This window comes from Chenopodium album, chromosome 16 (genome assembly GCF_948465745.1).
Source record: "Chenopodium album chromosome 16, dcCheAlbu1.1, whole genome shotgun sequence".
NCBI lineage: Eukaryota > Viridiplantae > Streptophyta > Magnoliopsida > Caryophyllales > Amaranthaceae > Chenopodium > Chenopodium album.
The window spans coordinates 16,458,394-16,530,482 of record NC_137849.1 but is presented as its reverse complement, the minus strand read 5'-3'; the positions used below and the strand labels follow the sequence as shown (position 1 = coordinate 16,530,482).

Sequence of the window (72,089 nt, the reverse complement as noted above, 5' to 3'; positions counted from 1 at the left end):
AACCCCAATTTCTAGGGTATATAATTTGGGGTTTTTAATTAAATAAAAATCTAAAATTTATATTAATAAATTAGCAACATCAAAATCCCAAAATCATACCAAAACATAATAAAAATCATGCCTTTAAAACAATAAACCAATAGAATTAATTTTAGGATTAAAAGAAGTTTTTTTTATATACACACAAACTGAAAAGAGAGAGAAGTAGGAGGATAGAGGCTCCGGCCGGCTAGGCTGCCAGTGCTGCTGCTGCCGCAGGGGGATTGGCCGCGCAAGAGGAGGGAGAAGGAGAGAGGAGAGGCGTGGAATTTTAGGGGAAAAAGATGAAGAAAAGGAAAAGAAATATAACGAGAAAAGGAGAGAGATAAAATAAAGAGGAAACCTTTGAATTTTTGTGAAATCTGACAATTATGAACTTGTGTGGAAAAATCTTGAGGTTTTAAATTATTTATACTCTCCTTTTTAAAATAAAACTCATATTTACAAACTTGTCATTACTAATTCCTACTCCCCTTCAAATGCTCACTTGTGCCAACTTATTGGGCCTCTAAATTCCCAATAAGTTGGTCCATTCATTTAAATAGGATTGACCCAATTAAAAATAATTTCGTTGCCTCAATTTATGATCTATTTTATTTATACACACTTATAATTTATTTTAATAAATAATTTCTTTTTAAAAAGAAATAAATCATTTTAATAAATAAAATAAATAAAATAACTAATTTGTATACATAAAAATATAATAAAAATACGGAGTATTACAGTCTACCCCCTTAAAAGAAGTTTCGTCCTCGAAACTTGAGCACGAAAATCATAAAACTTTAATCAAAACTTATTTAAAATCATACTTTTTACCCACTTATAAAACTTTTCTCAATACTTATAGTTGTTATACTTTTTGTAACCTTTCTTGATCTTTTTCTTTCTAAACTTTGTGCAAAATATACTGAAAATGCACAAAAATGCTTGAAAATAAGGTAAAAAGCGTAAAATTCTACCGCATTCCACCCCCCTTAAAGAAAACGAGTTACGTCCCCGTAACTCAACTAACCTCAAACAATTCAGGGTACTTCTTTCTCATCTCATCCCCGGCTTCCCAAGTCGCTTCCTCAGTCTCTTGGTTTGACCACAAAACCTTTACTATATTGACATCTTTCTTGCGTGTACTAAGCACTTTACTGTCAAGGATCTTAACAGGTCTTTTTTCGTAGGTAAAGCTTTGGTCTAGTTATATATTTTCAGGATGAAGGGCATGAGACTTATTCGGGATATACCATCTTAGTTGGGAAACATAAAACACATCATGCACTTTGCTAAGGTCCATAGGTAATGCTAACCTATAGGCAACCTTTCCTATTCGTTGCAAAATCTCATATGGTCCAATGTACTTTGGACTCAACTTCCTTTTCTTTCTAAATCTCATAACTCCCTTCATTGGTGAAACCATAAGTAAAACTTTATCACCAATTTGGAACTCCTCTTCTCTACGCTTTAAATCTGTGTAACTCTTTTGTCGATCCTGGGAAGCTTAGATCTTAGCTTGTATTTCTCTCACTTGCTTTATTGTTTCTTCTGTCAACTAAGGACCTAGAATTATTGTCTCACTAATGTCACTCCAACATAGTGGACTTCTACACTTTATTCCATACAAGGCCTCAAATGGTGCCATGCCAATGCTTGCATGGTAACTATTATTGTAAGAGAATTCTACCAAGTCTAAGCTATCTTCCCATCCACCTTAGTAGTCTAACACACAAGATCGTAGCATATCCTTTAAGGTTTGTATAGTTCTCTCATATTTCCCATCCGTTGTAGGGTGAAATGATGTACTCATCTTCAATGTCGTACCAAAGTTTTCCTGGACGCTTTTCCAGAATTTCGACAGAAACCTAGAATCCCTATCAGAAACAATATCCTTAGGAACTCCATGTAGTCTCACAACTTTCTTAATGTAAGCCTTTACAAGTTGTTCCATTTTCTAGGTCTCCTTCATTGGTATAAACACTGCTGATTTGGTAAGTCTATCCACCACAACCCAGATGGTATCATTCCCATTCCTAGACTTAGGTAAACTAGTGACAAAATCCATCGAGATACAATCCCACTTCCAAGCCGAGATCTCGAGTGGTTGCATTGTTCCTAGAGGTCTCTTATGCTCTATCTTAACTTTCTGACAAGTTAGGCACTTAGCTACAAATTCTGCTACTTCCTTATTCATCTTAGGCCACCAATACACCTTTTTCAAGTCTTTATAAAGTTTATCCCCTCCTGGATGTATTGAATATGGTGTATTATGTCCCTCTTCCATCAACTTTTTCTTTAACTCCTCACATTTCTGTGGTACACACCACCTTCCTTAATACTTTCATCATCATGGATTTTGAAATCAGTTGCTTTCCCTTACTTAATATTTTCCCTTATGCGATCTAATTTCACATCCCTTACTTGATTATCCTTAATCTCATCAAATATGGTTTGTTTGATACTTCAATTATTAAGCATCCCTTCCAATGTTTCACGTGGCACTACTTCGAGGTTTAACTTACTCATTTTTCTACACAGTTCATCTACTACAACCAAAGCATTTAGTCCATGAGTTACTTTGTGACTTAAAGCATCTGCAACTACACCTGCCTTACCCTCATGGTATTGGATATCTAGTTCATAATCATTGAAGATTATATCCATCTACGTTGCCTCATGTTCAAGGTAGATTGTGTGAAAAGGTATTTCAAACGTTTTTGGTATGTGAATATCCAACATTTTACTCCATATAAATAGAATCTCCATATCTTCAATGCAAACACTACAGCAGCAAGTTCTAAATCATGAGTAGGGTAATTAACCTCATGTTTCTTCAATTGTCTTGATGAATGCGCAATCACCTTTCCATGTTGCATCAAAACACATCCAAGCCCATTCTTAGATGCATCACTATACACATTATAAAAACCACTTCCATCAGGTAAGGTCAACACAAGTGCCGTTGTTAAACTCTTTTTCAAAGCTTGAAACGCTTCCTCGCACTTATCGCACCAAATGAACTTAGATTCTTTCTTCATCAACGAATTCATAGGTCTAGCTATATTTGAGAAATCTTTCATGAATCGCCTATAATATCCTGCTAAACCAAGAAACTTCGAATATCCGACACATTCTTGGGTGTAGGCCCCTCCTTTACTGCTTCAATCTTTGCAGGATCTACCTCCACTCCATCCTTGGATATAAAATGTCCTAAAAATGCTACCTTATCCAATCAAAACTCGCACTTCAAGAATTTGGCATACAACTGGTTTGTCCTTAAAGTAGCTAACACCAACCTCAGATGCTCTGCATGATCCTCTTTGTTTTTAGAATAAACCAAAATATCATCAATAAATACTACCAAAAATTGGTCTAAGAATGGTTGAAACACTCTATTCATCAAGTCCATAAAAATTGCAGGTGCATTTGTTAACCCAAAAGGTATTACTGTAAACTCATAGTGTCCATATCTTGCCTTAAATGCCGTTTTCAAAATGTCCTCTTCCGCAATTCGCAGTTGATGATACCCTGATCTCATATCAATCTTAGAAAACACTGTCACACCTTTGAATTGGTCAAACAAGTCATTTATCTTAGGAAAAGGATATTTGTTCTTCATGGTTACCTTGCTCAACTCCATATAATCGATGCATAGCCTCATGCTACCATCTTTCTTCTTCACAAACAATACAGGTGCTCCCAGTAGTGATGCACTTGGACGAATATATCCCTTCTCCAACAAATCTTGCAATTGGTTCTTCAATTCATTCATCTCTGCAGGTGCCATCCTGTATGGTGCCTTAGACATAGGTGTTGTTCCAGGTTCTAAGTCTATGGTGAAGTCTATAGTTTTCTTGGGTAGCATCCCTAGAATATCTTCTGGAAACACATCTAAAAACTCTTTTACCACCTCAATATCCTTAAGTTTAGAAGGTTCATCATACTTCAAGTTTCTCACACTACAGAAATAGATTAAGTTACCTTTCTTCATTAACTTTGCCATTTTAACACAGAAATGATCTTAGCAGGCCTAGGTTTTCCATGTCTCCAATGGGTTACGAGCTCTCCCTTAGTCGTTTTTAGATGGATTTTCTGTGACTGACACGTATTGAAAGGAATAGTGTCCTTCGAACAAGTGTATTCTTCCTATAGGGGGTTCGAAATTATTAGAAAGCTAATTTTTCTGTGAGGTCAAGTGATCGGAATGCCTGGGTGGAGGCCGCTTCCGATTAATAATATTAATGCATAATTAATATTACAGCTTAATCTTGACTGAACCCTTCGGGTCACACCCAAGCAACTAACGAGTCGAAGCGACGAATTAATTAGGAATTAATTAATAAGTCCACCAAGTAATTAATATTTAGACGTCGAAAATTCGAGCTTGGAGCGTCGAAACCGAGCGTCGGAAGTCGAGTCGAAAATAGTAAAAGACGAGACTTGAAAATAATAATAAATCAACAAAGACTAAAATACCCCTAGCATCGGAATGCCCCAAGCAAACCGAGTGCTAGGGGCATATGGCCTAGCATGGTGGCTAGCATGCGCACCAAGCCGAGCCTAGGCTGGCTGGTGCGTGCTAGCGCACCAATGCTAGCATCGCATTGCTGGGCGCTGCCTTGTGCGTGCATTGGCTAGGAACCATGCAGCAGCAATCCGCAGCAGCTAGTACGCTAGGCACACCAGCCCGCAGAAGCATGGCTGGGCCATTGCGTGCTGCCTAGCAAGTTGGGCTTCGGCCTAGCAGCCCGCAAGCAATGCGTGGCTTGCTAGGCCGTGGCAGCTTGTAGCCCACACCAATGTGTGAGGCATGCTGGCAGGCAGCAGCTAGAAGCCCGCACAGTGTGCGCGGCATGCTGGCAACTAGCCTCGGCCAGGCAGCCCGCACTTAGTGCGTTGCTGCTGAGCCGTAGCACATGGCAGCCCACCTTGGGTGCCTTGGTGCCCAAGTGTGGGTGCCACATGGCGCAAAATAAATGGGAGTTGGGGCATTAAGGTGGCCGGTTTTGGGAGAAGGAGTGGGGAGCAAGTTTGGTCCCCCCTCTTCCAAAGGCTATAATCAGTTCAAGATGAACTATAATATGCACAACATGGAGAAAACCCTCACTGAGCTTCATGGTATGTTGAAGCAATCCGAGCAAACGCTCAAGGGTGAGGGAAAACATGATATGCTCATGGTCAAAAAGGGCAAGCCGTTCAAACGCACAGGCAAAAAGAAGAAAGGGCTCAAGGGGAAAGGTAAGAAGAACTTTCCGCCTAAGCCGAAAGCTACCAAGGACAACAAGGGGAAAAAGGTAGCATCTTCCAAATCTGATTCCGAATTCTTCTGTTGTAAGTAGTAGGGACATTGGAAGAGAGATTGCCTCAAATTCATGGAAGATAAGAAGAACGGAACCGTTGCTTCTGAATCAGGTATATTTATTATAGACTTAAACTTCACTAGCTCAACATCATGGGTATTAGATACCGGATGTGGCTCACACCTTTGTTCAAATTCTCAGGGTCTAAGGAACGTTAGGAAGCTAGCGAAGGGAGAGGTTGAACTTCGGGTCGGCAATGGAGCCAGAATTACAGCCGTATCCGTAGAAACTCTCAGTTTGTCTTTGCCCTCTAGGCTTGTTTTGGAACTTGAAAGTTGTTACTATGTTCCCAACATTACCAAAAACATTATTTCAATTTCGGCGTTGGACGCCAAAGGTTTTGAATTCCGAGTTAAAAACAATGAATGTTCGTTTTATCACGATTATAGTAGATATGGCTATGTCTACCTCATGTCGCATAAATCTGAATCATTTAACAAGTTCAAAGAATTTCAGAGTGAAGTGGAAAATCAGCTTGGTAAGAAAATCAAAGCCCTTCGATCAAATCGACGTGGTGAATACTTGAGCCAAGAATTCGATGACCATCTGAAAGATCATGGCATAGTTTTAGAACTGACACCTCCAGGAACTCCACAATGGAACGGGGTATCCGAACGGAGAAATCGAACCCTATTAGACATGGTACGATCAACCATGGGTCTTAGTGATCTTCCTATCTCTTTCTAGGGACACGCACTTTTAACTGCGGCACTAACACTAAACCGTGCTCCATCGAAAGCTGTTAAAAAGACTCCATACGAGTTATGGACAAAGAAACCTCCTAGGTTGTCTTTTCTAAAGATATGGGGATGCGAAGCATATGTCAAGAAATTGATTTCTGACAAACTTCATCTCAAATCTGATAAGGTTTACTTTGTGGGCTACCCAAAAGAAACCAAAGGGTATTACTTCTACAACAAATCGGAGAACAAAGTGTTTGTTGCTCGCAATGGTGTCTTTTTGGAGAAGGAACACCTTTCCAAAATGACAAGTGGGAGGAAAATCGAACTTGACGAAGTTCGTGAGGATAAACAACAAAATCAGAATGACAGTCAAAGTGCTCAAACAACATCTGTTGACAAAAGTCAAAGTGATCAAAATATGCAAAGTCGAACCGACAATACAAATGCTTAGTCCATTACCCTACGTAGGTCTCAAAGGCCGAGATCTGAACCTGATAGATATCTTGGTTTAGTATTGACTGAGAATTAGGACATCCTGATCATAGATGGAGATGAACCGGCAACTTACAAGCAAGCGATGGCAAGCACCGACTCTGCTAAATGGCAAGAGGCCATGAGATCTGAAATGGATTCCATGTTTGAAAATCAAGTCTTGGACTTGGTTGACTTACCCGAAGGTTACACACCTATCGGATGTAAGTGGATTTTCAAGTTGAAAACCGACAAAGATGGAAATGTATTCATTTAAAAAGCTAGATTAGTAGCAAAAGGTTATAGACAAGTTCATGGTATTGATTACGATGAAACCTTTTCTCCAGTTGCAATGCTTAAATCCGTTCGGATCCTCCTAGCGATTGCTGCATATTACAACTATGAAATATGGTAGATGGACGTCAAAACCGCCTTTCTAAATGGTATTTTGGAAGAAACTGTGTATATGAAACAGCCTGAAGGTTTTGTCAACCAAAACAACGCTGGAAAGGTATGCAAGCTTAAGAAGTCCATTTATGGATTAAAGCAAGCAAGCAGAAGTTGGAATCTGCGATTCGATGAAGCCATCAGTAAGTTTGGTTTTATCAAGAATCTAGATGAATCTTGTGTTTACAAGAAGGTCAGTTGGAGTGACATCGTCATCCTAGTCTTATATGTCGATGACATATTACTCATTGGAAACAATATTCCGTTATTAGAGTCTGTAAAGGCTTGGCTCGGAAAATGTTTTTCAATGAAAGACTTGGGAGAGGCTCAGTACATGCTAGGCATCAAGATCTATAGGGATAGATCGAAAAGGATGATAGGATTGAGTCAAAGTACTTATATTGATAAGGTACTAACTCGATTCGGCATGAAAGGAGCCAAGAGAGGCCACCTACCCATGTCGCATGGCATAACCCTAAGCAAGAATCAGTGTCCAAAGACACCTGATGAGCGAGAAAGGATGAATCAAATTCCATATGCTTTGCTTATTGGATTGATCATGTATGCCATGATATGTACTAGGCCAGATGTATCGTATGCCTTGAGCGCTACGAGCCGATACCAATCAGACCCAGGAGAGGCGCATTGGACTGCGGCCAAGAATATCCTAAAGTACCTGAAAAGGAACAAAAATAAATTCCTGGTCTATGGTGGCAGAGATGAATTAGTTGTTGAGGGTTATACCGACGCAAGCTTCCAGACAAACAGCGACGACTTCAAGTCACAGTCTAGGTACATATTCTATCTCAATGGAGGAGCGTTTAGTTGGAAGAGTGCTAAGCAAAGCACAACTGCAGATTCTACAACTGAAGCCGAATACTTGGCAGCATCTGAGGCAGCTAAGGAGGCAGTTTGGATTCGCAAGTTCATTGGTGAACTTGGTGTTGTACCCTCCATCGAGGGACCAATAGACCTCTATTGTGACAACAATGGAGCTATTGCTCAGGCCAGAGAGCCAAGAGAACATCAGAAGGTCATACATGTTAAGCGACGGTTTCACATGATTCGGGAATTGAAATCAGAAGGTGAAATCAGAATTTGTAAAGTTGGAATGGATGACAATGTAGGCGATCCACTGACTAAACCTTTGCCTCAAGTGAAGCACAACAAGCACGTTGAGGCAATGGGAATCAGGCACATCGGAGATTGGCTTTGATTTCCTTATTTTAGTGTTTTAATTAATTTTGGACAATTTTAATGTAAAGCACTATGATGAACCATTCAATTTTGGAGTAAATAAATTTTTCATGTGATTTAAATCACTCCATTGGCTATTTAATTGTGGTTTAGAATTAAATAATGAGTCCATTCGATTCAAAATAGGGTATCAAGACCAGTCTTGGTAAGGAAACACCTATCAAGTGAACATTGAATATTATAATCGAAAATTATCCCTAATCAAGGTCATTCAAACGATGGACGATTAATGACCATTTGAGATTAGTGTGTAGTTTGATTTATAGCACCGTTTCTTGTGCTACAAGGACATGATCGTTATAAATCATTTGCACAGGTATTGGTTTAGAATCATACTGAATCGACCTATGAGAATACTTTAAGAGATTAAAAATATCGTCATAAGTATACTTCTCATTATTGCTATCGGAACCTTTTTCCTCGACCATGAGTATTATGAGCTTTCTTGTTTGAGTACTAGTCCGCTTTGATGATTGTCAAACGTCTACCGTAACAGGGGATTATAACGGCATCACTTGGGCGGCTAGGTCCTCTTAGTAAGAGAAGCTACATTACAAGACTGGAAATGTCCTCCTATTAAATATAGGGAAGATGCCTTTGTTGTTTACAAGGCCTCTCGTAGAGCAAGACTGTTAAAATGCATGGTCGTGCTCGGATGGATTTTAGAAATCATCTGTTTATTGACAGTCGGACTCGGAATCGAGAAACACTTCTGGACATAATAAGGATGACAAATTAATCTTACCTTATAGTTCTTGAAGAGGCATTAAGCGACATAGGAAAAGGGCTATACACTAAAAGCACACTTTTCCGAAAGGACAACTGGGAGATTGAAAGGAATAGTGTCCTTCGAACAAGTGTATTATTCCAATAGGGGGTTCGGAATTATTAGAAAGCTAATTTTTCAGTGAGGTCAAGTGATCGGAATGCTTGGGTGGAGGCCGCTTCCGATCAGTAATATTAATGCATAATTAATATTACAGCTTAATCTTGACTGAACCCTTCGGATCACACCCAAGCAACTAACGAGCCGAAGCGACGAATTAATTAGGATTTAATTAATAAGTCGACCGAGTAATTAATATTTAGACGTCGGAAATTCAAGCTTGAAGCGTTGGAAGTCGAGTCGAAAATAGTAAAAGACGAGACGTGAAAATAATAATAAATCAAAAAAGACTAAAATACCTCTAGCATCGGAATGCCCCAAGCAAACTGAGTGCTAGGGGCATATGGCTTAGCATGGTGGCTAGCATGCGCACCAAGCCGAGCCTAGGCTAGCTGGTGCGTGCTAGCGCACTAATGCTAGCATCGCATTGCTAGGCGCTGCCTTGTGCGTGCATTGGCTAGCAGCCATGCCGCAGCAGCTAGCACGCTAGGCACACCAGCCCGCAGCAGCTAGCAGCAGCATGGCTGGGCCATTGCGTGCTGCCTAGCAAGCTGGGCTTCGGCCTAGCAGCCCGCAAGCAATGCGTGTCTTGCTAGGCCGTGGCAGCTCGTAGCCCGCACCAATGTGCGAGGCATGCTGGCAAGAAGTAGCTAGCAGCCCGCACATTGTGCGCGGCGTGCTGGTAGCTAGCCTCGGCCAAGCAGCCCGCACTTGGTGCGTGGGCCTGCTGAGCCGTAGCACATGGCAGCCCACCTTGGGTGCCTTGGTGCCCAAGTGTGGGTGCCACATGGCGCAAAATAAATGGGAGTTGGGGCATTGAGGTGGCCGGTTTTGGGAGAGGGAGTGGGGAGCAAGTTTGCCCCCCCTCTTCCAAATGGTCTTCACCTAATCTCTCACATGAGCTTGCCACTTGTTAATTTATTACTAGTTTGATAATTAATTTTATTTTAGCTTTAAAATAAAATGGGAAAATCAAATTCTCCCACATTGATGGGAGAGCTTTTCACACTCATGATTTTCCCTATAAATACCCAAGTTGGGGTATTGGAAAAATCACTTGAGTAATAGTTGAAAAAGGCATCACTAGTAGTGAAAACCTTTGAACTCAAGAGTTGAAAAAGGCATCACCTTTGTGAAAACCTTTAAACTCAATTACTCGGGTTTCGGTCGGGCCTTGCTAACTCCAAGGCATTGGACCTAGTCGGTGTTCGAGTTGTGGGTGGACTTCCGTTGGAGGTCGTCGTATTTTCGAGGCTAGCTTTCGAAGTAAGAACCCCTCGAGGTCGGGCGAAGCACGCGTCAAAGGTATAATTATTATCTTAATCTTGTTATTAACTTAATTATGTTTATGGTTTTATTTATTGCGAGTGCGGTCATGGTTTTGGGTTTGTTTCCACGGTGAGTCGGACTCACCAAACCTTACACGTATTTCAGCATTATAGCGACATAACCAATCCGTTCCCAAAATTATGTCAAGGTCTCCTAATTCAAATTCAATCAGGTTAGATTGGAATTCCCTACCCGTAATCTTTATAGACACATCATTATAGACCATAGTACAATGAACTACACCCAGTTGGAAGTTCTATAAGAATATCTATGTCATCTACAGTTTTTAGAAAGTTTTATAGTTTTGGAAGTATAGCTTTAGAAATGAAAGAGTATGTTGCACCAGAATCAAACAAAACTTTAACATGAACTGAGTTTATAGAAAATGTGCTAGTGATAACATCTCTTGCCGCCTCGGCCTCTCACGAACCCATCACATTAAGCTTTCCTGGTGTTCCACTTTTGGCTTGAGTGTTACCTCCATTGGTGTTCTTATTCCCATTCTGAAACTGTGCTCCCTTATTTGCCTGATTTCCGTTAATGCCCTGAACACCATTCTGCTGATTCTAGTTTTGTCCATTACCCCTAGGTTGATTGTTTCCCTAGTTTCCCTTGTTCTTAGAAAAACACTCATATGCCCTGTGCCCTTGCTTGTTGCACATGTTGCAAGTGACTAGGTTACCCTCACAGTCTTTCCCCGGGTGGTTGTTAAAACACCACTTACAGTAGTATACTCTTTGATTATGATCTCCAAGTTGGTTCCTATTTCCCTTAGGAAAATTTCTCCCACCTTGGTTGTTTATATTGTTTTAGAAGTTATTACCTTGGTGGTTATTAAACTTCTACTTCTTAAAGTTATTCTGGTTCCCTGATAGTCCAGAACTAGTCATAGGCTCCTTTCTTTTGTCCCTAGCTTCCAACTCGACCTTTTCAGCTTTCTCCTTCAACTCCAATGCATGTAAATGCGCTGCCCTACCATATAACTCACCCAAATTGTTAAACACTTGTCCTTACAACTTCCCTTGGAGAGAAAGAGGCAATCCTCTCTCAAACCTTCTAACTTTCTGCCTAGTAGTAGCTAGAGTATCCTCAACAAATCTAGACAGTTCGATAAACTTAGTGTAATACTCAGTCACCGACATATACCCCATCTTAAAATAATTAATTCATACATATATAAATATAATAAAAATACGGAGTATTTCATGGCCAATCTTGTACTTCTCTTAGTCCTCTAATCCATGTCAACTTGCATAACATAGTATTGTAGATTTTATTTTATTTTTAATCTTTTCCCATGAGTTATAACTTTTCTAGAACTCTATAGTCAATCTTCATTCCTATTCTTTTGTGATTATTGTGCTAATCTATCTTGACATGTTTTTTTTGTCTTTGATTGTGTTTAATCTTATTTATGACTAACGATTGCCAATGGACTATTTTCACCTAGTAAATATTATAAACATTAAAATTGGACAAAATTAATCAATGTAGTTTGTCTTTTAATCTTCTGTTCCATTTGGTCCTTGCGACCTTCGTTTTTTCGCAGCGTCCTCATGTCTAGCCATACGATCATATCATGAGTCTTAATAAACTCACTTGATCACACTTGTTGAGTCGTTACACACACTTTGTCTCCGAGTCATGCACCATATTGTTTATGATCGTATATTAGGACCATGCATGCATCGTTTTCCATCATAATAAAAATGAGTGGAGTTTTTCACACCTGTTTTCAAATGTCTATCTTTCCCCCTTTCTTTCCTATTTTGAGAAGTGAGTCAAACCATTAAGTGAATTTGTTTTATTTCACAGTACTTGGTCAAGGATAAGGGTAGATTGGTCCAGTTCGAGTGACTACCACAACAACCTCTTAAGCCTAAGAGGCGTTCAAAGAAGACTTAGCTTCACCATCTCCACATCAATTATCACCTTCAAATTACTTCCACTTCATTCCAATGGCCACTAAAGAAGATATTGAGAACATTCACAAGTCTATCGAGGCACTTTCTACCATGATGCAAACCCTTACCACCAAGGTCAATACCATGGAACAAACCAAAGTTACTATTGCTACAATTAACAAAATTAAAGAACAAGTGAGCAAAATTTCTGAAGATTTCACCTATGTGGAGCAACCTTCCATTTCTTTGGCAGTCAAAGACAAACTCCTTGAGAAGTTTTCCACCGCTAACTTCAAAGTTTAAGCCTACGGACAACCCAATGTTCCACTTGAAGGCTTTTTCTGCAACTATGACTCTTAAGGGACTAGATGTAGCACTCTTCCCTACGGTGTTCCCTCTCTCCTTAGAGCATGCTTGCCAACAATAGTTTTATTCTCTAGATGCCAAGCACATTGCAACTTGGAAAGATGTCACCGAAAGTTTCATGAATCGTTAAAAGTGTAACATTCAAGCCAGAACTTCTGAACGTGAACTCTCCATTCTCAAATAGAAAGAGAATGAAGGCTTCACTGCTTATCTGAATAGGTGGAGGGAAACAGTTGCACTCTTGGTAGATCCCCCTAAAGAAAAAGAGATGATTCGCCTTTTCATCCAAAATCTAACTCACAAATACAGGCAACATCTTAAATTCTTGCCATTGAACACTTTTGAAGCTGTAAATGATATCGGCATTAATATTGAGGATGAGCTAATAAAGAGTGCTGGTAGTTAAGGGTGTTCAAATTTGGGTACCCGGGTTTTTGGGTACCCGAAAATGCAGATACCCGGAGTTTCGGGTAGTTATTAATTCATCCCATGTCCCAACCCGAATATCTCGGGTACCCGAATTATTCGGCTCGGGACATAGGGTACCCGGATTTGTTTTTTTTTTTTACAACATTATACTTGCTTGTACTAATTTTGTGTATTTATACATGTTGTAATTTAATTTTTTTTTTTTTAAAAAAAAAAACTGCTGCATTTTTTTTGTTAATAAGAAATCAACCATAATATTATCAAGAGGACCAGAAACCTACTAGTAGTTAATAAGAAATCCACCATAAATTCACGAAAGCATGATAATAGAGAGTCATAGACAAACGTAATACCATGAATTCAACGAAATACACCATGGATTTAGTCCAATTACCACGATAATACTGTCAATTGGATTACATAACTTCAAATCTACCACAAATTACCACGAAAAATTACAAAGAAATTAAAATACCCCTAAATAAACTGAGATTGAAGGCTTAAGTCGCTTGAACTCGCGTGAACTGAGGATTGAGTTGCTTGGACTCGCGTGATTTCGTTTCAACTGAGTGAGTTGCGTGAACTCGTTTTAACTGAGGATTGAGTCGCGTGAACTCGTGAAGGGCTTGAATGAAGGTAGAATCTATAACACCCCAATAATTCTATCTTTAAACATGTAAATACCTTTAATATAATCCAAGAGAATTACTAACGTGCTACCACCACGTATTCAAACGTTAAGGCTAATTCAAAATTCAGCAGCGGAAAAACTAACTCAGTTTTAAATAAGTTTCAAAACCAACAAATGAAACCAAATTAAGTCTTACAAGTTGGAACCATTAAGGCCGTTATTCAAAACCCAACAAAAGTAGTAAATAAATCAAATCATAGTTTAAATAAATTAAATCTTATGTAATGGAATAAACTGTGAACAATAACCAACTCTCTACTCAAATCCCTCCCCCTTGATGCAAGTCCAAACTATGTAAACGCCTGTGATAAATCTGCTCCCCAATATTACAAGTGTAAAGATTGAATCATTACAGGGTCATTGAAAGGCGAAGGTCATGACCAAAGAAATACCCACAAAAGCACGCAATCAACAACGTTGAGTACATACAAGCTAAGAAATATAATAAAGAACTCCTAACATGCTACTAATAATCAATCATCATATGCAATTTATTTATAGACTCAAACACATGACTCAGTTGTTTACATTACTAAGACTTCACTAATTAATAATAGATAAATCATTTCATTTTATTCATTGGATTAAGCAATAGACAAGGTTATCCTCCCATGCTCCAATTTGGAACATCAATAAAAGAAAAACCCTATGCCTCCTTTCGAAAACATCAATAAACATCCAATGGCAACAGGCGCAACTCCGTGGCCATAACTAGTATGAGATCTCATCTAACTCCTTATAGTTTTTAAAAAGTATTTGAAATAAGAGACTCGTATATCAGACGGCCTCTAGAAAGTACACGGCTAATACCCTGTGAACCCCAAACCCTGATTGTCAATACTCTAGATGTGCACAAATCCAGAGTTTTATTGCTCATCCATCTTGCACTTTATGTGATTTACAAGTTTAAACTTGGTGATGACTCAAATGCAAAATAATATAACTAATCAAACATTTATCATTCAAGTAACTCAAATTTCCAATTCAATGTTTGATTTATTAGTGACAAACAATATTAATTATTGAATCCTTTAACTACCTCGTTGTATAAACACCTTAAGTGCATAAGACACCTCAAATCCTCAACCTCGTATTATAAGATTTTAATTCTTTCTTTACTGATCCACTTCAATAAACATGAGCGAGTAATAAGATAGTTCATTTCACATATTTACGTACCTTTGCCTCTTAGCTCATCTTGCAAGTTGTTGCATAAATAATATTTACAAGCTACAATACGCATTTTTCATACGTGAATCAAAACCAAACATCACAATAATCAACCATTAAACTTACTACCATACAATTTCAACCAATCCACAAGTTCCCTAACATGATTCTAAATTTTCCAAGTCCTTAAACATGCTCCTAAAGTCAAGGTTTTTCATATCCTTGTACGTACCTTGAGTAAACGAGTTGGTTGGCCACTTTAGGGACTAAAAATCGCCTTCTACGAAGTCCTCTTCTAAACCAAACAACAATAACTAAATCAACACCCAAGCAAATAAATTTACAGCAATACCAAACTACTTTAAAACCTTTTAAACCATCAAAATAATGCCTTTCAATTGTTCCCAATAGTCAAGGTTAATAATTTAATAGTTCAACTTTAAGTTCATATGTTAAAATCATGAAAATATAGCTTATAACATGAAATTACAGCAACTTTGAAGTAAGAATTATAAAAATTTAGTTTAAAATTATAAAACACCCTCATAAACATCTCTATTTGAAATAGTCATTATATAGTAGGTTAGTGTATTAAGAACCTAAAAATCCATCATAAAACCATGATTTAAAACCTTTTAAACTAAGATTAAAAATCTGAAAATTTGATTTAATGATAGTCTATATGAATACAACAATTAAACTTGAAATATATAATTGGAATTCAATTAGTTTCATAAGAGCTCAATCAAACCTTCAAATTTCACACTTAAACCCTAAAATAAACATGATTCAAAATCTGAAAATTAATTATAATCACAAAAATATAATTTTAGCATAATTTAATCATTATATATATAAGTAACTTGGTTAACAAGTTTTCAGCCCTAAAATCATGAAAAAGAAAGGTTTAAGCCCTAATTTTCATACTTATAAAAATCTGAAATTTTTGTCATCCTTAACCTATAAAAGCATCAAGACACTAAAAAAAATGACTCCTTATGAACAGTGCACTATCTATATTACCCCTAGATTTTACTTTGTTTTTCCATATCTACAGTGTGTTCCCTAATTTGCCCTCCAAATATTTTACATGTGCACCTGGGCTTTCGATTTTCGGTTTTCCTTTCTGCACACTCTTTCTCTCTCCTTCGCACTTCTCAGTATCTCTCCTCTTCTCTCTCCTCATCTCCTCATCTTAATTTGAAGAAAAATCCATCGATTCTCATCGCAATAGAGCAAGTCAACGTCCTGTGCCTCTTCCTCCGACTCAGGTTCAGAGCTTTCTCTTTCAGCGTCTTAAGGCTCTCAAGCCTCATAATCTTCTTAGGGGTATTGCCTTTGAAATTAACTATTTCTAGGCTTTTAAAATTCTTTTGATTTTTCGGCTTCTTGGGTTTTACTTAGTTGGGATTTGGGACATTGACGATTTTAGGTGAGTATTTATTTGCAAGTTTACCCCATTTCAATCCCTAATTTCGTCCCCATGATTTTGGGTTTCAATTACGTCGATTTATGTAATAATTTTTTGTTGTAATAATGTTTTGTATTAGAGGAGAGAGAAAAGGAGGTAGGAATGCTAATTTAGGGAAGGTAATTGCTTTTTTGATTTGTTTAAATCCTTAATTTTTAGATAATTGATGTTGATTTTAAAGTTGTTTTCTTGTTCATTCTTCATCTAGTATTTCTTATTTTTGTTGTTTTTTCTTCAGATTAATTGACGGTGCTCATCTAATATTAGAGACAGTTAATGATAGGGATTGGGTCGTCCTTCAGTTTTTGGTGGGTCGCTATTCCGCAATGTTGCATTGTTCAGTTTTTAAAGAACGATCTCTTTGCTGTTAAGGTGTGATCACTGTCATAGTATGAGCTAAAACATGATAACAAATAGTTGTAGTTTTTATCATCTATTTTGATATTCACCCTAAGCATTTCTTTCTAAACAATTGTGTGAAATGATTGATATGTCTATTTTATATAGCAATTTACCCCCGTCCCTTGGTCATAATTAGTAGTGTTTTTTGCTCTTTAGAGCCACTTTTATTACTAATTTGTGTTTTCAAGTGTTTTCATAGTTTTGGTTGAGTTTTGTAGGAAACTGCACACTAGGAGCACTTTCCCGAGATTAATTGGAGCAACTACGAGCATTAGAAGAGCACGACCATCATTCGTAGCCCGAGGCCGGTTAAAGCCATCAAACTGGTGCTTAAGGCTTGACTTTGAAGATTCTGAGGCATTGGACTGAGTGATTAAAGCCCCAAGGAGGAAATTAGCGTTTGGGCCAAGTCGTTAGCCCAAAACGAGAGTCCAAGATGCCCAAGCTAGCCTGCCCGATCGGGTGAGCCCTCGCCCTGAGGCGCGCCCGACCGGGTAGGGCGAAAGAATAAGAACGCTAATTGGTGCCCTGTCTCGCGCCCGACCGAGCGCGAGAGATGCTTTGAAAATCAAAAAGGCGGGCCTGGCCGGGCGAAGCTCCGCCCGACCGAGCGCGTGTTTTGAAGATTAATTCCGGTGATTTTTACTTAGATTTTAATTAGGATTTTGATGTTTTATATAAATACGTTTTAGTTGTTTTTGATGCAATTACCTCTCTTACATTAGTTTAATCTTCTCTTAAGCTTAAACTTCTCTCTTGTTTTTCTCTCTCTACAACTTTGTTCCTTAATTCAATTCATTATTTGCCCTAACTTTGGTAACGATTTCTTCTCTATTATTTTCAGTAATTGAATTTCTTTAATTCATCATGTCTTGTTTATTTGCTTTGATTAATTTAGATTTAATTATGTGTGAGTAGTTTTCTTTCTAGGGTTTGTGGGGATCCATAAATAATATGAAGGGGTAATTTATTATTGTTGATTGTCAATGCTTGATTAATTTCCTAATGATTGATTTAATGCTATGCAATTAGATTAGGCATGGTTTAATTGTATGAGTTTTGCAATATTGATTCGAGATTCGACAGATGAGCATTGATGTTTAGGCTTAGTTTCAATAGGCTGGTTAATTTATAAATGGTTATGTCAAGATTCGAAAGATGCGATTTAATACCGGTAGATTAATTCTTGTGATTGTAATACGTAGGGAAAGCCCTTTATGATCTGATTAATTAATGCATTGATGATTGTGTTTTACCCTAGAATATTATTTATTGGTGAACCTATACCCTAGGCTTTTATTTATTGATTTCTCCCTACTTTTTATTCCCCTTAGTTTAATTCATCATAAAAATAAATTGGTTACTCAATAGTTTAGATTATATTAATTAATTAGAAATAAAAGGACTTATTTCCCTGTGGATTCGACCCTACTTCCCTATCTACTTTAGTTAGAGGAATTAGGTAATTCTTTTGATTAGGAGATACGACTTTATCCTGTCAAAATTTGGCGCCGTTGTCGGGGAAACGGTTTTATTTTTATTTCTGATTGTTTTTGTAGTCTAAATTATTTTATCCCGTCTCAGAGAACGCAAGTTCTTTGAGACAATTTTCTCATATTGTTTTTTCAGTTCTATGTTTATGCCCATTGGTTATAGATCAGGCTTCATTCCATTCGATCTTGAAATCGAACAATCTTTTCATAGACAGAAGAACCTTTACAGACAGGTACGAGACACTTCTGAAGGTAATCCACCTTTGGAACCCCCATCTAATTCTAGCAATTAGGAAGTTTCTATAGAATCAGAATCAGAGATGGCAAATCCACCACCACCTACACCTTGCAAGCTCAACGATTATTCACAGCCGTCACTGACGGAATTTCCACATCTTACTCCTACTCCGGCTCTTGATGGAGTGCAATTCAAGATTAAGCCCCAATTTATCACGATGATAGAAAGGAAGCAATTCAGTGGAGCTTAGGGTGAAGATCCTACTCTTCACATTGTAGATTTCTGTCAGTATTGCAATACCATTAGGCAAGCTGGGGTCACGCAAGACCAAATCAGGGAGATTCTTTTTCCCTTTTCTTTATGTGGAAAAGCTAAACTGCGGTTCAATGGGTTGAATAGAACTCCACTTGGTATTACTGACTGGGAAACTCTTGCTTTAAATTTTTATAATAAATATTACCCTGCAGAAAGAACAGCTTTACAAAAGAGTGCAATTCAAAACTTTGCCCAAGGGCCAGATGAAACTCTATATGAGGCTTGGGAAAGGTTCAAGGATCTGCAGAGAGAATGCCCCCACCATAATTTAGCACAATGGCAATTGATTCAAGCTTTTTACAATGGGCTTGGAAACACATCTAGAACAATTCTAGATTTGCAGCTAGTGGGAGGTTTATGAATCTTAATGTTGATAATGCAGGTCAAGTTATCGAGGATATGGCAATTCATAATTCCCAATGTGGGAATCCTAGAGGGTTTGCTAACAAAGGAAAACATAATGTTGATTCCGTATCCTTTTTGCAGGCTTAGTTATCATCTATTTGCCAAAAACTAGATAATCTTACTACCATTCCTAATTCTGTAACTAATGTTTCTGTTGTCAATAATACTAATGAAGCTTTTTGTGAAAATTGTGGAATTGTAGGACATTAGGAGCAAGATTGTAGGAGTTCCATGGAGCAAGTTAATGTCTTCCAAACCTATAGGCAAAATAACCCATACTCCAACACTTATAATCCTAGCCTCCAGAACCATCCATATCTTTCCTACCGGAGTACCAATATACAAAATCCTCCACCTCCACAACAACCACAACAACAACCACCACCACAGCAAAACTATTACCATCCTAACTCTGGGCAGAAAACCCAATCACAACCCTCCTCATCTTCTGACCCTACTTTGTCAGAAATTAGAGCGATGTTATCAAGTATGTAAAAGCACATGGAGAGTAGGGATACACAAATTAATTTGATTATAGCTCATAATAAAATTATGGACAATCAAATTGCGCAAATTTCATCTACCCTACAAACCCGTCAGCAGGGAGCCCTACCATCGCAACCAATCCACCCTACGGATCATGCTAATGCAATTACTCTAAGGAGTGGTTCACACTATGATGGGCCTCCTATGCCCAAGGATGATGAACCTATTGCTAATCCTAATTCCCTTGTACCAAGTACTAATGTTATTAACCCTGCAAGGCTACAAGAGAAAACTAATCCTTCTAGTGTTTCTTTGCAGGGTAAATCTCAAGACAAGGGTGGAGATGTGCAGAGCCCAGTTATCAAACTTCCATTCCCAAATAGACATTTGAAGAGTAAGTTTGATAAGCAATTTAGTAAGTTCTTAGAGGTTGTGAAAAATTTGCAGGTAATAGTTCCTTTCACTAATTTAATCACTCGGGTTCCTGCATATGCTAAATTTACGAAAGATATCTTGACTAGGAAAAGGGCCTTTGATGAGGTAATGTAGCTTTTATAGAGGAATGTAGTGCTTTATTGCAAAATAAATCCCCTCCTAAATTAAAGGATCCTGGTACTTTTTTTTATCCCTTGTCATATTGGTAATGTCTTCATAGATAAAGCATTATGTGATTTGGGTGCTAGTGTTAGTGTTATGCCATCCTCTGTGTGTTCTAAACTTAATATGGGTGATTTGAAAGTTACTAACATTACTTTACAAATGGAAGACCGTTATGTTAAATACACCTTAGGTATTCTAGAGGATTTTCCAGTCAAAGTTGGTAAATTTTATATCCTTGTAAATTTTGTTGTTTTAGACATGGCTGAGGATACACAAATTCCCATTATATTAGGTAGGCCTTTTCTTTACACTGCAGGAGCCATAATTGATGTGAAAAATGGAAAACTAACCCTTTCTGTTGGAGATGATAATATCACTTTTAATTTAGGGAAGGTTTTGAAAGGACATATGCTAGAGGAAAATTGTTGTTTGATTGATGTTATAGATATAATGGATGATATTTGTGAAGAACGCTTACCACAGGTACTTGCAAGGGATCCCTTGGAGGAAGTTCTTTGTGGAGATTTGACTACAGGTGATGCAAGTATTTGGAGCAACGAGGTGGATGCTATAGAAAAAGCTCCTGCCATAGAAGAACTTATCCTAAAGAAAGTATGAAGGTAGTAAAATTAGTTTAGGAATCAAAACCTGCAGAGGTTAAGAAACCTGAACTGAAACCTCTCCCTTCTCATTTAAAATATATTTTTCTTGATGAGCAGGAACTATACCCTGTGATCATTAGTACTACACTTGATGACCCACAAACTTCCCAACTTCTAGAGGTTCTTCGAACCCACAAAAGGGCAATAGGGTACAGTATTGATGATCTCAAGGGTATTAGCCCTGATTTTTGTATGCACAGGATACATCTAGAGGATAATTACAAGCCATGTATTCAACCCTAGAGGAGGTGAATCCTAACATGCAGGAAGTAGTTAAGAAAGAAGTTATGAAATTACTTGATGCAGGTATTATCTATCCTATTTCTGACTCAAAGTGGGTAAGTCATGTTTAGGTGGTTCCTAAAATGGGTGGGATGACTGTGATTAAAAATGATAAAAATGAATTGATTCCCACTAGAACTATTACAGGGTGGCGTATGTGCATTGATTATCGTAGATTAAATATCGCCACTAAAAAGGACCACTTCCCCCTCCTTTTATTGATCAAATGCTTGAGAGGTTAGCTAATCATAAGTTATTTTGTTATTTGGACTGGTATTCGGGATTTTTCCAAATTCCAATTCACCCTGAAGATCAAGAAAAGACTACATTTACATGTCCTTATGGTACTTTTGCATATCGTAGAATGCCTTTTGGTTTATGTAATGCCCCCGCTACCTTTCAACATTGCATGATGAGTATTTTCTTTGATTTCATAGAGTCTATCATGGAAGTATTTATGGATGATTTTAGTGTGTATGGGTCTTCATTTGATGCAAGCCTTGTAAATCTCGCTAAAATTTTGAAAAGATGTGAAGAATGCAACTTGGTTTTTAATTAGGAGAAGTGTCACTTTATGGTGACGGAGGGAGTAGCCCTTGGTCATATTGTATCTGATAAGGGTATACAAATAGATAAGGCTAAGATTTCTGTGATTGAGCAAGTGCCTCCTCCAGTTAATGTTAAGGGGGTTAGAAGTTTCTTAGGTCATGCGGGGTTTTATCGTCGCTTTATCAAAGATTTTTCTAAAATTGCTAAACCACTAACTCGGCTTTTACTCAAGGATGCCCCATTTGATTTTACTAACGAGTGTCTTGAGGCTTTTAATAGGATTAAGCAGGCTTTGATATCGGCACCCATCATATGTGCACCCGATTGGAATCTTCCTTTCAAGATTATGTGTGATGCAAGTGATTTTGCATTAGGAGCCGTGCTAGGCTAAAGAAAGAACAAAGTTTTTCATGCTATTTATTATGCAAGTAAAACTTTGGATGAAGCCCAAGTCAACTATGCCACTACGGAGAAGGAGTTTCTTGCTGTGATTTATGCTTTAGAAAAATTTAGATCATATCTAGTTGGTTCCAAAGTTATTGTTTTTACTGACCATGTAGCTTTGAAGTACTTAATAGCCAAGGCGGAATCAAAGCCTAAGCTCCTTCGTCGGGTTCTCTTGCTCTAAGACTTTGATGTGGAGATTAAGGACAAGAAAGGTGCAGAGAACGTTGTGGCAGACCACTTGTCACGTATCAGGTATGAGGGTAAGGATTCTCTTCCTATAGATGATTCTTTCCCTGATAACCACTTGTATGCAGTTGTAGAGCAACACCCTTGGTATGCTGATTATGCTAATTATTTGGTGGGTGGTACTTTACCTCCTAACTTGTCCTACCAACAGAAAAAGAAGCTCCTTTATGATGTTAAACATTATTTTTGGGATGATCCTTTTTTGTTTCATGAGTGTGCAGATGGATTATTTCGCAGGTGTGTTCCCGAATGGGAAGTTCACGGCATTCTCACTAGTTGCCACAACTCACCTTATGGAGGACATCATGGTCCCACCAAAACGGTGGCTAAGATTAATAAGTCGGGTTTTTATTGGCCCACTATGTTTAAGGATGCAAACACTTTTGTGCAGGCTTGTAAATCTTGCCAGTGGACTGGCAACATCTCGCGGCGGCATGAGATGCCTCAAACTGGAATATTGGAAGTTAAAATTTTTGATGTTTGGGGTGTTGATTACATGGGACTGTTCCCTTCTTCAAGAGGGAATCATTATATACTTGTCGCCGTTGATTATATATCTAAGTGGGTTGAAGCCATTGCCACTCCTACCAATGATGCCAAGGTGGTCCATAGGCTTTTTAAGAAAACTATCTTTCCAAGATTTGGAGTGCCCGGAGCTATAATAAGTGATGGAGGATCTCACTTTCATGAGCGGAAGTTAGACACCCTCCTCAAAAAGTACGGTGTATACCATGGGACAGGTTTAGCCTATCATCCCCAAACGAGTGGCCAAGTCGAAGTTTCTAACAGTGAGATCAAGGCCATTTTAGAGAAGGTGGTGGCAAAATCTAGGAAATATTGGAGTGATAAGATGGATGACACCCTTTGGGCGTACAAAACTGCATTTAAGACTCCGATTGGTACTACTTCCTATAGACTTGTGTACGGTAAAGCATGTCACCTCCCGGTGGAATTGGAGTACAAGGCATATTGGGCTATTAAAGAGCTCAATTTGGATGCTATGCTAGTGGGAGAAAAGAGGCTACTTCAACTTAATCAACTAGATGAGTTTAGGTTGACGGCCTATGATAGTGCACGTGTCTACAAGGAGAAGACCAAGAGATGGCACGACAAAATGATCCTTCCGAGAGAGTTCAAAGAGGGTGACAAGGTTTTGTTGTTCAACTCTAGACTTAAACTTTTCCCAGGAAAGGTAAAGTCAAGGTGGTCGGGTCCTTTCACTGTTAAAAAGGCAAATAAGTTTGGTTCTGTGGATTTAATCGATGAACATGGTAGTGAGTTCAAGGTAAATGGCCAAAGACTTAAGATATACCATGAAGGGGCTACGATTGGTGCAGTTGAATTCCTTCACAAATCGATCCCAGTTCATCTTGAGTGACATGTGGTAAAAGGGTCGTGCGGGACCTGGATAAACCAGCGTTTTGCGGGAGGTAACCCGTATTTAATTTCTTTTTAGTTTAGTTTTCTTTCTTTCTTTTTCTTGTGAGAGGAGAGAGGAGGGAATTTAATGAGTTTTATAAGTTTTTGTACAGGTTTGGAGGAAAAGAGTTAGCCAAATTTGCAGAAAAGTAAAGGAAAAAAAATCGGACTTCTAGTGCTGTAGCGTGCCCGACCGGGCGCGAGAAGAGAGTCCCAAAAAGAAGAAATTCACCCGACCGGGCGCGAGAAGAAGTTTGAAAAATCGTAGAAATTCGCCCGACCGGGCGAAGCTCTGCCTGACCGGGCGCGAGAGTTGATTAGTACAGACCATTTTGTTCGCCCGAACGGCGCGCAAGAAGTGGAATTTTTTTAAAAGGTTGGCGCGAAAGCGGCAAAAATCACACATTCAGATCGCCCGACCGGGCGCGACCTACCGTCCCTCTTTTCTTCTTCTTCTTCTTTCTTTCCTCCGTATTTCTCTTTCCTCCATTCTTTCTCTTTCCTCCATTCTTTCTCTTTCTAAACCTTAAAAACCTCTACCTTCTCTCTAAGATCTCCTCTCCAATTCTCACCCAAATCTAAACATATTTACTTATTCCTTCTCCTCTCTCCATCCTCTACATTTCTACACCAATTTCATTCAATTTCAAACAAACTTTTTCTAAACCGATATTAAAAAATGGCGTCAAAGAGGTCAAGAACACAAGGGGCGTGGTTCAAGCTCAAGCCAAGGTTATGAACCGGATTTGCAACTCCCTCAGTGGCCGAGCATCCGAATCACAACGGAAACCCAACGAGAACGACTCATCAAGCTCTATGAGCGCGAGGTAATCCCTTCTCGGTGGTTACACCGCCCTACTCTTAAGTCTTTGGGATTGTATGATCATGTTAAAAGATATATGAATGACATAGGAATGAGAAAATTCTTTGACATGCATTACCCTACTTTTCGTGAATTAACATGTGAATTTCTGTTCTCTTTGAATGTTGTTAATAGTAAAATGGTCCTAATTTATATTTTAGGTTAAACAATAGAAATATTAGTTTAACTTATATCGAATTTTGTAAATTGTTTGATTTGGAATCTAAACACCCTCACCATTGGCATGAACAGTATAAAATGGAAGATATTTATCGTGTTTTAACTGGTTTGCCAGCCCCAAACTCCCAACATGCTAGTGCCCGACCTATTCACCATCTCATCCCAAAAATCTAGCAAAGATTTTTTGGCGCTTGTTTTTTAGGTAGGTATAAGCCCCATAACGTACAAACCAATGAACTAGCAATCATAGGACACTATGTGTTTGGGTACAGTAAATTGAACATAGGTAGATATATTATCCACCACTTGAGTAGACATGCCACCGCTAGTACTACCACTAGGACCCCTATCCAATTAAGAGGCCTTATTACTAGAATAACGATTAAGAAAGTCGGGTTCATTGAGGCTAGGCCTCAAGGTTTCACTAAGTGTGGGGGGGGGGGACACCTATATGACCACTAGGTACCTTGAGAGTTTGGATTGGGTAGAGTTGGATAGCCAACGAATCCCTCATTGGTGTGTTAGGGCAGGAACGGAGCCTCCTTTGCGTGTCTTTCCCCTCCCTAACCCCGAGTTGACCACCTTTCCCCATGGGCAAGAGTCTTATACCTATGATGTCTTAGTTGCCTATGTCCAGGGACGAGCACCACTACCACCACCACCCCATATGCCTACACCACCCCCTAGGCAAGATCCCGAGAACGTTTGGGATTTACAAAGTATAGGACAGGCTATAGGCTGTATTGAGGGGTCTTATGGGGAGCTTAGGCAGATGGTTGGTTCTATAGACCAACGGTTTGGGTACATTGAGAGAAAATAGGGTAGAGCTTTAAACCCCATGTTTGATTACTATGCTCGTCGGGGTGCTATTTTCGACGATGCTCTCTACCCTAACTGGCTTCATGCACCACCTCAGGGATACGTCGATCCCACCTCCCATGGCATTTACACAGACTATTCGGCCTTTCATGGATATGGCCAAGACATTCCTTTTAGGGGGCCTCCGGGGGGGACTTATAACCCTAACTATTTTGGTGGTAGTTCTTCTGGCGGTGCAGGTGGTAGCGGCGGCGGATTTGGTGGTATTTCTTGTGATTATAGTGCTTGACCAGTTGATTTGGTAAGGAATGTGTTTTAGTTCCTGGTATGTCAATGAATTTGAGTATTGGTTTGAAACTTTGAGTAATGTTTGTATGACTCAGTATTATGCACATTGAGGAGGACGAAGGCATTTGTTCTTTCAGGTGGCCTTCAGATGAATTTAGATACGTTTGTTCCCTTCTTTCTGCCCATGTTGTTGCCTTAACTATTTGTTGTTTATTAGCTACATTACAAGGCGATTTTGCCCCATTGGTTACTAAGCTTAGCTTGGGGGAGCTATTAGTGAGTGAGGTGAGGGAGTTTGTAGTGTGCTTATTGTTTGCACAATGGGTGTGGGTGTTGAGAAGTTGTTTTGTTCTTGATTGTGTTTTGTTTTTGATGGTTTTGAAATTTGAATGTTTTGAAAAAAGCATGATAGAGAAAATAAAAAGAAGTTCAAAAAAGTAAAAGAAAAAAAAAGAGCAAAAAGAGAAAAAAAATTGTTGAATGTTCAAATGTTCTAAGAGAAGGTTGATCTAAAGAAAAAAATGAGTTTCAACGAAAAAATAATCAAGTTTGAAAGTTAAAGTTTGTTTATTCACTCAAGTTCTTCATTGTTATATTTTTATGAGTGAAATTATAAGTGTTGGGAATTATTATTATGATTGGAGTTGTGTTTGGTGAATTTTTGGTGGAGTTGTGTAGGTTGGAGTTGTTTGGTCAATATTTATTTTTGACCTTGGGTTTTATTAGGATTTGGCTCCCTTAAGCATGGCTTTACTCTCACATTTTCCAAATTTATCCTACCTCTTACCCTAGCCTTACATTACAAGCTTTAAAGACCTTCCGACCTTTGTGCATAAAGTTGTGTGAATGTGAAATTAGTTGTTTATCAATGCACAAAATGATTTGACATATTTCAAGTCGACTATTAGGTTGAGTGTATGTCTTTTTAAACACACGAGAGTGTGAGTTGGGAGGGCATTGTTCACATATAAAGGGGTTGGGATGGAGAGCGATCGAGTACATCTTTTACTCGCCACAAAAATGAGAGTTGAGTGTGTGAGCACTGGTCTTGAATTCTATATGCTCTTGTGGTTTGCTCTACTTGACAATTGTTAGGGAGGATGAGTGAATGGATGGATGAGATTGGTTGATGTTAAAGCATGTTTGTTAGATTTGCCTTGAAGTTGTTCTTGATTTTGGTTATTTGGGGTGAGGCATGTTTTATTTATTCATTGATGAGCTCTTTGCTTAGGGACAAGCAAAGGATTAGCTTGGGGGAGTTTGATATGTCTATTTTGTATAGTGATTTACCCCGTTCCTTTGTCATAATTAGTAGTGTTTTTGGCTCTTTAGAGCCACTTTTTATTACTAATTTGTGTTTTCGTAGTTTTGGTTGAGTTTTGTAAGAAACTGCACACTTGGAGCACTTTCCCGGGATTAATTGGAGCAACTACGAGCGTTGGAAAAGCACGACCATCTTCCGTAGCCCGAGGCCGGTTAGAGCCATCAAACCGGTGATTAAGGGCTCGACTTTGAAGATACCAAGGCATTGGACTAAGTGATTAAAGCCCCAAGGAGGAAATTAGTGTTTGGGCTAAGTTGTTAGCCCAAAACGAGAGTCCAAGATGCCCAAGCTAGCCTGCCCGATCGGGTGAGCCCTCGCCTAAGGCGCGACCGATCGGGTAGGGCGGAAGAATAAGAACGCTGATTGGTGCCCTGTCTTGCGCCCGACCGGGCGCGAGAGATGCTTTGAGAATCAAAAAGGCGGGCCTGGCCGGGCGAAGCTCCGCTCGACCGGGCGCGTGTTTTGAAGATTAATTCCGGTGATTTTTACTTAGATTTTAATTAGGATTTTAATGTTTTATATAAATACGTTTTAGTTGTTTTTGATACAATTACCTCTCTTTCATTAGTTTAATCTTCTCTTAAGCTTAAACTTCTCTCTTGGTTTTCTCTCTCTACAACTTTGTTCCTTAATTCAATTCATTATTTGCGTTAACTTTGGTAACGATTTCTTCTCTATTATTTTCAGTAATTGAATTTCTTTAATTCATCATGTCTTGTTTATTTGCTTTGATTAATTTAGATTTAATTATGTGTGAGTAGTTTTCTTTCTAGGGTTTGTGGGGATCCATAAATAATATGAAGGGGTAATTTATTATTGTTGATTGTCAATGCTTGATTAATTTCCTAATGATTGATTTAATGCTATGCAATTAGATTAGGCATGGTTTAATTGTATGAGTTTTGCAATATTGATTCGAGATTCGACAGATGAGCATTGATGTTTAGGCTTAGTTTCAATAGGCTGGTTAATTTATAAATGGTTATGTCAAGATTCGAAAGATGCGATTTAATACTGGTAGATTAATTCTGTGATTGTAATACGTAGGGAAAGCTCTTTATGATCTGATTAATTAATGCATTGATGATTGATTATTGTGTTTTACCCTGGAATATTATTTATTGGTGAACCTATACCCTAGGCTTTTATTTATTGATTTCTCCCTACTTTTTATTCCCCTTAGTTTAATTCATCATAAAAATAAATTGGTTACTCAATAGTTTAGATTATATTAATTAATTAAAAATATAAAGACTTGTTTCCTTGTAGATTCGACCCTACTTCCCTATCTACTTTAGTTAGAGGATTTAGGTAATTCTTTTGATTAGGAGATACGACTTTATCCTGTCAATGATTCTCCTCCTTTGTTCACAATTTAATTTTACATCGTATTAGTTTATTTTCAATTCTCGAAACTAGACTTTTCCGACTTGATTAGTGAAAAGCTTGATGGGATGGATGACGATCATGAAGTAAGGTCGACGATCATGCTCCATTGTAACGGGTCTGTTTCCTATACTCCGTTAGAATTTTTTATATACACCCGGGTGTGCCGTACACCCAACTAACCTAAAGTTAGTTTTTGCTCTTCATTTGATAATAAAATGAAAAACAATCATCAAATGAGAACAAATGCTCATACGTGTACGGTATCTGGGTGTATATAACAACCTCTCTCCGTAATAATGATTTATGCTGAAATTACCGATTTACCCCCACATGCAACTAAGTGGACGCCAGCCACTTGTGTTTTAGCCAACCTCGACCTATCTGTCCTTCTCTCTCTCTCTCTCTCATTTTCCCTTTGAAGCGCACCCCACGATCTCCATTGATATCTCTATCTTCCACATTGAAGCAGCTTCCAAGGTAAGATGTTGTTTCTCTTTTTAATCATTCATATCAATTATATACCATCAAAATTGGATATTGTTTTTTTAATTATCAATTTGGATTATTGTAACGTTGGTTTTCGTTACTAAACGAACGATGATTTGATAATTAAATCAAGTTTTCCTAAATGCTGGGATGAAACGTATGATATTGGAGCTTAGATTATGTTTGGTAATTTGAGCCGTTATATGATGACAGAAGGGAAAGTCAAAAGTATTTTCAATCATTTTCTTGGTAGCTTTTTTATGGGATTTGATTTGATGTGGCCCCTAATTGATGGAATATGTATTTGATCATGTAATTAGTTTATAATTTTCTTTAATCTTGTTTGGTTGCATTGTATTTAAATAATGTGATGGATACTTTTTGCTTAGTAATGTTGATAATGTTGGTTGCTCTTCTGAAAATAAATTTAAGTTAACTCAAAATGACTTTAAATGTAGCACATGTTCGTGTTCTTACTGCTAAGCTTGAATGGGTCTTGGATTGGGGAAACTTATGTGTGTCTGGAACAACTTGTTTGGGTGTCTGCTGAAGTGTGTAGTTGAGGGATTTACCATTCTTGGAATATCAAATTTGGGTACAATTGGGTTTTGTTATAGACATATGGTTCTCATAACAGGGCTCCAGTGTGCAATTTGGGTAACATTGCTTAGGATATTGTATGCGGCTTTTCTGTGTGAAAAAGCTGTTCCCGCAACTAAAAACTCCAGCCTGTCCTGGCGCTTGAGTGATGCAAGTGTGAGCCAATTGGAGGGCAATATAGTCACCGTTCCATTGATATTAGCTGAAATTAAGCTACAGGCTGGAAATGCTGAAATTAATACAATTCCTTCCTTCTCTCTCTTATTACTTTCTCTCTCTATTCTGTTATCATCATTCTCATATTTTTTATCACTCTCGAAGTTTCCCTTCTTTCTGGATTACTTCTGAGCTAATCAATCTGCTACTCATCCATTAAATTGGATTGGAGTAGGGTACTGTTACATTGTTGTGAGCAACTTTCTGTCACTAGATTTCTGCCGTATCATTTGGTATCAAAGCCTCCCAGGTTCTTGGAACAGAATGCCTCCGAAGAAGAACACTGAGGTGAGCCATGATGATGCTGAGTCTGTCACACCTGCTGATCTACAGCAGTTGGAGGTAAACCTTAAATCTATCCTTGATGAACAGAAGAGAACCATGGTTGAAAATTATAACAATAATAGCTTAAATATTAGCCGGAATACCAAATCTATATCTGAGTTGCATGATTTAATGGTAGGCTTATCTGTGCAAGTCACCAAATTAGTCTCTGATGTTAGCTCACCTATAAAATCACCTGTCAAGTCACTTGACAATTCTTGACAGTTGGATAATGGGAGTACTGATCAAGGTAACTCAACTTATCAGTATTCTACGAGACTCACCAAGATCGAATTCCCTAAGTTTAATGGTGATGATTTGAAATCATGGTTGTATAAGTGTAATCAGTTTTTTGAATTAGATAGTATTGTTGATGCTAAGAAAATTAAGTTAGCAGCAATTCATCAAGAGGGTAGAGCACTTCTCTGGCACCAGAATTATGTGAAGAATAATCCACCTCCCAGTTGGGAACAATATGTAAAAGATATAACCAGTAGATTTGGTGAACTCTATGATGATCCAATGTCAGATCTGAAGGCACTCAAACAAACTGGTAACATTTAGGAATACCATGATGCCTTTGATGCTTTGGCAATTAGGCTGAATCTATCTCAGGAATATTTGTTGAGTTGTTATCTAGGAGGTTTGGAGGAAGAGATACAGTTATGTGTGAGGATGTTTGCACCAACAGCCATTCAGCAAGCACACTGCCTAGCTAAATTGCAGGAAGCAGCCCAGAAAACCAAGAAGAACAGGACAATACCAAAACCACTACCCCCTTCACTACCTACCCCCAAATACATTACTAATAGCCCAAACACTAACCCTTCCCGGAAAGGAACTACCCCAAACACCTTTAAACCCTCAGACACTTACAACCCTAATAAGAGAACTCTCACTCTTGCTGAGATGAATGATAAGAGAGCTAAGGGCTTATATTTTTGGTGTGATGAGAAGTTTAAGCTGGGACACTTGTGTAAAGGTAGGAAACCAAGGTTATACCATATTGAGATGGAGGATATAGAGGAGGAAGGGAGTGAGGAGGAGACAAAAGAACCAGCAGGAGATGATGCTGCTTGTGCTCAGATCTCTATGCAAGCTCTAGATGGTTATTGCAGTTTCAATACCATGAGAATTATGGGTCAACATGGTAAGAAACCACTTTACATACTGCTTGATTCAGGCAGTATACATAACTTTATTGACACCCTAACAGCTTTGAAAATGAACTATAAGGTGGATAAAGTAGCAGCAATGTGGGTAAAGGTAGCTGATGGTGGTCAGTTTAAATGTGATACTATGATCAAAGGGTTTGAATGGAGGATGCAGGGATATACCTTTAAAGCTGATATGCTGTTACTTCCCCTAAGTGGAAGTGATGTTGTTTTGGGAATTCAATGGTTCTCAACTTTAGGCCCAATTCTAATTCTGTGGGATTTTAAGAACTTAACCATGGAGTTCAAGCTGGACAACAGTTACGTGAAACTCAGGGGTGCAACAAAGAAAAAGGTGAAAGGAATTGTTGATAAGCTGCTACAAAATGGAGGAGAGCTATCCATGCCGTAGATCATCAATCCCACCATGGATAGGAGGAAGAACAGGTGGAACACTCACCAGAAAGGCTAGCTATTCTGATGTGTTTGTAGCTCTTACAAACTTACCCCCTGTGAGAGAGAACTTTGACCACAGAATTCCATTAAAAGAGGGTATTACTGCTATAAACATCATACCCTACAGATATCCTGCTACTCAGAAGAAGACTGTAATAGAAGAACTGGTGCAAGGATTAGCAGACCAAGGAGTGATTAGGGACAGTAATAGCCCTTTTGCTACTCCTGTGGTTTTAGTGAAGAAGAAGGATGGAGGGTGGAGAATGTGTGTTGATTACAGAGCTTTGAATAAGGCTACTGTAAAAGACAAATTTCCCATACCCATTATTGAAGAGCTCTTGGATGAGTTACATGGCACTTCTTTTTTCTCAAAGATAGACTTGAAATCTAGTTATCACCAAATCAGGATGCATCCAGAAGATGTGCATAAAACTGCCTTTAAGACCCATTTTTGGCATTTTGAGTACCTTGGGCTGTCCAATGCTCCATCAACTTTCATCATGTGTTCAGAAAGCACTTGAGGAAGTTCATTTTGGTCTTCTTTGATGACATTTTAGTCTACAGCTCTTCTTGGGAGGAACACTTACAACACCTGCAAGAAGTTCTTTCTATAATGAGACATCACTCATTGAGAGCAAATCTCAAGAAATGCACTTTTGGTGCTAGGAAGATAAACTATTTGTGTCATATAATCACTTCTGATGGAGTTTCTACAAGAAGATTCAAGCTATTTTGAATTGGCCACAACCTCAGAACCTCAAGCAAATCAGGGGATTCTTAGGTTTAACTGGCTATCATAGAAGATTTGTCGGCAAAATCTGTAAACCTTTGACAAATTTGCTTAAGAAGGATTCCTTTGCTTGGAATCAGGAAGCAGATGTTGCTTTTGGCAGATTAAAGGCTGTTATGACATCACCTCCAGTATTAGCTCTACCTGACTTCCAAGTGCCTTTCACTATTGGAATTGATGCATCTGGTATAGGGTTGGGAGCTCTTCTGATGCAGAAAGGGCATCCCATTGCTTTTATTAGCAAGGCTCTCTCTGAAAGAAATCTGCATCTATCAGCCTATGAAAGGGAATTGCTAGCTATTGTCTATGCAGGGAAGAAATGGCAGCATTATCTTGTGCTCTTACCTTTTGTGATCAAGTTAGATCAACAAAGTTTGAAGCACCTCTTAGATCACAAGATAGTCACCCCTTTTCAGCAAAAGTGGTTATCCAAGTTAGCTGGCATGGACTATGTGATTGAATACAAGCAGGGAAGTGAAAATAAAGTAGCAGATGCCCTCTCTAGGATATCTCATTCTCAAGTGATGACTATGATTGCTACTACAATCAATTCTTCACTCTTCGAAGAAATTCAAAAAAGTTGGCAGGATGACCCTAACCTACAGAAGATCATTTCTGATCTGGTAGCTAATCCAGATTCTCACAAGCATTATAAATGGCAAAATAATCAGTTAACAAGAAAGGGCAGGCTGGTGGTGGGATTTATACCTGAACTGAGGAATAAAATCCTACTTTGGTTGCATAATTCTCCTCTAGGAGGGCATTCTGGAATTGAAGCTACACTAAGAAGGGTGTAGAGCTTATTCTACTGGTGAGGGTTGAAGAAGAGTGTGACAGCATATATCAGGTAGTGTTATGTGTGTCAGAGGTGTAAATATGACCCCAGTGCTTACCTTGGCTTACTGCAACCTTTACCCATACCTGACAGGGAGGAGGTCACCATGGACTTCATTGAAGGTTTACCCAAATCACTCGGCAAAGAAGTGATTCTGGTGGTGATAGATAGACCGAGCAAATATGCTCATTTCATAGCTTTGTCTCACCCTTACTCAGCTTTGAAAGTGGCTGAAGCTTACTTAGACAATGTCTATAAATTACATGGATTCCCAAAATCCATTATCTCTGATAGAGACCCAGTTTTTCTCAGTTCCTTCTGGCAGAATTGCTGCACTTACAGGGTATACAGCAGAAATTGTCTACCTCTTACCATCCTCAAACTGAGGGACAATCAGAGGTTTTGAACAGGTGGTTGGAGACATACTTGAGATGCATGTGTACTGATACACCTCAAGAATGGGCTAGGTGGCTGCCATCAGCTGAATTTTGGTACAATACATCCTATCACTCTGCTGTTCGGAACACTCCTTATGAGATTTTGTATGGTCAAACCCCCCCTATTCATGTTCCTTATTTAAAAGGGATGAGCAGGATTGATAGTGTAGACAGAAGTTTGCAGCAGAGGGAGGAGGCTTTAGCCATGATTAAAGAGCATCTGCTGAAAGCTCAGCACAGGATGAAGGAACAGGCTGATAAACATAGAAGTGAGAGGTCATTTGCTATGGGTGATTGGGTGTATTTGAAGTTGCAACCCTATAGACAACAGTCTGCAGTCCACAGGGGAAATCAGAAGTTGGCTCCTCATCAGATTATCAAGAAGGTGGGAAAGGTGGCTTACACCCTCCAACTTCCTGCATCTTTAAAGATCCACCCTACTTTTCATGTATCTCAGCTCAAGAAGTATCATGGTCCTGTTCCCCCACCTAATGGTTCTTCTGGAATCATTAATGATGATTCTGAAAATCTAAGGTTTCCAATTGCCATGATGAACAAACATTCTGTGAAGAGGGGAAATCATGCTATTGTCCAGTGGTTGATTCATTGGTCTAATGCTAGTCCAGAGGATGCTAGCTGGGAAGATGCTGAGGTTATTGAAGCCCAGTTCCCTGACTTTAATCCTTGGGGTCAAGGATTTTCTCAAGGGGAAGGCATTGATGCAAGTGTGAGCCAATTGGAGGGCAATATAGTCACTGTTCCATTGATATTAGCTGAAATTAAGCTACAGGCTGGAAATGCTGAAATTAATACAACTCCTTCCTTCTCTCTCTTATTACTTTCTCTCTCTATTTTGTTATCATCATTCTCATATTGATTATCACTCTTGAAGTTTCCCTTCTTTCTGGATTACTTCTGAGCTAATCAATCTGCTACTCATCCATTAAATTGGATTGGAGCAGGGTACTGTTACATTGTTCTGAGCAAATTTCTGTCACTAGATTTCTGCTGTATCATTGAGTCTCCTTATATTCTGTCTTTCAGTATTTTTCTGGATAGTTAAGGTAACTAGAGCAAAACAGGCTTTTCGAATTTATAGGTAAGACTTAAGAGTCTAATATATATATATATATATGGAAATGGGTGAAGGGCTTTTGGTCTTGGCTTGGGTCTCCCTTTATTTCCCATCTTAAATTGTCTTTATGAGAAAAGTACATTCGACTGGTGGTGATTACTCTATGTCCATTATTAATTAGTTAAATGTGCTATATACTCTTGCTATCAAATATTTTTTACATTTTGGCTGTCTCTATAATGAGATTTTCCCCCAGTATGCATGTTCAAGATATGTTTCGTGCCTTGTTTTGACTATAATACCTTATTATATGAGACTTTCTGCAGTTTTTAAGTCCATGGTGCTACCTGAAGTTTGTCTGTACTGCATGTTGTAGCCTCGGGCTTGAATGAAATGAATCATTTTCTTGGTAACTTTTTTGTGGGATTTAATATGATGTGGCCCCTAATTGATGGATAATTTTCTTCAATCTTCTTCGATTACATTGTATTTAAATAATGTGGGCGGGAAGAAATTGAACTCGTTTAATGGATTAAAGTTTCGGCAGTGGTACCGTTATTGATCTTCTCTACATCATTTAACAAAGAACTTTTATGGGTAGGAAATTATTAAAATATTCAAGTAATAAAAAGTGGTTAAAAAAGTTTGTCAAAACTTCAAGGTCAAGATTTGGTTGTAGAGTTGATTATTTCAAATAGGTAACATTTATGGTGTCTTTGTACTATATATTACATAGTATAGTAGTCTATCTCAAGTTTGTTCATTTAAGGCTGAAAAGGATTGATTTGATCATGAAATTGATTTCAACATTGTTTGACTTCAGTGATTTCTTATAACTTTTAGTGTAATTGACTATTGTTATGGAATTGATTTCAACATATTAGTTGCTAATATGGCATATATTATGCTGTCATACAATCTGTAATGCTTGCAGATTTTGCCAATGATTAAATTTAGTTTGAGGGTTTGTTGGACTTATTTGTGCCTTTGTTACAAAATCATTAAGATTTGTATAGCTATTATCTAATATTTTTGGTCATTAATACTGATTGTTTAATAATTAATCAATTGTAAGAAAATGATGGGTTTATAAAAAGCTTAGAAGATGAGAAATGATTTAGCAGGCTTGGCATTCTTTCTGCAGACTAGTGAATTCTGCTGCAAAGGCTGCGTGGACACAGAATTTCTCCCTCTACTTGTGGCCTCTCTATTGGCTATAAAAGGATTTAAAAGTTATACTGGTTCAAAAGAAGTGTAAATTATAAAATTGAATGTAACATTTTAATTTATACTGCAATTTATCTTCAGGACTAGAGTTTCTATTGCTCAATTAGTTTATGTCTTATTATGTAGGTATAAGATAGACAAAAAACGCCAGGATGGTTGCCCAGGGATTCACGGTGGATTTAAATAAACCACTTGTTTTTCAGGTATGGCATCTTTGGGCTCTTGGTTTTCTTTTCATGTAAAAGTTTAACTGTGCTTTGAGATTGTTGCTTTTATTCCTTTTACTCCATTTTTATAAGTTATTCCTATTTATTTTTTATTTATTTTTATTGTTATTTTTTGTTTTTGCACATTTTTCAGAGCACATATTAAACTGCGTAACTATCTATGAACATAACCTTAAATAATATTTAAAAAAAGTTGATATATTGAAACTACCCACTGAGATTTTTTCTTTTTTTATTTGTCGAAATTTATCAGATTCCATTTGCATTTTAATCTACAAAAGTTCCAAATGAGAATATAAAGAAACGGAGAAATTCAAACTTTAATCTTAATAGAAATTGTAATTGAGAAATGCGAACTTTATTATGTTACTTGCTTGAATTTAAACTCAAAAGCTCTATTGTGTTGCATTACAATTTTTTGTAGGTTGGTCACCTTGGCGAATCTTATGAAGAATGGGTACACCAGCCTATTGTTAGTAAGGAAGGTCCTCGTTTCTTTGAAAGTGATTTTTGGGAGGTATTCTTCTATAGTTTCTGAGAAATATTTTGTCTGCTTTCTTTTAACTTCACCCTTGAATGCATATTTAGGCAGCAGTTGATTAAGGTACGTCTCTATTCTATCTAGACACTTAAATGCATTCAGGTTCCTGACATGTATTTTCTTTATACAGTTTCTAACCCTCACTGTGTGGTGGGCTATTCCAACTATCTGGCTTCCAGTTGTGTGTTGGTGCATCTCCATGTCTATACGGATGGGTCACACTCTTCCTGAGATAGGGCTGATGGTGATTTTTGGTATTTTTGTGTGGACATTTATTGAATACACTTTACATCGTTTCCTCTTCCACATCAAAACAAAGAGCTATTGGTTAGTTCTGTCTCCTATCCCTTAACTTTTAACTTCTATTTGATAAAAATGACGGAATTGTACATCTGTTTGGTTGCTCTTTTATCGTCTCATATGATTTATTAATGTATGTTTGTACTAATGTATAATCTTTACAGGGGTAACACTATACATTATCTTATTCACGGCTGTCATCACAAGCACCCTATGGATGGCCTGCGTCTTGTTTTCCCTCCTGCTGCAACAGCGGTCCTATGTTTTCCGGTTAGTTGTTTTGTTAATTATGTTTAAGGAAAGGTTATATTGACACTCAAATTGGTTTGACTCAATATTACTACAAATTATATAAGCTGCCATTTTGAAACAATCTGTTGTACTTTCAGCATACACGAAATTTATTTTGTTGTTTTGATGATGGATTATTATTAACGCCTGATTGCTGAGGCTTTGTTCTCCTCGCCTTATTCTTATTATTCTAAAAAAAGGCATATCAGATTGTACCAAACCAGACCAACTCTTCTATTTTCAGATCGCTTGTTGTTGTGAATCTTTAATTTCGCACGTGTAAAAAATATGTAAATAGAGATATGAAAAAATACACATTAAGACAAAGATTCTGCTTGATGTTTTTTCTAATACATTAAATGTACAACTAAGGTCAAAGTTAGTCAGATTAGAAAATCTGAAAAATCACGCGCAGGCTGTTCAAAGCAGTTCAGCACCTGACTCTAGAATTCACACCAAGACACCTTATAGGTCATTAGAACAAAGCCCTAAATGTGTGCAAGTAAAGCTTGATAGCAATGTTAGGTATTTGTTTTGGGAGGACTCCAATTCTATTTTTGATAATAATTCTTTGTTGCCTTATTTTTCCTATTCACTTCATGACTAAGTTTATTAACATGGCTGGGATGTGGACTGTAATTTCTATAAATCTTATATCTCATGGATAAGTCATCAATCATGAAATATCAGTTCATTATTTGGCTCTTTTGTCTAAAGCTGCTTTCAGATTTTGGGTGGAATATTTCATATGTTTCTGGAACTTAATATGATCCGCTCTAGTTTGATGCCTTACAAAGTCTCAGGATAGTTGGGTACTTTAGCTACCACTGTCTATAGCAGGAAGCGTTGTATTTCATACTACATTCCCATCCTATTTTGATAGTGATAATTACTGTTGATACACAAATTTAGGGAGAATAGCGTGGGTAGAGTGGGTCATATGTAAGAAATTTTAGGAAAAAATTATTGTAGGCGAGGTTTGTGTAAGATAAGTGTCAGAAGTAGGGTTTGTAGAATAAAGTAAAAAAATGTTGCTAGTAGGTTAGTTGGGAAATAATTTCACCAAATAGGTGTAAGTAGAAGTGTAGCGAACAAAAATGGAACTTATGTTGACACAAGGCGCAACCACTTTATATAGAAGGAAAACAATTATATTTCTTGAATGTAAAGTAGTCTAGTCTAAATGTCTAATCTTACAAAGACAAATTGTGATTGAGCAACAATTGTATAGTGGAGGAATCTGCTAGAAGCTAGGTGAAACATTTTACCATGTTACATACTCTTTAAACCTAAATTAACAGGAGGTTGAGAGCGAGCACAAAGAAGTGATACCTTGCAAAGAGCTACAATTGTACCAAGCTGTAATTTATGAATCAAACAGACGAGGTCGGGGGAGGTGGAGGGGAATAATATGTGAATTGGCTTGAAGCTAGGTGGAATATATACATTTCACCACATAGAACTGAGAAATATTTTCAACACAGGATAATTTGAACTTTAACTAATGAATTGAATTCAATTAAACCTTGTGCTCAATGGTTTATTTTAATAATCTTTCTGCTTTTTTCTCTCTGATATGACCATTTTATAATGATGTAGATTTGATTGGTGTACGGATTTAGGACTAGTGCTAATTTTGTCTCTGATTTTTGTTTCATTTTCCAGTTTTGGAATTTGGTCAGGATCTTCGCAACACCATCCACTACCCCCGCCCTTTTTGGAGGTGGCTTATTGGGATATGTGATGTATGATGTCACTCACTACTATCTACATCACGGGCAGCCATCTAATGACGTACCAAAGCATCTAAAGGTATGCTTACAGCTTACTTCTATCCTTATCCTCGATCACTGGATTATATGGCCAAGTCAATTTATATCAGATTTCATTTAATGGGTTACTTGTCATATTGGAAATGTTTCAAGGATCCTTGGAAAAGTTGGGATCATGTTTATTTCATGAATACGTGTAATGGACTAACCTGTTCTATAAGTCTGTTGTAAGATTGTGCTTGGCTTGAATCTATTACAATATGTGATGGTTTTGTTTGCTATTTCAGAGATATCACTTGAATCATCACTTCCGCATTCAAGACAAGGGCTTTGGCATAACTTCGTCAATGTGGGATAAAGTATTTGGAACACTGCCGCTTCAAAAAACAACTCAAGAATGTAAATAAACATGATCAGTCGTATCATTGTTCTTCCATCTTCTTCACGCTGAATCTAGTTTGCCTAGGAAAAAAGTTTTGATGTCTTGTGCTCATGTTTGTATAAACGACGAAGGACTGACGTATTATCATTATTTATTTATTGAAAAGAAAAAAAAAATAATAACAAATTATGTTCTATTACGCTACGTACTCTCTAATATTTTGGTGGTAGAATCTCCTAGTTGGGATGCTGAATGATTGTATTTAGGAGAAAGTGTAAATCAAATTAGCGAGTAGTTTGTATTATAAATGTCTTTTGATTTTGATTGGAGAAAAATTTGCTTTGCTCATTTTCAGGTAATTAGTCACTACAAAATTAATTTTTAGAACTTTCTATTGCTGGTTTTTCAGGAAATTAATTTTTTGAATTAGTCACACCAAAACTCCATTTTAATTTTCTGAATTAGTCACACTAGAACTCCATTGTCAACCTTTACTTCTTCCCTTTTTCTCCTAACACTTTTCCCTTCGCTATTTAATTCCAACCCATCACCCAAACCCAACAGAACCATCTTGGCCATCCCGCCCAAACCCCAATAAAAGTTAAACCCAATAAAAGTTAAAAGTTACTCCAAATTAACTTAAAGTTATCCTAAAACTATTTGATGTATGCTAATATTATGGTAAAGTGAGTGTACACAAAACTTTTTGTACAAAATGATAGAGAATTTGTTAAGAAGAAAGATATATTCCTACCTTAGAAAAAGTAGGAGTTGTGAACAATGCCCTTCAAATTGTTTATTTACCTTCTTACTTCTATAGTAAATTTGTAATTATTCTTACACCTTTTATTGTTCTTATGAACAGTGCACGGATTTAAATGCCCTTTAAATGGTTTATTTACCTTCTTACCCCATAATAAATTTATAATTATTCTCACACCTTTTTCATGCCAGCACGTATGCATTTCCTCATCCTCATCATTCCGTTTTGAGCTTTCTCTTTCCTCTCCATGTGTATTGGTGTGTTCACCATCCTTGAGCTTTGTCTCTCCCCTCCATCTCTGTACACCATTCTTGCTTCGTTAAAGAAGTACAAGTTACCTTTGAGCACTTTTTAATTTTCCCTCTCTTCATATTTACTCACCATCTCCAATGAAGTACTAACCTAAAATTTCAAATAAAGAACAGTACAAATCAAATTGGGGCCAAGAAAAGTTGATACCAATCAATTATAAGAAATAAGAAGAAATGACAACAAAGGAGCTTCTCGTGGTCCATGGGCTAGTAACGAGAACGCTAAGGAAGGGGCTTGGAAAACACAGGCGTGGAAGATGGCACTCGGAGTTTATGGGAGGTGGGTCACCAACGCCTCCGGCAACTCTTTGTCTCTCCTCTTTGTACAGTGTAAAAATACAATGTTTGTACTCCTACATTAACAAAGTAATAGTTTGATTCGAATATATTGAAAATGTAAAATCTGGGCAATTGTTATTTCTGAATTGTAAAAATTAGGGGTAAATTCAAGTTGATCTCTGAGATAAATGTGTGAATATATTTCCACTCACAACCTAATCATTTTCTTTTATTTTTTAAATAATAAAAGTAAAATAGCAAAGTGGCACAAAAATCAATGCATAAAGTTTTTTTTTTCAACGGGAAACAGAGTTATTTTATCAAGTAATAATGGATCTTAAATCAACTCTTATAATGTCAGAAATACTACTTGGAACCTCCTCCATCCAAACACGAAGCTCATCATAGCTACTACACAATTTTTCTAAGCTATGAGCTACCCTATTACCCTTTCGTTTTACAAAGGAAAAGGAACAAAAAAGACACAAATGGGACAACATACGAATATCTTTGACAATCATTCCAAAAGCATTCGATGAGGTAACACCCTTAGCCAAGTGATTGTGTGGTTTCAAGCAGTCTGTTTCCAAACAAAGTCTTCTAAAGCCAGACTCAATCGTCACATTTAGGGCGTGTCTCATGGCTATAGCTTCAGCAACATCTGGTTCAAAGGATCCTTCCATCTTCATGCATGTGGAGACCACTACATCACCTTCAGCATCACGCATAACACCTTCAAGTCCTACACAGAGAGGGGGGGGGGGGGGGAGCATGGTAGCATCTGAATTCACTTTTATCACCCCACTCGAAGGTGGCTTCTAGGTGGATTCAAGCGATGGAGCATGTTGGCTGGTATTACTGATCTTATTCGCTTGCTCATATTCGCCAATTAGACCAACAACTTTGTGTATAACAAAAGTCACTTCCATTTTCTTCTTATCAAAGATCCACTTGTTCCTGCGCAACCACACACTACACAATACACTCCAAAATAGATTCCACCAGCTTGAGTCTTTATAAAGAACACGAGCAGAAACACACCACTCTCTAAAACTCTCACCTGCAAACCTTCCCACATTAATGCGCAGGGGAGACAAATACCAGATTCTCTTTGCTTCTTCGCACTTCATCAGCATATGCAGCACACTCTCAGCTTCAGTTCCACACATAGGACATATAAGATAAATATAATCTCCATACCTCTTTTCACAATATTTTCTCTAGAAGACACAATATCTCTAATCGCTCTCCACGCAAACATTTTTATTTTTTAAGGAATCTCAGCGTTCCAAATGATCTTCAAGTCAAAAGAGCAGCCCCTATTCGAAGTTGTAGCAGTATCCCTTAATTGCTCCATTGTAATCAGATTGTGGGCACTCCTTACAGAGAAATGACCATCTTTTGTATAATGCCACGTCCATGAGTTTTTGCAATAAAAAAGAGGTATAGCTATATTGCGAATTGCACAGATCTCAGTGTGAGAGAACAGACCATTGAGCAAACTAACATCCCACTTTCTATCATCCTAGAGTTGGCAGACATAGAGTGGTTGCTGATCCATATTCCCTCGACTCGAAGCAACACCAAAACCAGTAAGCTCTGGGACTGATGAGTGACATTTATGTCACTCCTAGGATAGTGTTTATGCCTTGTTTTAGCTTGTCTTAGGGTGTTTTGTAGTTTTTTTGTTCAAATAATGCGTACAAACATGTCTCGATGTAATTTTAATGAAATCGCGTATATTGTTGTATGCTTGCCTTCATTGCGTGTTTGCACCGTTCCCTTTACCTTATTGCTTCCCTTGGTGTTTGTGCTTAGGTATTTGAAGTCTTGGATTTCAAAGAAGAAGCCAAGGAATCATGAGAGAAGAATCGAAGAAAGCAAGGTGCAAGGGCGCGAATAATGTGCGGGCGCGCAGCCCTGTGAGAACCCGCGCAAAATTGGCGAAATTGCAGAATCGAGGCAGAATGTTTTGCGTGGCCTGTGCGCGACATGTGCGCAGGCGCACACCAACACCGCGCGGGCGCGCAGCTACGGTGCGCGGGCGCGCAGCCAGCAGCACGGGCGCACACACCAAAGCACAAGCCGCACAACCCACAAATGCGCGAGCGCGTAGCTACTTTGCGCGGGCGCGCAGGCTGCTGCGAGGGAGCGCAGGCCGCTGCGAGGGCGCACAGACCGCTGCAAGGGCGCACGCGCGGGCGCACAGCTACCATGCGCGGGCGCACAGCGGGTCCTGTTCTGCGTTTTTGCGCGATTCTTTATATATTGCGGGGCTTGTTTTGTAAAAAAGAACTTGATTCCTTTAGATCTTTTTTTTCCTAGTTTTAGGAGAGCTTCTCTCTCTAGATTTAGCTTAGGGTTAGGGTAGTTTAGAGAGAGAAAGTGAGGGTTTCACCATTGTTGAGCTTGGATTTTGAAGAAGAAATTGATCATCTTTTCTATTGATTTACATCTTCAATCAATGAGAATCTCTTACTATCTCTCCTCTATTTTTATTGCTTTGATTTTTATTATTGTTTTAGTTGTTGGTATTGCTTGTTAATCATGTTGATTCTTGGTATTTGTTGATTAATCTTGTTATTATCATGATTAGTGAGTAATTTCCCCATTAAGGGGATGGTTGTGGTGTAGTTGGATCTTGAGAATGTTCAAGGGTTTGGAATTGATTTATTGTGATTAAAGTCTTTATATGCTTGATGTTCTTCAATCTACTTGCAAAATGCATGTTGTTAGTTGATTGGGAGTGAATCTTTGCTAACATGAAACGGAAGTTGACTTAGTTAAGGTTCATTATTATCGATTGTTATTTAATAGTACCTCCTAGTATATGGTTCTAATGTGGAAACATAGGGGCTATGTTAGGAGAAGCCAATAGACCCCGGAAGGCGGCTAGATTGGAACCTTTATTTCGATATTTGAGCATGTTTAGTTCAAAATTAATTCAATTTCTATGCCTTTGTTTATGTTCAAGTGAATGCTATACCTAACCCATTTCCCTTAATGTTTTATTTCTTGTTTTAGCATATTTAGACTTTAGTTTATTTATCTCCTATTCCGGATTAGCTTAATTGTCGATAACATTTGGTGGTGTTTATCCGTTGTCTGTGGTTCGACCCCTATGCTTGCCTTATACTCGTATTAGGTTTGTTTAGGTTGTATAAATTGTATTTGATCTAGGGATAGACAATTGACGACGCGTTTATTCCCTCATCAAATTGGCGCCGTTGCCGGGGAACGACATCCATTACCGTTGTGTTATCTTGTTGAGACTAGTCCATTGTATATATTTTTCCTTTGATTTAATTTTGTTCTCTTTGTTTTGTTTTTGTTGTTGAAAAATGGCACGTTTTTCTTTTCCTCAATATGATAGTGAGCCTTTTTATGTCTATTTCCATAGACTTGTAGAGTTTTTAAACTATAATGGTTGTAATCCTTGTGAAGCTTGTGAGATTTGTTATTGTGGCATGAATGAACAAACGAGATATGAAGTTGAAAGTAGGTTTAATGGTGAATTTCAAGCATTAACGGTTCATAGTGCTTGGAGCTTTTTTGTACGGTTCGCTAAGGATGTACGCAATAGGGCATGTAATGTTGCTAATTTTGATTCTCAATGTGATAATAGTTTTATTGGTGGCATGAATCCCTATGATTTGTCTTGTGATCCTATATGTGAACCTAGTACAAGTGATTTCAACTCTTTTTCTCGTATTGTTGATAATGAATCTCATTTGCTTGATTATGCCCCCTTTCCCCAATATGATGATGCTCATGTATATAATGTGAATGATCCTCCCTCCTCATCTTCTTGTTCTTACATAGCTCCAAATGATTTCCCTTATGCTTCTAATGAATCCTTTTATGAGGGCAATTCTATGGAAAATTTGAAGGAAGAGAAGATAATGAAGATAATGGATGATGGAGAGGTATAACGAGATGAGGGAAGTTGAGAATAGGGAGGTGGAAGCTAGAATGAAGATGCTTGAGAGCCAAATTCTCCAATTAGCCAACTCTCAAGAAAATGCCCTTCCTTCTTCTTCTCTTCCCCATATGAGTGAGGATCCCATTAGAGAGCATTCGAGTGATGGTGAAGGAGTAGAGAATGAAGAGAGTGTTGATTTTGAAAATCCTAATCCTCTTTCCCATCTTGATGAGTCTCAAGTGTATGTTTGTGACCCTTCAATCTACGAGTATATAGACTCTTTTGAGGTAATGTCCCACATATTTTTCGAGAGTCATATGAGGACTTATAGATTATTGGATGATTTCATCGAGAACGCTTCTTGGGACTTAGATGAGTTTGAGATGAATCTACCTCCATTCATGCACGATTTTGGGACCTTGGGTTTTGAGATAGTTGAAGGAAAAGTTGTCTATTGTGGTGAAAAGGAGGATAAGGTTGATTCCCTTGGAGTTTTTGAGCTTGAGGGAGGTGTAGATCGTGAGTGCCCTTCGTTTGAGGACTCTATGATTGATTTTCATGCCCTCATTGGCGATGTGAGGCCTTGTGGTGAGGGAGTAGTTACCCCTTTTCCCGTTTCTCATACCCCTTTTTCTCTAAGGTTTGACCACATCCTTCCTTACCATATTTCTCTCCCTTCCTATCTCAAAGAGCCTATTGGGGAGCCGCCCTCTATGGATGATTTTCATGTCCCTTCTTCCATCATTGTTGAGGATAAGAGGAATTTTTCCAACAAAAAAATTTGTGATGAGGATGTGCCTTTTTCCTTTTCTTTCCATTCTTCTTTTCCTTCTTCTACTTCTTACTTTCTTGAGTTTCCTTTCGATCCTTCTTCTTCTTTCTTTTGGCATCTCCCTCTTCACTTACGTGCAATGATTTTGTTGCACGTCCTTATTCCGTCATTTGCCTATTTACACCCCCATAAAATGTGTAGTAGTGCATTTGACAAGCTCTTGCGTGCATTGAATTATTATTTCCTAGAGCGGTCTCGCTTGGACGTTAAACAAGCCTTTGCGGGAAGTAACCCGTGTTTTATTGCTTTCATTTTCTTTTCTTTTTAGATTAGATTTTCTCTCATGGACGTGTTTGTGTTCCTTGCTAGGTACACAACTTGATATACTCTTGCGCATTGGTGATGATCAAGAATCAAGGAAATGTGCCTCAACTTACATATCATGTGGAATTCAAGCCTTATTTGTAGAGATTGTGGCTCATATGAGGTTATTTTGGGTTTTTGTGTGATTTTGCATTTATCCCATATCCGGTAATATCCTTCTTTTCCCTCTCTCTCTTACTTATTGTGACTTGAAGATCATGTGTTGGTAATGTTGGATTAATTTTTCCTTGTTTTCCCCTCCTTGGTTTCATCGTTTATGATTTGAGAGCTTGGTTTCATTCAAGCTTGGGGGAGGGTATTCTATCATGTTTGGTGGGATGTTGATTCATATATGTCATGCACTTGAGTTTATGCATTTCCATGTTTTTCATGCTTTTGGAAAATCCAAAAATATTTTTGTTTACTTCAAGGCAAGTTTAGCAAAATGTGTTTTGTTTGTACTTATTTTGGACATTATATCTTTTGGATTTGTTTACTCTTGAATGCCTTTCTTCCTAAGTGGTTAATGTGTGCACGGTTTGAGAGTGTCATTGGTTGACTCTAGGATATTACATGCTGAGGTAGCCGGGTTAAGAACTTTTAGGAATCCATGAAGCCCTAGTTCACGTGGTATGTGGTAAGATGGTGTTGCTCTCTATAGTGGATTTGGCACCCTTAGTTGGTATTTGCTTAGTTATAATCCCGTGTTAGGTAACATTGTTCTAGCCTTCATCACTTTGTTGTGTGGCACATTTGGATCCTTAGCTATGCATGTCTTGATCCTTGTTTTGACTTATAGCTCCCAAGATCGTGACCGAAGCACTCTAGGGGAGGAAAAGGGCACTTCTTTCTCATTTTTCTTTATCTTCTTTTTATTTTGTTACAAATTTGATTTTCTATTTTGCATAAACCTACTTGCTAACCAATTTGAGCCTTATGTTTCCCGCTCTTGTTTAAACCGCATTATAAACCTAGTGGCCTATGTTAACCAACCCTTATAGTTAGTGAAGCATTGGCATGTGAGGTTTGAGTTTTGAGAATGTTGATCATAAACAAGAAGCACTTTGAGATTTGGTTAAAGTTGAGCTTGTGATGAATGATGCAATTCATGAAAATCAAATGAAGTTTCAAGAAAAAGCCCTCCGTTTCAAGAAAAAGCCCTCCATAATTTGAAAAAGGCAAGGACAATGAATAAAGTAAATATATATATATATATATATATATATATATATAAATATATATATATATTTTAGTTGGTTTCATTTTCTTCCTTAGTTTAAGCATTGAGGACAATGCTTTGTTCAAGCTTCGGGGGAATATTGTGTGTTTGTGTTGAATAAGCTTGGGGGAATGGCATTAGTGGTATTTTTGCTTGATATTTAGTGAATTCTTGAGTTATTTTTGAGTGTCGGCCGCACTTTTTGCTTCACTTAGGAAATTTCACCAAATTTCAAATTTTTACCCCGCCTTAACCCTTAGCCTTACGTTACAACCAATAAAAAGACCCTTAGACTCTAGTGGGTTAGGTCAAAAGAACGGTGGAGGGAGATAGACTTCAAACCTATGGAAAGAGTATGCATAGTTGAGACGTCGGGATTACCTTCTCAAATTTCTCATTTCTTTATATTTTTCCGGTTCCTTCGTGGAATCTTGAGAAGCTAGCTTAAGGGTTGATTTGAAGCTAGTGGAGAGAACGTGGCCTGATTGGTTGGGGCTAGGGTGGATTGAGTCCTAAGTAGTTCTCTATGCTTAGCATGTGTTATGTTTCAATCAACCATTGACATCTTGGAACGTGCATACATTTGTCCATTTAGAAAGGTTTGCAATCATTAGTACTTGTCCTCATCTCTTGTCCATATATGAGCTTGTGTTTTGCTTTTTCTCTTCGTGTTTCTTTTCCTTTTCCTTTTGTTGCCTTGCCTTGGCTTTTGTCGAGAGTTGTGGGGTAAGCTCTTAGGAAACCCTCACGAGACCTCACTCGTCCTCATAGGCGACTTTGGGGTTTTAAGGGCTTGTTGTAGCTAAAAACAACCGTGATTCCTACGACAGTGAGTTAGTGTACATTCTTTCTCCTTGTTTCTATTTTGTTTCTTTTGCTTTCAATAATTTCCTCTTGTTCTCTTTTGCTCTAGCTTTGCTCGAGGACGAGCAAAGGTTTAGCTTGGGGGAATTTGATGAGTGACATTTATGTCACTCCTAGGATAGTGTTTATGCCTTGTTTTAGCTTGTCTTAGGGTGTTTTGTAGTTTTTTTGTTCAAATAATGCGTACATACATGTCTCGATGTGATTTTAATGAAATCGCGTATATTGTTGTATGCTTGCCTTCATTGCGTGTTTGCACCGTTCCCTATACCTTATTGATTCCCTTGGTGTTTGTGCTTAGGTATTTGAAGTCTTGGATTGCAAAGAAGAAGCCAAGTAATCATGAGAGAAGAATCGAAGAAAGCAAGGTGCAAGGGCGCGAATAATGTGCGGGCGCGCAGCCCTGTGAGAACCCGCGCAAAATTGGCGAAATTGCAGAATCGAGGCAGAAAGTTTTGCGCGACATGTGCGCGGGCGCACACCAACACCGCGCGGGCGCGCAGCTACGGTGCGCGGGCGCGCAGCCAGCAGCACGGGCGCATACACCAAAGCACAAGCCGCGCAACCCACAAATGCGCGGGCGCGTAGCTACTTTGCGCGGGCGCGCAGGCTGCTGCGAGGGAGCGCAGGCCGCTGTGAGGGCGCATAGACCGCTGCGAGGGCGCACGCGCGGGCGCACAGCTACCATGCGCGGGCGCACAGATCCTTGCGCGGGCGCACAGCGGGTCCTGTTCTGCGTTTTTGCGCGATTCTTTATATATTGCGGGGCTTGTTTTGTAAAAAAGAACTTGATTCCTTTAGATCTTTTTTTTCCTAGTTTTAGGAGAGCTTCTCTCTCTAGATTTAGCTTAGGGTTAGGGTAGTTTAGAGAGAGAAAGTGAGGGTTTCACCATTGTTGAGCTTGGATTTTGAAGAAGAAATTGATCATCTAATCTATTGATTTACATCTTCAATCAATGAGAATCTCTAACTCTCTCTCCTCTATTTTTATTGCTTTGATTTTTATTATTGTTTTAGTTGTTGGTATTGCTTGTTAATCATGTTGATTCTTGGTTATTTGTTGATTAATCTTGTTATTATCATGATTAGTGAGTAATTTCCCCATTAAGGGGATGGTTGTGGTGTAGTTGGATCTTGAGAATGTTCAAGGGTTTGGAATTGATTTATTGTGATTAAAGTCTTTATATGCTTGATGTTCTTCAATCTACTTGCAAAATGCATGTTGTTAGTTGATTGGGAGTGAATCTTTGCTAACATGAAACGGAAGTTGACTTAGTTAAGGTTCATTATTATCGATTGTTATTTAATAGTACCTCCTAGTATATGGTTCTAATGTGGAAACATAGAGGCTATGTTAGGAGAAGCCAATAGACCCCGGAAGGCGGCTAGATTGGAACCTTTATTTTGATATTTGAGCATGTTTAGTTCATAATTAATTCAATTTCTATGCCTTTGTTTATGTTCAAGTGAATGCTATACCTAAACCATTTCCCTTAATGTTTTATTTCTTGTTTTAGCATATTTAGACTTTAGTTTATTTATCTCCTATTCTGGATTAGCTTAATTGTCGATAACATTTGGTGGTGTTTATCCGTTCTCTGTGGTTTGATGCTTGCCTTATACTCGTATTAGGTTTGTTTAGGTTGTATAAATTGTATTTGATCTAGGGATAGGCAATTGACGACGCGTTTATTCCCTCATCAGGGACCCAAGGGTTCCTTCCAGATATTAATAAACGTGCCATCACCAACAATTTTCCTAGCACCCTTCATGAGCATCTCTCTAGCCCTAAGAATTGATCTCCATGTATAACTGTAATTCGGGCTAATTTTGGCTTCCATTAGATTCGAGTGAGGGAAGTACTTTCCTTTGAGAACCTTAGTCATAAGAGAGTCCTCATTAGAAAGAATACGCCAAGCCTTCTTTGTAAGGAGGGCTCTATTGAAATTTTCCATGTTCCGGAATCCAAGCCCTCCTTGATTCTTTGGAGCATACATCTTCTCCCAAGAAACCCAACAAATTTTTCTATCTTCCCCTTTTTGTCCCCAAAAAAATTAGCGACACAACCTTTCAACAACATTTAAAATACTAATTGAAATCGAGAAGCATTGCATTGCATAAGTCGGAATTGCTTGTGCAATTGATTTAATTAAAATTTCTTTCCCGGCTTGAGAAAGAAACTTTTCTTTCCACCCCTTGAGTTTTTTCCACATTTGATCCTGAATGTTCTGGAAAATATGTTTCTTTGACCCAGCATTGTAAGTTGGCAGCCTAAGATATTTGTCATGTCTTTCGACAGCCTTAAATGATAACTTCATCTGAAGTGTGTGTTTCCATTCTTGCTCTATCTTTCGGCTAAAAGACACCTCTGATTTATCCATATTCAGTTTCTAATTGGAAGCTATCTCATAAGCTAAGTAGAAAGGATCCCAAGCACACTCTCAACTTCCTCTTCCGTCGCTCTAACAAAAAGGAGACTGTCATAAAAAAAAATAGATGTAAAATAGGCTTGACATTGTTGGGTTTCGATGAGTCTAACTCACCGCAGAAATAAAACCCGAGCCCAAGGAAAAAATCACAATTAATATAACCAACGGAGCTCTTACTTGAGAAAGCTAAGCCTCACAAGCAACAACCTCTGACGACATCCACCCACAACGCGACCCCGACCGGTCTCTTACTTGGAGGTTAGCCAAGTTGGACCAAAACACTACTCGAGTAATTAATGAGCTTAAAGGTATTCTCTCAAGTGGAGATGCCTTTTTGAGTTCTTACTCAAGTGAGTTTTCCCAATTCACAAGTAGGATATTTATAGGGAAACTCAAGTGAGAAATCCACAGGGAAACTCAAGTGAGAAATCCACTCCCCCATCAATGTGGGAGAGTTGGTAAAATCAATTTTTCCCTTTTATTTTTAAATCATAATAAAAGAAAATAGCCAACAACTAATTAATCAACAAGTGGCATTCATAGGAAGAAAGGTTAGGTAAGGACCACAAGGGGAGGGGACCATGCCTTCCTCCCCAAGCTTCCCCATATTCGGTTGCGCTCTCATGCCGCCACGTGGCACCCTAGCCTTGGGCACCAAGGCGCGCCTAGCTGGTGGCCTTGTGCTAGGTTGGGCTGCTGGCCAAGGCATGCGCGCCTAGCTACTTGCATGTTTGCGCAATGCTAGCTGCTAGCATGGCGCGCACCAAGCACGCATATACGCGCAGCACGCCACGCACCAATGCAGGCTGCTACTTGTGTGCCTGCGGCTAGTGCTGCTAGCTAGGCTAGCTATGCGCCAGCAGCCAGCTAGCCATGCGCACCTAACACCATTGCCTTGGTGCGGTGCGCATGCTAGCACCATTGGCCCTTAGCACTCGGTTTGCTCGAGCCATTCCGATGATAGGGGTAACGGAATGAGCATTTGCATTGTCGGTTTGACTTTGCACATTTTGACCAGTGTCAACAGATGTTGTTTGAGCACTTTGACTGTCAATCTGATTTTGTTGCTCGTCCTCTCAAACTTCATCGAGTTCGATTTTTCTCACACTTGTCATTTTGGAAAGCTGTTCCTTCTCCCAAAAGACACCTTCGCGAGCAACAAACACTTTGTTCTCGGATTTGTTGTAGAAGTAATACCCTTTGGTTTCTTTTGGGTAGCCACAAAGAAAACCTTGTCAGATTTGGGGTGAAGTTTGTCAAAAATTAATTTCTTTACATATGCTTCGCATCCCTATATCTTGAGAAAAGACAACCTTGGAGGTTTCTTCTTCCATAGCTCGTATGGAGTCTTTTCTACAGCTTTTGATGGAGCAAGGTTCATGTTAGTGTCGCGGTTAGAAGTGCGTGTCCCCAGAAAGAGATAGGAAGATCACTAAGACCCATTGTTGATCGTACCATCTCCAGCAAGGTTCGATTTCTCCTTTTGGATACTCCGTTCCATCGTGGAGTTCCTTGAGGTGTCAATTCTGAAAGTATATCCTTTTCTTTCAGATGGTCATCAAATTCTTAGCTCAAGTATTCACCACCTCGATTCTATCGAAGGGCTTTGATTTTCTTGCCAAGTTGATTTTCAACTTCACTCTGAAATTCTTTGAACTTTTCAAACGATTCAGATTTGTGCGACATAAGGTAGACATATCCATATCTACTATAGTCGTCTGTGAAGGTGATAAAATATCGATGGCCGTTTCTTGTGGTTGTTCTCATTAGTCCACATATATCGACAGATGTTGCTTTACCATCTTGCCTAATAAACATCCTTCGCAATTTTCTAACGATTGTAAATCAAACGAGTCAAGAACACCTTTCTGTACAAGTTTCTTGATGTGTTTGATGTTAATGTGGCTAAGACGACAATGCCACAAGTACGTCTCATTTGACTCAATGGTCTTAGATTTCTTGGTGGTATTAATAACATTATAAACTTGTTTGTCTAACGAAAGCACATAAAGACCATTTTCAGAATGTGCTATACCATATAAAACATTATCGAGATAAAGCGAACATTCATTGTCCTTTACTCGGAATTCAAAACCTTTGGCGTCCAATGCCAAAATTAAAATAATGTTTTTGGTAATGTTGGTAACATAATAACAATTTTCAAGTTCCAAAACTAGCCTCGAGGGCAAAGACAAACCGAGAGTTCCTACGGATTTGGCCGTAATTCTGGCTCCATTGCCGACCCGGAGTTCAACCTCTCCCTTCGCTAGCCTCCTAGTGTTCCTTAGTCCTTGAGAATTGGAACAAAGGTGTGAGCCACATCCGGTATCTAATACCCATGGTGCTGAGCTAGTGAAGTTTAAGTCTAAAACGAATATACCTGATCCAGAAGCAATGGTTCTGTTCTTCTTATCTTCCTTGAATTTGAGGCAATCTCTCTTCCAATGTCCCTTTTTCTTGTAATAGAAGCATTCAGAATCAGATTTAGAAGATGCTACCTTCTTATCCTTGTTATCTTTGGTAGCTTTTGGCTTAGGCGGAAAGGTCTCCTTACCCTTTCCCTTGAAGCCTTTTTTCTTCTTGCCTGAGCACTTGAACGACTTGCCCTTTTTGATCATGAGCATATCATGCTTCCCCTCATCCTTGAGCATTTTCTTGGCTTTCTTCAACATACCATGAAGCTCGGTGAGGGTTTTCTCCATGCTGTGCATGTTATAGTTCATCTTGAACTGATCATAGCCTTTGTGCAGCGAGTGGTGAATGATGTCAATTGCCATCTCGGTTAAATACCCCGCGTCAAGCCTTTTCATCTTCTCAAATAAACCTATCATTTTGAGTACATGTGGGCTGACCGACTCTCCTTTCTTGAGCTTACTCTCAAGGATCTACCTGTGGGTTTTAAACCTTTCAGTTCGGGCCTGCTCTTGGAACATGTTCTGCAGCTTAGAAATGATCTCAAAAGCTGTCTCCTTCTCAAAGAAATTCTTTTGATGGTCGGGAGACATTGTGGCCAACATGATGCATTTGACATCCCGATTGGCAGTTTGCCATCGGTTTAGGGCAGCCTGAGTCACCTCCTCATTGGGAGTCTCGGGCATTTCCTCATCAAGGATATATTCCTTTTTCCCTTGCATGAGAACTGTACGCAAGTTCCTTTGCCAATCAAGAAAATTTGGCCCACTCAACTTCTCCTTATCGAGAATTGAGCGCAACGAGAATTGGTTGTTTGAGTTATTTGCAGACATGTATCTACAATTGAAAGAATTTGAAATGAAAAACCATTCATAATGCTTAAAAAAGATTGAAATCATGCATATTTATCAAACTTATTTAAACGTCTTATTCACACATTAAATTGTCCCTATTTGGTGAGAATAAGTCGATTCCAAGATCAAAAGAATCAATGAGTAGTTAAGCATGCTTTGGCTTGTCTTAACACTCAACATTCTAAGGTAAGAAACTCTTTGCTAATGGCTCCAAGCCACTCTTGGTTAGATAAATCGTCGCATCTAATGCCCTGTCCACAACTTATCCACTTTGCCACGACATGTTAGGACTCCATCACTCATATCATTGAGTATAACCAAAACCAACATGCATACCCGGTATGCCTTAAGTTTCCTAGGAGTAATAGTGATGCCTCACTTTGGCGTAGCCCATCACTACTCTCAATAGGTCGGTAAGTGTTGTTTTGGAATGACAAATTTTTACTCAATATTTTAGGGACCTAGGGTTTCTATGTTGGTTGATTTAAGTGAACTTAATTGATCATCGCAACATTCGAAATCCTAAACATGCATCTAACATATTATTCACATATATAATCATAAATATATATCGAAAACATAAATAAACGATGCATTTGGCAACTAGCATGACTCCTTGAGTATTCAAGTCTTCAAGGGTCTTTATTTGCAACTTCATGGCTTCATCTTCCAAGAACCTTCGTCTTTAAGACATAACCAAAATAATGCAAATACTAGTATCCACGATTAGGACTAATCTAAATATTAAGGTACAAAAATACCAACGGTTCGCAGACCGTATTTAGATTTACAAAAATACATGACGGAACGCAGTTCGTATTTTCTATCCTAATCGGGCCCCACTAGTTGCCATTTTATAAAACTTGTTAGAGAATATACATTCCATTCATCCATTCATTATATGTGAATGGCCCATGCATTTTACAACAATAATAAAGAAACAATGCACAAACACGCGTAAACTAGTAACTAACTTAGCTGGTTAATCCAATTAACGCGCCTAATTAAAACTAGTCAAAGTTGTTTAACCGATTATGTAATTAAGCGCAATTAAAATTGAAGCTCCCACTAAATTCGGTATTGATCTTAATTAATCCAATTAATTAAGCCGGTAAACCCAAAATTTTGCCAAAATAAAATTTTGCAAGTGCCGCTCAAAACCGAGGCCTAGCCACTAAAATGTTAATTAAAATTAATAAACATAATTAAAATAAATAAAACGGCAAAACGCAAAACATAGCCCAACGATTTTGTGTGCCTAGCACCAAGCAACAATGCTTGGTTAGGCACTAAGCCTCGGCTAGGGGGGGGGGGTTGTGAGGCTGCTAGTGTTGGCACGCACAGCCCTCGTGCACTAACATCCCTTATGCACCAAGCAGTGCACACACACACGCTCACTCTCGCCCAGCCGCACATACCTCGCACAACCACACACACACGCACAGTAGCACGCATGGCGCGCACAACATGCGAGCTGCTGCTACGCCATGCTGCTGCTGCCTTGCTGGCTGTGGTGTACCATGCTACTGGTCAGCAAGCACCAGCCACACTTGGCTGCACGCATCAAGCAGCAACCACGCCTTGGCAGCCACATGCGGGCTGCTGTGCATCCCGGCTAGACAAGGGTGGTTTTGCCTTGGTTTGCGTGCCAAAACCTCAGGATTAACTCCGAATTTTGCGTGACTTATTTAAGTAATTCAAAATTAATTTTAGAATTAATTTAATGAGCAAAATGAAAAATAACAAGTCCAACTTAATAAATTCATTCAAGTGCACAAAACCAAAATTATTTCCAAGAACTATTCTTTAATAAATTGGTTCAACTTGATGCAATAAAATGAATAGGGCTATTCTCACTATTAATTTAATTAACTTAAATTAATCATGAGATTTGACAAAATTAAAGAGAGAGTTGGAATTATGAACACAAAATTCAAATAAAGATTCCAAGTTTAAATTGTGAATCCTTAAAAAATTATATCTTCCAATATGAAGATAAATGAAATTTCTATCACAAGATTGAAACTTTATGATTCCAATCAACTTAATAAATGATTAAATCACAAAGTTCAACAAAAAATCGTGGAATTTAGTAACTCAAAGTTCTAACCACTTATAACAATTAAAAATTGGATCTTTAGTACTTAGATGCCTCAAATAATAAATTTTTCACACTTAATGCAATGGATTTGCAATTATGTGAAAATTTAACCAATCTTTCAAGCACTATTTACTACAAAGTAACCATGCATAAAGAGGTCCAAAAATGCAGAAACATTAAGGAAAGAACCAAATACATAATAACCACAAATATGCCATTAAGATTCAAGGTTAAAAGATTTAAAATTTTTCGTTAAAGATGAAAAACCCTCGAAAAAGGCATTTCTGGTCAGATTTTGGCTTTTTCACAGTTCTAAAAGGGTTGGAACCTTGCCAAAACGCTGTTTCCACCCAAAATTCGTTGTTTTTGGGCGAATATCTGGGTTCGGGGCTAAAAATCTCATTAAAACGGGATTAAAAATAATAAAACCGAGCTACTAATCTAATTAGTATTATAAAACCAGAAAAATAAAGCCATAAAAAACCCTTGAAAATTTTTAGTTATAAAAATAAATGAGCAAGGCTTTGAAACCACTGTTGGGTTTCGATGAGTTTAACTCACCGCGGAAATAAAACTCGAGCCTAAGGAAAAACTCACAATTAATATAACCAAAATGCATAAATAACGAGATTAGAGAAAAGACTAAATTACCCTTGTAGCGTGCTTCGCTTGACCAACGAAGCTCTTACTTGAGAAAGCTAAGCCTCACAAGCACAATAGCCTCCGACGATATCCACCCACAACGCGACCCCGACCGGTCTCTTACTTGGAGGTTAGCCAAGTCGGACCAAAACATTACTCGAGTAATTAATGAGCTTAAAGGTTTTCTCTCAAGTGGAGATGCCTTTATGAGCTCTTACTCAAGTGAGTTTTCCCAATTCCCAAGTGGAATATTTATAGGGAAACTCAAGTGAGAAATCCACTCTCCCATCAATGTGGGAGAGTTGGTAAAATCAATTTTCCCCTTTTATTTTTAAATCAAAATAAAAAAAATAGCCAACAACTAATTAATCAACAAGTGGCATTCATAGGAAGAAAGGTTAGGTAAGGACCATAAGGGGAGGGGACCATGGCTTCCTCCTCAAGCGTCCTCATATTCGGCTGCCCTCTCATGCCGCCACGTGGCACCCCAGTCTTGGGCACCAAGGCGCGCCTAGCTGGCAGCGTTATGTGATAAGTGATATTTATGTCACTCGTAGGGGTAGTATTTAGGTTATTTTCGTGTTTATTTTCCCTTATTTTTCCTTTTATTCTCTTGTTTTCTCTTTAATAAAGTCTCTAGTTTATTTCGGTAATTTTGGAGTGTTTTAGTTTATTTTCTTTATTTTATTAGTTTTAGTCTATTTTCCTATTTTATTTTATTTTATTTATTTCTATTTTATTTATTTTATTTTATTTGTCGTGGTTTTGTTTTATTTCGTCCTTTGTTTATTTTCATTTTATTTTATTTTATTTCATGTCCCGATCCTCTCCTCGGTTTTCTTTGTGTGTAGGTTTGCAATCGTATTAAGGTTCAAAGTTCAAGTGTGTTCCGAGTTTCAAAGTCATATTCGTGTTCGAGTTCCAAGCACGATTTACAAGCTTCTAAGCCCCAAAGCTGCTGCCCCTTATCCATCACCACACCCTACCTTATCCTCCACCACAAGCCACGCACACACACACCACTCACTGTCCCCTGCTTCTCCCCTGCTCCTCAAACCACCACACCAACAGCAGCCCTCACTCACTCACCATCAGCCAACGCCAATAACACCAACACCCACGCAATCCCAACAACACCACGCAACATCACCAGCTCCACCACACTGCCCTGCTCCCTGCTTTCCACTCACAAATCACCAGCAACACCCCGCAACACCACACGCACTCCAACCGTCATCCACCATCTTTAATCTCCACCATCAACAACACCAACAGCAGTGAACACAACTCACTCGCACCACGCACCACCTCCAACCAAACCGCCAACAATAACCACCTCCAATCAGCAGCGCAACTCCGCAACCACCACCAATTCGCATCTCCCACTGCACCAACAACAATCAGCGCATCAATCAAACCCAAATCCGCAACAATTGCATTCCCCAAGCTACCCAGACCTCCGCGGTCGCGCAGCTCTGTCAGAAGGCGCACAAATTGGAGTTTAAAACCAGAGTCGAGGCAGAAGCTATCGCGCGACCTCTGTGCGACGTCTGTGCGGGCGCGCAATTATGGGTTAATCACGAGCTTCTCACGCGAGTTTTAATGAAAATTGAACGGCCTTGATTGATTGCTGGTTGATGAAGATGTCGGTGATGATGGTGTTTTGATAATGTGATTTGAGCCGTTGATGATGGTTGTTCGATGATGATGATAGCAGCATCCATAGATTTCGAAGAAGGGGAATTCGGGGTCTGAGTGTTTTTGGGGAATTTGTGGGTTTATTTTTCTTTTTCTTTTATTTTTATTTTTTTATTTCTTTTCCTTTTCTTATTTTCTTTTCTCTTTTATTTCTTTTCCCTTTTATTTTCTTTTTATTTCCTTTTCTTTCTTTATTTATTTTCTTCTTTTATTTTTCTATTTTTCCTAGTTTTATGAAGTTAGTATAAATACCCATTTTTGGGGTAATTAAAAGAACAATTATTATCCATTATTCTACTCTCTAATTAGTTTTAGGAGAGCTTCTCTCTCTAGGTTTAGATTAGAATTAGAGTAGTTTAGAGAGAGAAAGTAAGGGTTTTTCCATTGATGAACTTGGATATTGAAGAAGGAGCTTGATTGAATCTTTGCAAATCTTCATCTTCAATTAATGAGCAATCTCTTACTCTCTTTCTTTGTTTTTGTATTTAGTTTTATTTGCTTATTTTGATTTTCTTTCATTGCTTGTTGATCATGTTGATTCTTGATTATTTGTTGATTAATCTTGTTATTGTCATGATTAGTGAGTAATATCCCCATTGAGGGGATGGTTGTGGTGTAGTTGGATCTTGAGCATGTTCTAGGTTTAGAATTGATTTAATTTGTGATTAAAGTCTTTATATGCTTGATATTCTTTAATCTTCTTGCAAGTGCACATTGTTGGTTGATTAAAGGTGAATCTTTGCTAACAAGGAACGGAAGTTGACTTAGTTAAGGTTCATTGTTATCGATTGTTATTTGATAGTACCTCCTAGTATATGGTTCTAATGTGGAAGCATAGAGGCTATGTTAGGAGAAGCCAATTGACCCCGGAAGGCGGCTAGATTGGACCCTTTATTTCGATATTTGAGCATGTTTAGTTCATAATTAATTCAACTTCTATGCTTTTGTTTATGTTCAAGTGAATGCTATACCTAAACCATTTCCCTTAATGTTTTATTTCTTGTTTTAGCATTTTTAGACTTTAGTTTATTTATCTCCTATTCTGGACTAGCTTAATTATTGATAACATTTGGTGGTGTTTAACCGTTCTCTGTGGTTCGACCCCTATGCTTGCCTTATACTCGTATTAGGTTTGTTTAGGTTGTATAAATTGTATTTGATCTAGGTGTAGTCGTTTGACGACGCGATTATTCCTTCATCATTATGCTAGGATGGGCTGCTGCCCTGTGCGTGCTAGGCAGGGCTACTACTGCCTTTGGCCCAGCAAGCCACGCACGGTTGCGGGCTGCTGGCCAAGGCATGCGTGCCTGTCTCCTTGCATGCTAGCACAGCGGTAGCTGCTAGTTGCTAGGCGCTGCTAGCATGGCGCGCACCAAGCACTCACATACGCGCAGCACGCCACACACCAATGCGAGCTGCTGATTACGTGCGTGCGGTTGGTGCTACTAGCTAGGCTAGTTATGCGCTAGCAGCCAGCTAGCCATACACACCTAGCACCATTGCCTTGGTGCGGTGCGCATGCTAGCACCATTGTCCCCTAGCACTCGGTTTGCTTGGGGCATTTCGATGATAGGGTTATTTTGGTAACTTGTTGATTAATTATTGATTTTACCGTCTCGTCTTTTATTAATTCGACTCGACTTGCGACGCTCGATCTCAACGCTCCTTGCTCGATTTCCGACGTCTAAATTCATATTACTCGAGCAACTCATTAATTCCTTCCGAATTAATTCGTCGTGTCGGATCGTTAGTTGCTTGGGTGTGACCCGAAGGGTTCAACCAAGATTAAGCTGTAATATTAATTATACATTAATATTACTGATCGGAAGCGGCCTCCACCTAGGCATTCCGATCACTTGACCTTACTGAATAATTAGTTTTCTAATAGCTCCAAACCCACTATCGGAATAATACATTTGTTCGAAAGACACCATTCCTTTTAAACATGTCTTTCAATTTTTACCCCATGAATGAGATTCCTTTTTTCTGCATCTCGAAGTAAGGTTGAAAGACCCTCCGCACACACAATAATCAGAAAAGGGGAGATGGGATCCTCTTGTCTAAGACCACAGCTTGGCTTGAAGCTTCTCGGCGGCTGACCATTGACTAGAACATCAAAAGAGGTCATACTCACACATTTCATTACCAAATTGACAAAGATTTTCAGCATTCCCTATTTTTTCCTCACTTTTTCCAAGAACTCCCACTCTACTCTGTCGTACGCCTTGCTCGTGTCTAATTTGAGACCCAAGTAACCCTTCTTGCCCTTCTTCTTCTTTCGGAGATAATGGAAACACTCATAGGTCACAAGCACATAGTCCGTGATCACCCTTCCTAAAACAAATCCACTTTGTGACTCATGAATAATAGAAGGAAGCACAAGCTTCAACCTATTTGCTAGGACTTCTGTCACAATTTTATACAATACATTACTATAGGGAATATTTAAAGCATCCCACACTTGATCTCCACTGTGATCATACACTTAGGCATGGTGGCGTCCAAAGGGAAGGAAGCTAGAAAAAGAGTCGCCAACAAGTTAGGAACTTGTAACCGTTCACAGGGTGAAGGTTACATCCCTTCACGATCCACGATATCGCTAACTCCATAGTGGTCCTGAACCATGACTCAATATTCGGGGATGAAGGTACAAATCCAACCTAAATGAGATTGAACCTGCCCTAAAAATAGGCCTCTACTTTATTCTTCTCATATTCATGTGCGCTTTCTGATCAACATACAATCAATATATTAATCCTAAACCTGTTTAATCTATGTTGGTTGAATATTAATATACAAACAAATCTATTATTGGTGAGCACATGAATTAAAATCATACTAGCCTAAACAAAATTATTAATTATCTTATTAAGCGTGATTTCAAGTACAAATTCCCTTTAAACCTGCAAGAGAGGGCGTGATCAAGCAATAACAATATTATCAAGCAACATAACAATATTAACAACAAATTATCATTATAACAATCTCAATCTCATCAAAACATAATATTAGCAAGATCCTAGGCATGATACTAACATGATTAGTAACAAATCCTAGCATGTAATACCCCGTATTTTTATAACGTACTTTTTAATAAATTAATTAATTAGTATTCTCTTAAAAAGGGTATTTTTGTAATTTATTTTACTTTTTGAATTTTGGAGCCAAAATGATATTTGAATTTTGGCGCCAAAAGTATTTTAAAACTCAATAATTATTTTACATTTTGGATAAGGTTTATTATCTATTTATTTTATTTAAAAACCGGATTGTTTATATATATTTCGGATATTTTAATTAGACAAAATTATATTTTAAGGGAGCCGAATTTCCTAAATAATTAAATTGGAATTTTCGGATTTTCTTGGTAAAGAAAATCTGATTTTCTTAGTGAAATTAAATAGTTAATAATTGGTATTTTCCTAATTAATTATTTTATACAAAATATATTATTTACGCAATCATTTTTCATCCTTAAAATCTAGAAAATATTTCCCTAAAACTATAAGTGGAGGTCCAAAAATATGAGCATATATATGCTCAATATTTTCGGCCACCATATGCTAATTTTGGCTTAATTATTTTGTTAGTTTTGTAGTTTAATTATCTTCCTCAAATTCCTTATTTCCTTAATTCCTATTTTCCATCTCACAAAGATTTGATCATCTTATTTTCCTACCTTATATCTTCCTTGATTATTCTCCAAGTAATATCTTTTGCCATATTATATTTCATGACAACACACCTTCCTTAAATTAATTATTCTTAGTCACCTTACTATTAAACTTTCCATAATTCCTTAACTCTTTTCTCCAAGTAATTTCCTTAATTCTTTTTTATCATAACTTTTTTTATATTCTCCTACCATAATTCTTTCATGAGCCTATAAATACTCCCTTCATACCTCTCATATTCTTCACACCAAAACTCAATTCTCTTCTTCTCTCTTATTCTTCTTTTCCCTAAACCTTTTCATACTTTTCTTCTCCTCTTTTCATACAAATATTATCCCGTATACTTTTGAATCTAGTTTTCGGGCACTTCTGGTTAGTTTTTAGGGTATTGATGTTTCACATAAGATTGTTCCTCTCAAAAAATCCTTGAGGTTAGGCTCAAAAATCACCCAATTCGGAGTTATGTTGAAGGAGTTATGGCCTCTACAAGTTCTGCCTATTCTTTCCAATGAAAATTCAATTCTCTTTAATCCTATTCTTTTATCTTCTTCGTGGTTAGTTTTCTAAAATACAAATACCTATTTCAAAGCTATAATTTTATATTAAAGTATTATTTTAAAAGATTTTTATAGTCCATGCACATTAGATTTGAGTTTATGTTGTGATAACCTTATGGTTATGTTATTTGCAAGGTGTATTCGTGATTGAACTTTGAAAGTGCGAAGTGTTGATTGATATTCGGAATCAAGTACGTTTAGGTGTCTAGATACTTTTGAAAGTGATTGGTTTGAATAGCATGTTTCATATGATTTTATTAGTGATTGAATTGAATTGATTTGAGTTATGATTTATGAAATAAAGTATGGTTGGAGGAATTGATTTTAATATTGGTTTTTAATGAAAGGATTTATTTTAAATATCATGTTTTGAATGGTTTGAAATTATTTATTATGTTCAAAGGAATTTGGATTTTTAAGAGTATGTTGGATTGATTTAAAGAGTTTTTAAAAGGGTTTTTGAAAGCTTGATTGAATTAAATACAAAAGGAGTTTTGAATTATGTTGGAATTATTAAAAAATATTTATTGAATTATTGAATAATTATTATCAAAGCTTTATAAGCATGTTAGTAATCCCACTATGCGGATTTGGTTTATTTGATAAGACTTTGGACTTTGTATGACCGAGTCTTTCCTCAAGAATAGCCTTGTAATATAAGGAGACTAGCTTGGGAGGTGTGCACACTTGGGTGAGGAATTGGATTTAAAAGGAATTGGATTATTAAAGGAATTGATTTTATTAATAATTTTGATTATTGAATCATTGGAATTGATTTTGGAATAATGAGTTTGGAATTATTGGATTAATTATAGGAATTGGTTTTGAAAGCATGTTTGCAAATAAATTGAGTTTATATTATCTTGCACTTATCGTACTTAGCATATTTTGCTAATCCGTATTTCCTATTTGTTTTGGTTCACCCTGTTTACTGTAATGGTAAGCAGTGTTAACTATTTTCAGGTAGAGTCATGAATGAGCATACGGGAGTCCGAGATTTGCTCACCTAGTTTAGGAATCTTGGTCTCGTCTTTATTTTGAGTACTCATAACAATGTTACTATGTTTATAAGTATTAATAAAAGAAAGTTGAGTTTTCGCTGCAAGTTTTGTTATTGAGTTAAGTATCTTAAGTAGCCTTGCGTAATCATGTGGCGGTAGCACTCCTAAGTCTATCTCTACAGTGTAATTATACGTATTATACTAGCATTTTCGTAGAGGGAGATTTGGGGGTGTTACAAAGTGGTATCATAAAATATTAAAAATCAAAGCTTTAGCCCTAACATGATACTAACATGATAGAAGAAAATAGGAAGCAACCCAAGCATGATACCAAAAACATACATGATATTAGAAATATTAGTTATTACCCTAAACATGATACTAGGAATCATAAAGACATCCTAACATGATACTAGGAATCAAAATAATCTAAACATGCTTTGTAAAGATATATAACAATGAAACTACTTACTTTGTTGCCTCGTATCTCTTTCTATCAAAACAATACACGTTAGTAACTTCAATGAAAATATTAAATCAAACGATTAACTTAAATAATTGAAATAGGGATTTGGGACCAAACACTCAGAAATTATCAACCTTTCACGTCTAGGGCGAAGGCAACTTCGAGCTTGGTTAGGTGTGTCTAAGTCTCGTGATGGACGTATGGTGTATTTTGAAAAGGCAAGGTTTAGAAAGAGGGAGAAAAAACAAGCTTCTAGCTTTGAGAGAGAAAGAATAGAAAGATGATTGTTGATGACTTTAAAACGGGGAAATATTGACCCTATTTATAGAGAAAAACATCCGGAAACGAACAGAGAAGATCGAATTCTAATCGAAGTAAAACTACTCCCATCGCGGCACGACAGGGCTATCGCGACGCGATGGCGCTGTCGCGATGCGAGAGGCCTATCACGACGCGATGGACCTGTCGTAGCGCGATGGTGCTGCGGGATAAAATTCAACATACAAAGTCCTTTTTCCAATATAATTGGGTAATTAGAGCCCGTACTTTATCATTAAAATGAGATTAAATCTTCTTTAAAATACTTGTTTTATTTCCACTAAAATTCTTTATCTTTTCTAAAAATAAGTAAAAATATAATTATTAATCCTTTTAGACTATTCTAGAAAATTAAAGTAATTCCTAATGAATTTAGGAATGATAATTAATGGACCTTCCACTTAATCATTAGGTCGCCCATAAAACTCATTTAAGATCCAATTTAGTATTTTGGCCATAACTTCCTCATTATTCATCGGAATTAGACTTATAATATATCGTTGAAAATCTCTTTTCGAGCCCTATCCAAATACACCATCATTGGACCCATATAATGCACCAAATTAAATTGGACTGGATATTTTTCATAAATAGAGTACGAAAAGAAAGATTTTAGAAAACAAAAAGAAGTATTTTTTTATTAAAAACAGAGGAATCACGAGACTCTTTCACATTTCACTTCGTTCGATAACCAAATGACGTGAAAAGTACTCATCACTAGGTTTCGTTTTTGGGGAGACACAATTTGGTGTCTACAAAAGCCCCCACTTTGACTGAGTTTGGAGAAACGTAAGTTTCGAAAACAAAAGTCAAAGTAGCGATAGGGACGGAGAATGATTTAGAATGTTCTGCGATTCTAAATCATTCTTGTAGTGCCGATACCTGCAAACTAGCATTAGTTTAAACAGATAAAAGAGTTAAGAAACGCGTATCTTGCACCGTTGAGCACACGTCTCTGAAGTAACCAATTTTGTTGTTGTATTTTGTTGTGACAACCTCCACAAGCTAGGGAACATCATCGAAGACCGCTGCTTGTAGCCATCTTCCGTTTTGTGGTTATAATCTTCCTCAAGCTAAGGAACATCATCGAAGATCGCTGCTTGTAGCTATCTTCAGTTTTGTTGTGACAATCTTCCACAAGCTAGGGAACATCATCGAAGATCGCTCCTTGTAGCTATCTTCAATTGTTGTGGCAGTACGTCGCTACGACACTACCTCGTCGCTGTAGACAATCTCCTCCTTGCTTCGGGATATCGTCGAAGACCACTGCTTGTAGCTGTCTCCAAAATCTCGTCTATACCTTGACTTGATCATTTTGATTGACAACTTTTACGCCTTAGTGAAAGTCGTCGAAGATCTCGCTGCCTTGTGATCCTTAGTTTGCTGATGTTTTGCTTAAACATTTGTTGTGATTTTGCTTTGCTGTGATTTTTATTGTGCCAGTACCTCGGCGTATTTGCAGATGTGATGAGCCGGTACCTTGGCGCTTGCGCTTGTTTGTGAACTAATACCTCGGTCCTTGTGATGAGCCAATGCTTAGGCGCTTAAGTAAAGTGAGATTATCGTCATTAGGCCGATCACTTACTGCGATTGTAATCGAACCGACTACTAATCATGTCAATTCGCTTATAGGGGCTAACTGGCGTACCAAGGAACCCAAAAATGCTGATTAAAGTCCACATAAGTTACTTATGAGGCCCAAGAATTGCATTGCTGAAGAAAGGAGAGCCAACGCGTGTCTCCACGTGTCAACGCGACACGTCAAAGCTGTCTCGGCGCGATAATTCTGTTGCGGCGCGAGAGAATCGCGTTTTTTCGGATTTAAGTCTTTCTTCCTCATTTCGCCGTTTGTTGCTCGTGTTTTACCAGTTTTCTCCCGAAACTCATTTTGCTCGTTCTCCTTCGTTTCTCAACGAAATTCATTCAAGTTTGTTGCAAATCGAAGCTCTTGATCTCTAGTTTGCCGATCTATGTAAGTTTTTCTCTAACTTCTCTCAATTTGGAAGAATTTTGTGCATGTTCTTTGAGAATTTCCAGAAAATCCGAAAATGTACTTGCTGGTTTTGCTTTGTTTGTCTAATTTCTTGCCATGAAATTTCTTGTATATGCTTGTATATCATCTTGGGAGTGTTTTGAGACTTATCCAACTCAATTTGGTGGAGAAACGAACAATTTACTATTGTTGGACACCTTGAGTTCGTGAGCAAAATGTGGCTTGTTCTTCATGTTTTTGCTTGCTCTTTGTGCTTAATTTGTCACAATACTTGCTATATTATTGTAAGAAATTGTTTGATTTCTCAGAAATGTTGTTATTGCTTGAACCAAAAACGTGCTAAGTTTTAGTACTAGGTACTCTGTTTTTGACGAACACAGTATCATGCGGCTAGGCGAACCTTAGATACTATAGAACCTTTTAATTTACTTTCTTTATGTTTGGGACATAATTAGTATGGCTCAACGTCGTGGTTCCGGCTCACACTCTCGTGGGGCTCACCGAGAGGACGAGCCTGTCGACGTAGGCGAGGGTACGTCCACCAATCTTGGAGAGTTCCTTGAGTGGGACGGTCGTACTCTATTCTTCACGTCCACTTTTCACATTTTGAAGTGCGTACGACGTGGAATCATCGACGTCTGAGTTTATCGCCATGGCTTAGGCAACATTGACATCGGGCATCTGTACGATACCTATTTTCGCAACAACATGGAGCTTCTCACGCTTTGGGAGTCATGCGGCTTGACTCCTCTGCTCCACACTATATACGTGCTTTTCTCTTTGAAGTCGAGTCGTTTCTTAGTTCGGGCTCTGGTGGAGTTCTTTTGGGACACCACCAACACGTTCCACTTTCCTTGGGGTAAGATGACCATCACTCCTCTCGATTTCTCTGTTATCACTGGATTGGAGTTCCGCTCGACTGCTATTCCCCTCGGTAAGGACCTCACCCTTTCTTCACCAGAGGTGTATAAGCTGCTGGGTCCTATCGTTATCCGATTTCGTGTCGTTTCTGGGTCGATACAGATAAGCGGCCGATCCACTTGTAGGTGTCTACTAGTGGAGGCCTTTCGAGATGAAGTGACCACCCTGGAGCAGCGGGTGCGCATCTTTGTCCTGATTCTTTTGTCAGGGAGTTTCTCCCCTTACATGGGTAGCCGAGCGTTGCTCTACTACCTCCTTGCTCTTCGCGACCTTGGACGGGTCGGGATTTTTGATTGGGGCCAGCTTGGCCTATGTTGACTTCCTGCTTGGATTGCGACTCGCTTGCCGCCATCGGAGTTATGACGAGGAGGTCACCCTTTTTAGTTTCTAGAGGATCGTAGAGGTATGCTCTTGTTTTTCTCAATAGAGTAGGCCATTCTGCGAGTGCTAGCTTTTGCTGATCTCTCCCGGTCATTACAGGTTTGGTTCTATGAGTACTTTCCGACCTTGTCTCCGGCCAGGTCTTTGCCTCGAGGGCTCCCCATTGTTGCTAGTTGGGGAGGCCGTTATCCTGGCGTGGTTACCACCGGAATCGTGTGAGAGTTGCTTCTGACGGCACAAATCATTATCATTATTTCCGTTTACTCTTCTTTGTAGGACTCTGTCTTATGGATATCCTTTTTTATAGGATCCTGAGCCCCTTTTTCGTTCATGGGTCGAATTGGACGTTCTTGTGCGAGCTGTTCAGTACACAGCTCAGCGGCGCTATTTTCAGTGGACGTACGACGCTGTGGTGTATTTGGGCGAGAGAGTTGCGATTTAGCACTCCTCTAAGTCTTTCATCGTTCCGACTCGTCCTCCATCGCATATGATGGACCATGCGAGTCTTAAGACTCATATGGATTCGTCGCCAGCCGGCTGGAATGACAGAGGTTAAGCCATCCGAACCAGTATTATGCTGAGAGACTTTTACCGCGGCTGGCTCCACCACCTTGCATATCAGAGGAGGCGGAGGTGTGTTTTGCATCTTTTGATTTATCTTTTGGTATCCCCAAACGATTTTTAATTGTTGGAATTTTATTTTCGCAGGCTGCATGATGAGAAGGAGAACGGTAGGTCGTTGGACTACCACCCCACCCTATCAAACAATATTTGTAACTTAACAAATCCCTATTTAGTGTAGCGGTAAGTCAAGGTCGAACCCAAGGGAATGGAGGTTAAATGCACGATGCCAAAATTAAGCTATTCCGAAATCTAGAAGGGGTATATGGTAGAAACTAAGGCTAAGCTAGACGATGCAAAAGACTTGTACTAAATGAATGCTAAGGCACTAGGGGAATGGATCCACATGCATCAACGATGAAATTCAATCAACTTGGGGAATTTACCAATCAAGTCAAGCAATGTGAGGGAAAACCGAAAATGCAACCAAGAGAGTACATCAAGCTATTCTCCTAGAGGTCTAATTAGCGTCAACTATATCAAACACTAGCTAGGAAACATCGCTAGATATCTCAATCGAGTAAATGTAAGCCACAAATCAATGGTCCGTATCAATGTGAACTCACAATGCAATCTAGTGTGAATAACAAGGGTGATCAAGCCTAATCAAGCACACACATGCACAAAATCAATCAACCAATTTAATCACATCATCAACTTAATCAATGTCCCCCAAATTAACCTCAATTCATCATCAATACATGCTTCACCACTACCCTAGCAAATAAACTACTCACAATCCATAAAGAACAACAAAATCAAAGCTAAACTAATCATCATTCCCAAATTCATCAATTGAAATCAAATTGAAACCAACAAAATCAATCAAACTATCAATTAATCAAATCAAACGACAATACTAATGAAATCAAACTTTGAATTGCATTAAAGAGTAAAGAATCCTTACAAACTTGATAGGAATCAAATCAAATGAAGCAATCTTCAATCATCAATCATCAAACCCACACTTTCTCTCTCTAAAAATGCTAAGAACTAATGTTTTCTCTCTCTAAAATCTAATCTAATCTCATTCTCCCTTCATGAAGATCCAAACTTCTCTCTATAAAATGGAATGAAATAACCAACAATCCCAAGAGGAAGTTGGGAAAGACGTCCAAAGATAGACCCACGTTGGTGCGGGCGCTCGAAGGAGAGAGAATGGTGTGAACGGGAACACACCCAGGAAGGTGCGCACGCACACACCTGATGTGCGGCCGCACACGACAGATGTGCGGCCGCACACTCCTCAAGTGCGCCCGCACATAGCTGCAACTTCCTCCTTTCTTCTTTGCCCTTGCTCACGAGGTGCACGCATCCTAGATGATGATGATGGAGGACAAGGTAGGCAGCAACTTCCTTGAATTTCTTGAAGAAAATGAGCCATGAGGAAGGCATAAACAAGACTTTGAAGCATGCTCCTTGAACCTCTCATTGACTTGAAACTTCTTGCACAAGCTTTAGGCATGAAAATCAATGGAAAACTATGGAAAGGAAGCCCGGGAATCCTTGGACAATCAATCACAACCTACAATCAAAGGATAAAAAGCAAGTAAAAGGGAAAAATAGCAAGTAAACAAGAAAAAGCACGAAATAGAGAAACTAACTACAAAAAGCACGAAATGAAGAAAACAAGAATAAAACTAAGGGAAACTAAAGAAAAGAAAGATAAAAAGAAATAAAAATCATCCAAAAAGGAACCAAATGAGTGCCAAAAATGTCACTCATCACTGCAGCAGAGGCTGTGGAGTTTGTACCTCCGACCATGTCTATCACTTATCAGGGGTCTTTATGGGCCGATTGAGGAGATGATACCCCCGGCTCCTGAGGAGTGACGTCTAGTGGTGAAATTGATCCCTCAACTTCAGACCTGGGTGGGTTTATCTTTTGTTTCAGTCTGTATGTACATTTTGATTGTTTCTAATCTTTTCCTTTTGTAGTTTACTCGCGAGGTGATGACGAGGATGGCGAGAGTTATGGACGCCTTTCGTTATCAGCTGGTGAGGTTGAGCCATCAGGCATCGTGCCGTCGCGACGGTGGTGTGACAGAGGTATGTTTCTTGTCTTGTATTGTGTTTGTATTTTTTATTTCTTTTATTTGAGTTGGCTTACTATATCATTTCAGCCTGTTCCTCCGTCTCGTACTCGCTCGAGGCCAGAGGGTAGGAGGGAGAGATCTAGATCGAGGCGCCGTCGTACACCAAGACTTGCGCATATCTTTACACCAAGACTAAGTTGTCACCAAACAAAAACAACACCCCCAAGCTTACTCGAAGCTATACTCACAAAAATATATACAAAAAGCCTGAGAACGCTTCCCCCCAAGCTTAAATGGAGCATTGTCCTCAATGCTCAAAAAGGGAGAAAACTCACATCAAAATATTTTTGAATTTTTCATTTTTCACTTTTTTTCTTTTTTTTTTTATAAAGATAGTGCTTTATCCTCGCCTCTTGTAACTTTGGACGGCTTTTTCAACTTTTGCACTTATTATATGTCCATGCCCTTTATAATGTAGGACGGCTTTTACTCAAACTCAATTGCCATTATTCACAAAGAATTCAAAACACAAACATGCTTTCATAAGAACCAAACATATCAACTTCTCCACCACAAACTCCATCAAGTATGATCAATTGCTTTACCAAAAACCAAGAAAAGAAAGAAAAATGAAACAAAAGGCCAAAGAACTAAAGATGTGGCTTGAAAAGAAGGTATAAGGCTCAAATGGTTGCAAGAAGGCAAATGTAAACCCAAAAATAGAGAAAATAACAAAGTATAACAAAAATGAAGATACCACCCCGAAAAATGTGCCTTTGTCCTTCCTAGATAGTTCGGTCTCGTGTTTGAGAATCATACATCAAGCTTTAATAGATTAGGTATGCATAGTTAAGGATCCACGCCGCTCAATCAAAGAATGTTGAAGGCTAGAAAAACAAGTAACCTCACAAGGATGTGGCAAAAACTCACTAATGGTGTCAAATCAACTATGGGAAGCAACTACCAACGTGCCACAAACAAGTAGAATCCGGCTTCATGATCCCTCTAGTTCAAACCAACTACCCTAGCATACACTATACTAGAGTCAACCAAACATAGTCTTAAACCGTGCATACCTTTACAACTTAGGAAGAAAATCATGCAAAAGACAAAGTCCAATGTACAAGGTCCAATTCAAAAGAAAAGTGAAAATTAAAGCCTCAAAATTATACCACAAAGAAAAAGAAAGGAAATAAAAGAAAGAGAAAATAAAAGAAAATAAAAGCGAAGTAATGGAACATAGAAAAGGAAAATAGGAGAGAATACATGAAAGCACTAGAATACAAGTTAAACACATAAGAATCCCAATCGACAGACAAGTGATCGAATGACATCATTGTCATCGATCCCAAACACATTACGTGTTAACAAGCATTCATCCTCGAACCATTCAACATCCCCTAAACTAAACCTATTCTATGCAACCAAGAAAAATAAAGAGAAAAATAAGAAAGATCTCACCGGCTCCAAGCTTAGCAAAAAT

At 38.3% G+C, this 72,089-nt stretch overlaps 3 protein-coding genes across 5 annotated transcripts; 2 read left to right on the top strand and 1 right to left on the bottom strand.

Moving 5' to 3' along the window:
* Window positions 1-25,915: 25,915 nt before the first annotated feature.
* LOC145583938 (uncharacterized) lies at window positions 25,916-35,072 on the top strand. Its single transcript, XM_081640885.1, has 8 exons — window positions 25,916-26,159; window positions 30,414-30,658; window positions 30,749-31,076; window positions 31,164-32,085; window positions 32,261-32,555; window positions 32,854-33,546; window positions 33,790-34,008; window positions 34,101-35,072. The coding sequence occupies exons 1-8, from the start codon at window positions 25,916-25,918 to the stop codon at window positions 35,070-35,072; spliced, it is 3,918 nt and encodes a 1,305-aa protein (XP_081497011.1).
* On the top strand, window positions 29,275-40,358 carry LOC145586272 (dihydroceramide fatty acyl 2-hydroxylase FAH1-like). Of its 3 annotated transcripts, none has more exons than XM_081643054.1 (8): window positions 29,275-29,374; window positions 36,415-36,524; window positions 36,624-36,700; window positions 37,149-37,241; window positions 37,396-37,592; window positions 37,730-37,835; window positions 39,522-39,668; window positions 39,916-40,358. In XM_081643054.1, the coding sequence occupies exons 3-8, from the start codon at window positions 36,650-36,652 to the stop codon at window positions 40,033-40,035; spliced, it is 714 nt and encodes a 237-aa protein (XP_081499180.1). In that variant the 5' UTR covers window positions 29,275-29,374; window positions 36,415-36,524; window positions 36,624-36,649; the 3' UTR covers window positions 40,036-40,358. The 3 variants fall into 3 exon arrangements, with proteins under 3 accessions (XP_081499180.1, XP_081499181.1, XP_081499179.1); XM_081643055.1 differs by having other exon boundaries at window positions 36,415-36,543; XM_081643053.1 differs by lacking the exon at window positions 36,415-36,524 and having other exon boundaries at window positions 29,279-29,374.
* A 1,325-nt stretch (window positions 40,359-41,683) lies between these two features.
* Window positions 41,684-42,532, bottom strand: LOC145583937 (uncharacterized). Its single transcript, XM_081640884.1, has 2 exons — window positions 42,223-42,532; window positions 41,684-42,105 (listed from the first exon to the last, which is right to left on the bottom strand). Exons 1-2 carry the CDS (start codon window positions 42,530-42,532, stop codon window positions 41,684-41,686), a joined length of 732 nt encoding a protein of 243 aa, XP_081497010.1.
* Window positions 42,533-72,089: the final 29,557 nt, after the last annotated feature.

Coding starts and splice junctions, on each gene's coding strand:
- LOC145583938 (XM_081640885.1), top strand. CDS start 25,916: ATGTTTGATTACTATGCTCGTCGGGGTGCTATTTTCGACGATGCTCTC. Junction 32,086..32,260: donor GGAGGAGAGCTATCCATGCC/GTAGATCATCAA, acceptor CATACCCTACAG/ATATCCTGCTACTCAGAAGA. Junction 32,556..32,853: donor TCAGGATGCATCCAGAAGAT/GTGCATAAAACT, acceptor TTCTACAAGAAG/ATTCAAGCTATTTTGAATTG.
- LOC145586272 (XM_081643054.1), top strand. CDS start 36,650: ATGGTTGCCCAGGGATTCACGGTGGATTTAAATAAACCACTTGTTTTT. Junction 37,242..37,395: donor TTGAAAGTGATTTTTGGGAG/GTATTCTTCTAT, acceptor TTCTTTATACAG/TTTCTAACCCTCACTGTGTG. Junction 37,836..39,521: donor CAGCGGTCCTATGTTTTCCG/GTTAGTTGTTTT, acceptor TTCATTTTCCAG/TTTTGGAATTTGGTCAGGAT.
- LOC145583937 (XM_081640884.1), bottom strand. CDS start 42,532: ATGTGTGGAACTGAAGCTGAGAGTGTGCTGCATATGCTGATGAAGTGC. Junction 42,106..42,222: donor TGAGCAAGCGAATAAGATCA/GTAATACCAGCC, acceptor CTCTCTGTGTAG/GACTTGAAGGTGTTATGCGT.